The sequence below is a fragment of the Asparagus officinalis genome, chromosome 7, assembly GCF_001876935.1.
Source record: "Asparagus officinalis chromosome 7, Aspof.V1, whole genome shotgun sequence".
Lineage (NCBI taxonomy): Eukaryota > Viridiplantae > Streptophyta > Magnoliopsida > Asparagales > Asparagaceae > Asparagus > Asparagus officinalis.
The window spans coordinates 134,081,643-134,153,731 of NC_033800.1; the positions used below are offsets into that span (position 1 = coordinate 134,081,643).

Consider the following 72,089-nt stretch of genomic DNA (forward strand, 5'->3'; position numbering starts at 1 on the left):
AAGCCTATACATGAAGGCATGAGATATGAAAGAATACGAAGTTCCTGAATCAAACAAGATTCGAGCTGGATAAGAATTTACTATGAAAACGCTGCTCGTACTATGATCACATGGTGTGACTACATAAACTCTGCTGGTGGCCGGTGCCTGCTATGCTGCTGGCGGTGAAACACATGGGTCTATCTGGCACTGATGAATACTCTGAATAGTACAATTCTGGCCTATAGGCCCCTAAATCCTAGGAATAACTGGTAGCACATCTATCCTCCGATGCTGGCCGTAACTACTGCCCTAAGATTATTGACCCTGATCTCTATCATGCTAGTCTCCTGCTGGTGTACTGCGATAATTCTTCACTCTATGTCCGATCTTGTTATAATTATATCATGTGTCCCGAATCATGCGCTGCTACGGTGCTATCAAATCATGTTATGCTATCTTCTTATAATGTCTTTGTTGCTGATGGTAAAAATCCTTACCCCGCTGCTGGGGTCTTCTAGATCCCATAATAGGCCTCTTGTCCTTGTCATTGCCATCATGCTAGTCTTGATTTCGTAATTAACTATAGGCATATCTCACTATTTTAAGCAAACTAGCTTTAATTGCTTGTCGGAGAAGTAAAAAAAAATTTCCCAAATAAGTGATATTCATTGTCCCGACAAAAATCTGAAATCGCAGCTATCCTTTGTTGCTATTCTCTAGTGATATCCTCTATGCTGAATATATTTAACCTCTGGTTTGGCATTGAGTCTACGTTAAGAAATTTTCACATATTCCTTTTTATTTATAAGCTGCATATGAATCTAGTGTGCCCTGCACTATAGTGTTCTCAGTGTCTGATATCCTTCCTATTCTTTCAGAGCCAAACCTCGTGCTATGCGGTTCTATCAACAACTACTTATGGTGATGATGAAATCATTGGTATTACCTCTTCATTAGGCATGACTGGTACAATTGGTGGTGGAACTCCAGAAAATATAATGTGGCTCGCTACTCCCTCCTCGAGTGTTGCTAATCTCTGTTTCTGCAAATGGTGCCATAAAGTCGATCAAATACTGTAGAGCATGCTGCGGCTCGGACTCTGCTTGCCCAGCTCTCCGGGTGCGAGTTTTATCTCGACCGCATCCTCATCCCAACATTTATAATATCGAGAGGAGAGCTTATGATTATAGTAAGTGAGATCGCAAACATATATATATATATATATATATATATATATATATATATATATATATATATATATATATATAACGTATCACAACACGTATTCATAACATATAGTATTCATGCAAATACTTTAAATCAACATAAAATAATTGTCATAAAAAGTTTTTTTTAAAATTTTGAGATATACGCACATATCGTCCTCACTCATTCTAGGAATTCCTAACGGACTCTATACATTAATCCTAGGAAACTCTATCTTAGCTCCACAATTTGACACAGGAATGATCCTAAGGATGCTGAACTAGAGCTCTGATACCAACTGTGACACCCCAGGGTTCACACATGGCTACAGTCCAAGGTAAAACCCGGATTGTCAAACCTGCCAAGCACCAAACACCATACTACGACATGTTTCACCATCACAATCACTATCTCTCTAGTGGAAATAATAAATAGATGAAGGTACAGACAGGCAAAATAGAAATAGAACGACATCGAATGTACACAGAAGAAGCATATAAAATATCAATAATGAACCCAACTTGGATGAAATAGATATATCTCTGAATCTGAACTGAATTTCAAATACAATGAGTCAAATAAACAAAGTCTCACAATAGCTCTCAACTCTATGAAACAAAATACCAATCTAGAGTCTGAAAATAATCAACTACATGTGGAGTTCTGTAATAACTATAAAATATGATAAGTAGCTAAACGGAGCTAAACGGACAACTAAGATGTCCCATCAACCTGTGACTCTCCGTGCGCCGGACTTGCTGCCTGAAAGAGGGAAAACAACGAGTGTCAAAGCGCTAGCGAGATCATCACTACCTCTCCCCAGGGTAAGGGATAGGAGTATATAAGAAAATTATTGGCCTTCTTGTTTTGATGATGTTTAACAAATAATTTACTTCTAATATTGTTTATCTAGTGTTTGTGTTTTAGTATTTATTCTAGGCAAACAACGTGTTGGAGGATGGATGAAATAGAGCTTCAACGATCATATCCAAAGGAGGTTGGCGGAATGTCGGTGAAGCCTTGCAATTCAAGTTAAAGATCAAGTTCAAGCTTCATCCGCGAGATTACCAAGTCGATCTTATTGAAGATCAAGATCAAGCTTGAGTATATCTAGTTTAGATTCTATATTATGTGTGTTAGATACTCTAAGCTCAATATCTTATACACACATATTTATTGGTTTCTTCGTATATATATATAGTTATATATATATATATATATATATATATATATATATATATATATATACATAAGTTTTGGTTTCTATGCATATATATAGTTATATATATATACATACATGTGTTTTGAGTTTGTCGGTCGACCGGTCCAGTCGACTGAGAGCTCCATCGGTCGACCGCACCTATAAAACCCCGTAAATTTGAATATTTTATGATAAATAATGATAAATATGTTATATGGGGAAAATTAATATATTTTGATGTTTGGATATGATAAGAATTGATTTGAGATCAATTCAATATATATTTGTGAAAATATGAGTGTAAATGCACAAAACATGCACAAAGGCCAAAAGAGTGAAAATCTGGGAATAATGACTAGTTATGAGTTTTTATGTTTTACACACTGATGCAGTTATAATTTGGAACAATGTAAAAGACCAAAGTTGTAGGTCTCTTCAACAGCTTTCCAGCAAGTCTTAGATCACCTCATTCTGAGGTATTATGAGAAAGTTATAACCAAAATACCAAAGGGGTATTTTCCTAGTCAGACTAGGTTTCCTGGTTCGGGTCTAACAGGTTTGTTTCGGGTTTGCCTCTATAAATACCTGTATTTTTCACAAAAATTCCTTTTTTTAACATATCTAAGAACCCTAACAGCCACCAAACCCCCATAAACCCTATTTTGAATTCTTGGAGAAGATTGGAGGCTTTCAAGTTGGGTTTTTGTTGATTTTTGGCTTTTGGAGTGGAGATCTCCTTCGACGTTGCTTCTAACAAGTTTTTCTACAACCCCAGGCGAGTATCATCTCTACTAATCTCCCTCCCAGTTTTTAAAAATATTTTTGAAGAGTTTTTAATGAGTTTTATAGAGCCTAATCAATTATTTTGTATATAAAAATTGGATCTTTTGTATATATGTATAAAGACTAGATCTTTTCATGTTAAAGAGATTAAGCACGAATTTACAGAAATATTTTAAGATCTAAAAATAATTTAAATATTGTTTATCTGAATTTAGATGTCTTATGCTTCGTTTTAAAGTTTCGTGCATGATTGAAGGTTTACATATGATTTCTTGTGCAAATAATCATGCTTGTTATGTTCTGCTGAAAATCGGCTGCACATATACTTTTGAACTAGAACTTTTAAATAACAAATGATATCCAATTTGAACCAAAATAATGCCAATTGAAATATATGTGAATCTAGTTTTCAAAAAAGAAAACCATACCTAAAGATGGTTTTCCTAGAGAAAGATATGTTCAATTTACTGATGATATGTTCTGCAGAAAATCTGCTGCACAAATAAAATATTTGGCTGGAAATTAGAAATATCATATGAACACAAAACTGAACCAAATCAGTGTCAAATGATAGCTATGTGAGTCTAGTTTTCAAAACGAAAAACTATTCTTAAAAAGAGTTTGTCCATAGAAAGATATTCTCAATTTACTAATAATATGTCCTGCAGAAAACTACAGATGTGCTGATTTGAAATAAATTGATATATTACGTAAAGGTTTCTTGAGTTTCGCTCTTGTTTGTTATTTTTGAGATAATTTCTTGATCTTGTACTGTTATATACAATGCTTAAGAGTTGTTTAACATCTGGGATGATGATGAACACCAGATATGGACACGCACACCGAGACATGTGCACGTACACTTAGATTATGTTGTGTTAACATACTTTTTGTCGCACGTTGGGCTGATGAATACATATGAAAGAGTATAGTTATTTCATGTATCCGGAAATAGGGAGATAAAACCTATTTACCGTAGAACGATTGAGTAAGAGTATTACAAAAGTATCGTTAATTCATGTATCCAGAAATAGGGAGATAAAACCTATTTGCCGTAGAACGATTGAGTAAGAGTATTACAAAAGTATCGTTAATTCATTTAATTTATGTATCCAGAAATAAGAAGATAAAACCTATTTTCCGCAGAACGATTGAGTAAGAGTATAACAATAGTATCGTTATTTCATGTATCCGAAAATAGGGAGATAAAACCTATTTGCCGCAGAATGATTGAGTAATAGTATTACAACAGTATCGTTATTATATGTATCCGGAATATGAAAATAATAAACCCTATTACCGCAGAGCGATTGAGTAACGAACATTACAAAAGTATCGCTATAGTACAAGATGATGCACACATAAATATTTGATCAGTTGTAAGTTTTACTTCCCAGATAGTTTGCCCGCGAGTAGGGTATTTTCTTTGAGAATTTGATACACCCGTTATGAACGGCAGATATTTTTGTTTTAGTTTAGTTGGTATCCTCTTATATTAGAGCAGGTTACTCGGACGTAATTCGAGATGAGATGATTATTCTTTATGTTGGAGATTGGAGTATTTATCATTGAATATTTGTTTTTCATTCATAGAGAGTTATATGAATGATTTGATAGATGTATGTACTGACTCTATTTTCTTATATACTCCTACCCCTTCCTCTGGGGAGAGGTAGTGATGATCTCGCTAGCGCTTTGACGCTCGTTGTTTTCCCCCCTTTCAGGCAGTGAGTGTGGCGCACGGAGAGTCGCAGGTTGATGGGACTTTTTAGTTGTCCATTTAGTTACTTATCATATTTTGTAGTTATTGTAGAACTCCACATGTAGTTGATCATTTTCAGAATCTAGATTGGTATTTTGTTTCATAGAGTTGAGAGCTATTGTAAGATTTTGTTTATATGACTCATTGTATTTGAGATTCAGTTCAGACTCAGAGATATGTCTATTTTATTCCAGTTGGGCTCATTATTGATTTTTCTTATGCTTCTTCTGTGTATATCCAGTGTTGTCCTATTTCTATATTTACATGTCTGTACCTTCACCTATTTTTTGTTTCCACTAGAGAGATAGTGATTGTGATTGTAAAACTTGTCATAGCATGGTGGTTGGTGCTTGGCAGGTTTGACAATCCGGGTTTTACCTGGGACTGCAGCCTTGTGTGAACCCTAGGGCGTCACAGTTGGTATCAGAGCTCTAGTTCTAGCATCCTTAGGATCATTCCTGTGTCAAATTGTGGAGCTAGGATAGAGTTTCCTAAGATTCAAGTATAGAGTCCGTTAGAAATTCCTAGAATGAGGGAGGACGATATGTGCGTATATCTCAAAATTTCAAAATTTTTATGACAATTATTTTATGTTGATTTAAATTATTTGCGTGAATATTATATGTTATGAATACGTATTGTGATATGTTATATATATGTATATATGTTTACGATCTCACTTACTATGATCATAAGCTCTCCTCTCGATATTATAAATGTTGGAACAAGGATGCAGTCGAGATAAAACTCATACCCGGAGAGCTGGGAAAGCAGAGTCCGTGCCACAGCAGGCTCCACAGTATTTGATCAACTTTATGGCACCGTTTGCAGAAACAGAGACTAGCAACACCATTTTCTGGAGTTCTACCACCCGTTGTACTAATTGTGCCAATTGAAGAGGTAATACTGATTACATTATCACCACAACCATTTGTTGATAGAGATACAGAGCAGGAGGCTTGGCTCTATAAGAATAAAAAAGATGTAGGACACTGAGAACACCATAGTGCAGGGCACATTGGATTCATATGCAGCTCATAAATAAAAAGAAATATGTAAAAATTCCTTAACGTAGACTCGGTATCAAACCAGATGTTAAATATATTCAGCACAGAGGATATCACCGGAGAATAGCAACAAAGAATAGCTACGATTTTAGATTTTCGTCGGGACAGTGAATATCACTTATTTGGGAAAATTTTGTTTACTTCTTCGACAAGCAGTTAGAGCTAGTTTGCTTAAAGCAGTGAGATATGCCTATAGTTAATTATGAAATCAAGACTAGCATGATGGCAATGACAAGGGCAAGAGGCCTATTATGGGATCTAGAGGACCCCAACAGCGGGGTAATGATTTTTACTATCAGCAATAAAGACATTACAAGAAGATAGCAAACATGATTTGATAACACCGCAGCAGCGCATGATTCGGGACACATGATACAATTATAATAAGATCGGACATAGAGCGAAGAATTATCACAGTACACTAGCAGGAGACTAGCATGATAGAGACCAGAGCTAATAATCTTAGGGCAACAGTTACAGCTAGCATCGGAGGACAGATGTGCTACCGGTTATTCTGAGGATGTAGGGGCCTATAGGCCAGAATTGTGCTATTTAGAGTATTCATCAATGTCAGATGGACCCATGTGTTTTACCGCCAGCAGCGTAGCAGGCGTCGGCCACCAGCAGAGTTTATGTAGTCGCGCCATGTGATCATAGTGCGAGCAGAGTTTTCGTAGTAAATTCTTATCCAGCTAGAATATTGTTGATTCAGAAGCTTCACATTTTTTTATCTATCATGATGTCATGATTAGACATCAGCTTGTAGCGTAGCGTTTCGGCGTTCCATTATCAGTTTCTACTCCTTTAGGGGAGATGCTCCTATTAGAGAGTATATGTAGGAGATGTGTCATCAGTATAGATGAGTTTGAGTTCATCTTTGTCATGGTCGTGTTGTGGATGTCGAATTTCGACGTTATTCTTGGTATGAAATGGTTATCATCCTACAATATCAGTACCGACTATTTTGCTAAAACAGTACGCTTATGAGCATTCGTTGGGATTATATAGATAGTAGCAACCTCATAGGGTAACCAGAATGCGGAGTCATTTCTGGCATACGTCAAAGAGGTAATGATACGGGATTAGGGTGTAATTTTGAGCGAGACCGGAGTTGTCTCAGAGTATCAGGATGTCGTTCAGGACATACCTACGTTTTCTCCAGTGAGAGAGGTTGTTTCCCTGCATCGATTTGTAGCAGGCACCGTACCGATATTCCGAACACCTTACCATATCATATGGTACTCGCTGAGATGAGGGAGCTACAGACTCAGCTAGATGAGTTGTTATCACAGAGTTTTTTTTATATGGAGTCTTTTTTTTGGGAGCATAGGTCTTCTTCGTGGGAAAGAAGGACTATAGCATGCGATTGTGTATCGATTATCATGAGTTGAACAAGGTCATTTTCCGGATCACGGATCCACTATCAAGGATTTATGACTTGTTTGACTAGCTGCGGGGAGCGCAGTATTTCTCGAAGATTGATCTCCATTCTAGTTATTTCCAGTTGTGATTGCGGTAAATGGATATTTCCAAAACCGTATTCTCTGACTCGTTATGGGTCTTTTGAGTTCTTGTCATGCCATTTGGGCTGACCAATGCACCCGCGGTATTCATGGATTTGATGAACCGGGTTTTTCGTCCATGTTAGGACCAGTTCGTAGTCATTTTATTAACGACATCATTATCTTTTCGAGATCGGAGACAGAGCGCGAGCAACATCCTTTATTGGCATTGCGGGGATAGCGGACAATTGAGATTAGAGGCATCAGTGATACGCTGAGTTCAGTAAATATGAGTTTTGGCTATAAGAGATTAGATTTTTAGGCCACGTCATCAACAGGTGGGGCATAACAGTGGATCCAACCATTGTTGAGGTTGTACTAGATTGAGAGCCACTAAGAACCATTACAGGGGTTCGTAGTTTTAGAATGGTATGAGAGAAAGTTCATTCAGGACTTTTTGAAGTTTGTGATACCACTTACACACCTTACAAAGAAGGGTGTATAGTTTGCTTTGGGCACGGGGTGCCAGGAAGCCTTTAAGACTATTAAGGCTAGATAGACTACAGTAACAAATTTGACTGTTCTAAATAGTGATACGACATTTGTCATTTACGTGGACATACCATTAGCAGGACTACGAGGTGTTTTGATGCAGACCCGGAGGGTATGGCTTATTTTGCGACAGTTTAGGCGCATCGTAACAGATATACAGTACATCCATGCACAAGGAAAATGTACAAGGATCTGAAGAGGTATTTTTGGTGGAGTGGTATGCGCAGAGGGATTGCAGATTATGTGACTAAGTGTTATACGTGCCAACAAATTAAGGCAGAACATCAGAGACATGCAGGAACCCTACAGTTTTTACCCATTCCTGAGTAGAAGTGGGCAGATATTTCCATGGATTTCATAGTGGGGTTGCCTAAGTCAAAGGAAGGAAATGATTCTATTTGGGTTATAGTGGACAGATTGACTAAGTCTACATATTTCTTACCAGTGAGGATGACTTATATGGCAGATATGTATGCTAGGATCTTCATTCAGAAGATTGTTAGATTGCATGGAGTTTCGGAGATGATTGTATCAGATCGGGGCTCAGGCTTCACATCTCATTTTTGGAGGAGTTTCTAGTATGCTTTTGGCAGTCAATTGTCATTTAGCAACATTTTTTTACCCCTAGACAGATGGTCAGACCGAGAGGGTGAATCAGATCTTAGAGGACATGCTGAGAGCATGCATTATGGACTTTCAGGGTAGCTGGGAGGATCACATCCCACTGATTGAATTTGCATGTAATAATAGTTATCAAGCTACCATCAGGATGACACAGTATGAAGCTTTGTACGGGAGACCTTGCAGATCACCTATATGTTGGGCAGAGCCAGATGATAGTTTATTCATTGGTCCAGAGTTAGTTAGACAGACCACAGAGAAGGTGGCATTGATTCGAGAGCGCATTCTTATGGCGCAAAGTCGGCAAAAGAGCTATGCAAATCAGAGGAGACGACCTTTAGAGTTCCAGATCAGAGACTCAGTTATGTTGAAAGTATCACCGATGAAGGGCGTTCAGCGATTCGGTAGACGGGGGAAACTTTCCCCGAGATATGTTAGTCCTTTCAGGATCATCGAGCGCATTGGAGCTGTTTCTTACAGGTTAGATCTTTCAGCATCGATGTCGAGTGTACATGATGTCTTTCATGTTTCGATGCTTAAAAAGCATCTTTGAGATGATGAGCAATAAAGAGTGATTGATTCATCATAGATTGAGATTCAGGATGACTTGACTACCGTAGAGATTTCGGTATGTATACTTGCTAGAGAGAATAAAAAGCTTAGGAATAAATTCATTCTATTAGTGAAAGTTCAGTGGAACCGGCAAGGAGCCGAAGAGATTTCTTTGGAGCGCGAGGAGGATGTTCATCGCGACTACCCACACCTGTTTGGACATGTATGATGTTGATAAATTCTTATGCTTATATGCTTTGATAGTAGTCTTTATCTATGTTGTTTAGTCACATTTATATTTATCTTTAATACTAGAATGGAGATATTGTCACCTGATCCTTAATCATTTGAAACATATGGTATATACATGAGGGTTTCCTTATTTGGATTATTTCGCTCGACGTACCAATTTCGTTTAATTAGGGATTTAGGGGAGAATGTTTGCATTCTAGGTTGTTTACTTTAAATATCATTGTGCTAATACTATGAGATGGGTGCAGAAGGAATTCTTAATATGAATTACACCTTATTATTGTGTTTTCCTAGTTTTTGAGCTTTGAGATGCGATTGTGGAATTTCGGCGACGAAATTCTTTTAAGGGGGGAAGAATGTAAAACCCCGTAAATTTGAATATTTTACGATAAATAATGATAAATATGTTATATAGTGAAAAATAATATATTTTGATGTTTGGATATGATAAGAATTGATTTGAGATCAATTCAATATATATTTGTGAAAATATGAGTGCAAATGCACAAAACATGCACAAAGGCCAAAAGAGTGAAAATCTGGGAATAATAATCAGTTATGAGTTTTTATGTTTTGCACACCTGATACAGTTATAAATTTAGGAAAAAAATGTAAAAGACCAAAGTTCGTTAGGATCTCTTTCAACAGTTTCCAGAAAGTCTTAGATTCACATCATTCTGAGGTCGTATGAGAAAATTATAACCAAAATTACAAAGGGTATTTTCCTAGTCAGACTTTAGGTTTCCTGGTTCGCGGATCTAAGCAGGTTTGTTCGGGGTTTTCCTTATAAATATCCTGTATTTTTCACGAAAATTCCTTTCTTTTATCATATCTAAGAACCCTAACAACACCAAAACCCCCATAAACCCTATTTTGAATTCTTGGAGAAGATGGAGAGCTTTTCAAGTGAGGTTTTTTGTTGATTTTTTGGCTTTTTGGAGTGGGAGATCTCCTTCGACGTTTGCTTCTTAAAAAGTTTTTCTTACAACCCAGGCGCAGTTATCATCTCTACTATCCCCTCCAGTTTTCTAAAATATTTGAAGAGTTTTTTAAATGGTTTTATAGAGCCTAATCAATTATTTTGTATATAAAAATTTGGATCTTGTTTATATGTTAAGACCTAGGTCTTTTCATGTTAAAGAGATTAAGCACGAATTTACAGAAGTATTTTAGATCTAAAAATAATTTAAACTATTGTTTATCTGAATTTATATGTCTTATGCTTTGTTTTAAAGTTTCGTGCATGATTGAAGGTTTACATATGATTTCTTGTGCAAATAATCATGCTTGTTATGTTCTGCTGAAAATCTGCTGCACATATACTTTTGAACTAGAAATTTTAAATAACAAATGATATCCAATTTGAACCAAAATAATGCCAATTGAAAGATATGTGAATCTAGTTTTTAAAACAGAAAACCATACCTAAAGATAGTTTTTCTAGAGAAAGATATGCTCAATTTACTGATGATATATTCTGCAGAAAATCTGCTGCACATATAAAATGTTTGACTGGAAATTTGAAATATCATATGAACTCCAAACTGAACCAAATCAGTGTCAAATGATAGCTATGTGAATCTATTTTTCAAAACGAAAAACTATTCTTAAAAAGAGTTTGTCCAGAGAAAGATATTCTCAATTTACTAATGATATGTCCTGCAGAAAACTGCAGATGTGCTGATTTGAAATAAATTGATATATTACGTAAAGGTTTCTTGAGTTTCGCTCTTGTTTGTTATTTTTGAGAGAGTTTCTTGATCTTGTACTGTTATATACAATGCTTAAGAGTTGTTTAATATCTGGGATGATGATGAACACCAGATATGGACACGCACACCGAGACATGTGCACGTACACTTAGATTATGTTGTGTTAACATACTTTTTGTCGCACGTTGGGCTGATGAATACATATGAAAGAGTATAGTTATTTCATGTATCCGTAAATAGGGAGATAAAACCTATTTGCCACAGAACGATTGAGTAAAAGTATTACAAAAGTATCGTTAATTCATGTATCCAGAAATAGGAAGATAAAACCTATTTGCCGCAGAACGATTGAGTAAGAGTATTTTAAAAGTATCATTAATTCATTTAATTCATGTATCCGGAAATAGGGAGATAAAACCTATTTTCCGCAGAACGATTGAGTAAGAGTATTACAATAGTATCGTTATTTCATGTATCCGGAAATAGGGAGATAAAACCTATTTGTCGCAGAACGATTGAGTAATAATATTACAACAGTATCGTTATTATATGTATCCGGAATAGGAAAATAATAAACCCTATTGCCGCAGAGCGATTGAGTAACGAACATTACAAAAGTATCGCTATAGTACAAGATGATGCACACATAAATATTTGATCAGTTGTAAGTTTTACTTCCCAGATAGTTTGCCCGTGAGTAGGGTATTTTCTTTGAGAATTTGATACACCCGTTATGAACGGAAGATATATTTGTTATAGTTTAGTTGGTATCCTCTTATATTAGAGCAGGTTACTCGGACGTAATTCGAGATGAGATGATTATTCTTTATGTTGGAGATTGGAGTATTTATCATTGATTATTTGTTTTTCATTCATAGAGAGTTATATGAATGATTTGATAGATGTATGTACTGACTCTATTTTTTTATATACTCCTACCCCTTCCCCTGGGGAGAGGTAGTGATGATCTCGCTAGCGCTTTGACGCTCGTTGTTTTCCCCCCTTTCAGGCAGCGAGTGTGGCGCACGGAGAGTCGCAGATTGATGGGACTTTTTAGTTATCCATTTAGTTACTTATCATATTTTATAGTTATTGTAGAACTCCACATGTAGTTGATCATTTTCAGAATCTAGATTGGTATTTTGTTTCATAGAGTTGAGAGCTATTGTAAGATTTTGTTTATATGACTCATTGTATTTGAGATTCAGTTCAGACTCAGAGATATGTCTATTTTATTCCAGTTGGGCTCATTATTGATTTTTCTTATGCTTCTTCTGTGTATATCCAGTGTTGTCCTATTTCTATATTTACCTGTCTGTACCTTCACCTATTTTTTGTTTCCACTAGAGAGATAGTGATTGTGATGGTAAAACTTGTCATAGCATGGTGGTTGGTGCTTGGCAGGTTTGATAATCTGGGTTTCACCTGGGACTGCAGCCTTGTGTGAACCCTGGGGCGTCACAGCACCGGTCGACCGAAGAAGTTTTTAAAAGAAGTTTTTAAAAGAAGTTTTTAAACAAGGGTTTAAGTTTGTTTAGTTTGGTTTAAGTTTGTTTTGGGTTTGCTGTTACAAAGAGGAGTTCACATCAGCTATTGAAGAGTTCATCTTCAACATTTTTTCATCCTCTCTTTGTGTTTATAGAGAAGTTTCCTTAACTCTATTTCCTAGCATTTTTACTATTGAATTTCATATCAATCTTATTGCTAGTTCTTATTAAGTTAAGTTTTATTGAATCTCATTGTTACACACACCCACTTGAGCTTATTGTATTTGCATACATAGTATATTAGGGTTGTGAGAGATTGTAATATTGAGTTGTGCTTAATTGAGTTCTAATCTATTGTAGAGAACAAATTTATATTTGTTACATTGAGAGTTGTGTAAGATTTTCGGTGAGCTAGAAAACCGAGTGTGTTGTGAAGTTTTCGGTGAACTAGAAAACCGAGTGTGAGGAGTGAACGTTGTTCGGTGAGCATTGAAAACCGACACTGTGAGGTGTAAACGTTATTCGGGTGAGCGTAGAAAATCCGGTTGTGATAGTGGATTTCTCCCCGGGAGAGGGGAGCAGAGACGTAGGACGGAATGTCCGAACTCCGTGATCATATTGCTTGTTTGAGTTTGTCTTTGGCGTATTTGTTTTTGCATTTATCTTATATCGCCATTTGTGCATTGCTCATTTATTTCATCAACTATCTTGTTTAGATTTTTGTTTCCCCTTGTGTTAGTTTATATATATATTTGCATATATTTTTTATCATATAGGATATATCTCATTGTTCATATTGCTTATCCTAGCTCATATATCTTGTGGTATTTCATACTTGATAGGATAACTTGTTAACTAGTTTTTAATTAGCATATAATCGGATTAGATTAGTATAAGACCCTAATCACCCCCCTCTAGGGTCCAACAATTGGTATCAGAGCTGGGTGCTCTTTGATTTAAGGTCTAATCGCCTTGAATTAAAGATCCAAGTTAGCTTATTATGCTAATCTAATTTTGAGCTTTATTTGTATCTTGCTTGCCTTTTAATTATGGATATGCATGGTTTAGATTATGTCATTAATATTACTCCTAGATTAGATAATTTCCCCTATGCCCAATGGTGTGTTAGATTTAAACTTTTTGTTCAATCTAAACACTTTGATTTATGGAAAATTATAGATGATGCTTATATTGTGCCCACTTTGGAGAAATCTAAAAGTGGAATAAAAATGATCGTCGTATGTTTACAATGAACAATATTTTGTTAGAATATTTGTTAAATGCTCTTGATTCATCTATGCCTAACAAATTTGTTCATTTTGATAGTGCTTGCACCTTATGAAAATTTATTGAAGCACATCAAGGAGACTTGGAGGCGATCCAACAAGCTTTGGAGGATCCGACTTCAAGTTCATATAGAGCTTCATGCACACGGCCACTAGGCGATAGCCCTAGTGAGGTTTGCGAGTTCGAAACCATTAATGATTTTAACTATTTATGTTCTACTTCTAAAAATGCATATGTGCCTAAAAATAAAGATTTGAATCTTATAAAAAAATGCATTTCATCTTTAGATTCAATTTTAAAAATATGCTTTGATAATCATAAGAGGCTTATGGATATGTGTGCCAAGTCTAAGTCATCAACCACTCATTATGCACACATGTATAGCAAAACTTATAAGTGTTCAATTTGCGGCCGTCAAGGTCGTTTAGATAAGTTTTGTTATGATGCACACAAACATAAAAATGTCAATGCTCCTTGTGCATCTCATGTAGCTTCTTCATCACATGTACACACACATGCACCCATTGTTCATCTTAAGCATGCTCATGTGTATAGATGTGATCATTGTGGTCGTCTTGGTCATTTGGCCAAATATTGTTTTGATTTGAAAATTAAATCTCATTTGTCAAATGCTTGTAGTAGACCACATGTTTTTAAATGTGATGTTTGTGGTAGGTTTGGACATCTTGCTAAATTTTGTTTTGATTTGCAAAATACTCCAAATTTGCAATATGCTCCAAAAAGACCACCTTTGTTTAATGATGATTCTCATTTGTAAAATAATTTTAAAAGAAAATCTTTATTTGCAAATGATTCCCGTGCACGAGCTAATGGTCCACAAAAATAAATGGATCTCTTTTATTGCACATATTGCAATCGGAAGGGTCATTTGAGCGATTATTGCTTTGACCGTGTTAGTGCACCACATATGCGCTTAAATGATAGGGGTCATGTCCCTAAATCTTTTGGTACCAAGAGTTCTTGGGTACCAAAACAAATTTGATTTTCAAACTAAGAATTTTAATGTTTTTATCCTTCTTTATCTTGGTTTTGAAAATTATGCTTTGAAATCTTTTTATATGAAAACAATTTATAATTGATAAAATCTTTTGTTTTCATGATTATTTGTTTTGTTTTGATGAGAGGTTTGTACTTATATAACCCTCCGGATTTATTGGGTGTTTATTCCCAAATCATGTTTACCGGATGCTAAAATGTTCATATGGGTTAATACTAGCTCAAGAGCTAGATAGAGTTGCCTCTCTTGATTTTTAAAAATCAATGATAAGTTGGTTTTATGATTTAAACTTTGATTTATGATTTCAATTGGTTGATTTATTTTCATTTGAAAACTTTTTACATGATTCTCATGTTTCTCTTCTTTTGAATTCATAAATCTATTTTATACATTGGCTTTTATGATATCAGACAATATGTTCATCTTGATATATTTATATATGTTCTCATTATCTCTTGAATGTGAGTGATTTTTGGCATATTATTTATGCTTGCTCACACATGTTTGCCATGATCTTTTATTGCTTATATTTCATATGGCTTTTTGATAGGGGGAGTTATTCCCTATACATGTTTGATACTCACCTATGCTTATTGATAGGGGGAGCTTTCGCTCTCTTAATTCTTTTGTCCTTTTTTTTGATGTTGTCAAAGGGGGAGAAATATTGTGAGTATATCATTTCTTGCTTATATGCATGATATATTATACTTTGTATATTCATTTCCTTTCATGCATATATCTTTTTTGTAAATTGTTTGTCATCATCAAAAAGGGGGAGATTGTTGGCCTTCTTGTTTTGATGATGTTTAACAAACAATTTACTTCTAATGTCGTTTGTCTAGTGTTTGTGTTTTCGTATTTATTCTAGGCAAACAACTTGTTGGAGGATGGATGGAATAGAGCTTCAACGATCATATCCAAAGGAGGTTGGCGGAATGTCGGTGAAGCCTTGCAATTCAAGTTAAAGATCAAGTTCATGCTTCATCCGCGAGATTACTAAGTCGAGCTTATTGAAGATCAAGATCAAGCTTGGGTATATCTAGTTTAGATTCTATATTATGTGTGTTAGATACTCTAAGCTCAATATCTTATACACACACATTTATTGGTTTCTTCGTATATATATATAGTTATATATATATACATAAGTTTTGGTTTCTATGCATATATATAGTTATATATATACATACATGTGTTTTTGAGTTTTCATGTTTATAAATATGAAATCATATATTTCATATTACAATTTTGTGAAAATATTATATTCTTAGTTTGTAGACTTCAATATCAGTTTATACATGTTTTACTAAGTCTATAAAAACATTTCACAAAGTTTCAAAAGTTGATTTATGTCAAAACATCAAAATTCATGGGCGAAAATTGAGTTATTTGGGTCCTGGAGGATTGACGGGGCGAATTTCAAGTATCTCATATTTCTATGTTTTGGACTATTTTGTAAAATTATGATATTTTTCATTTGGGAGGTCCTTTCTGATAACCAGTCATTGTAGCATGCTTATTATCATGTCTACAATCATTCCCCAAAGTTTTAAATTTTTTGGAATTTATTTGATATTTTTAAACAGTATTTTAAAATCAGCAAACAGTTTTCTAAATCAGATTTTTATATATCAGTATGCGGTCGACCGCACCGGTCGACCGCATATGTGATCATTCGTCAGTGGGCAGCAGAGAGTTTGTCGGTCGACCGGTCCGGTCGACCGAGAGCTCCATCGGTCGACCGCACCGGTCGACCGAAGATGTCTGCTTGTTTTCTTTTGTTTTCGACCTGGATAGCGGTCGACCGAAATTTTCGTCGGTCGACCAAAATTTTCGCCGGTCGACCACCGTATGTTCAACGGCTAGTTTTTGGTCATTTGCCCAACGACTATTTTCTGGGTTTTATCTGGGTTTTGCTGTTGGTTTTTCTCTCCTATATAAACCCTCAAAGCCCTTTCTAAACCTGAGCCAAGAAGTTTTTAAAAGAAGTTTTTAAACAAGGGTTTAAGCTTGTATAGTTTGGTTTAAGTTTGTTTTGGGTTTGTTGTTACAAAGAGGAGTTCACATCAGCTATTGAAGAGTTCATCTTCAACATTTTTTCATCCTCTCTTTGTGTTTATAGAGAAGTTTCCTTAACTCTATTTCCTAGCATTTTTACTATTGAATTTCATATCAATCTTATTGCTAGTTCTTATTAAGTTAAGTTTTATTGAATCTCATTGTTACACACACCCACTTGAGCTTATTGTATTTGCATACATAGTATATTAGGGTTGTGAGAGATTGTAATATTGAGTTGTGCTTAATTGAGTTCTCATCTATTATAGAGAACAAATTTATATTTGTTACATTGAGAGTTGTGTAAGGTTTTCGGTGAGCTAGAAAACCGAGTGTGTTGTGAAGTTTTCAGTGAACTAGAAAACCGAGTGTGAGGAGTGAACGTTATTCGGTGAGCGTTGAAAACCGACACTGTGAGGTGTAAACGTTATTCGGGTGAGCGTAGAAAACCCGGTTGTGATAGTGGATTTCTCCCCGGGAGAGGGGAGCGGAGACGTAGGACGGAAGGTCCGAACTCCGTGATCATATTGCTTGTTTGAGTTTGTCTTTGGCGTATTTGTTTTTGCATTTATCTTATATCACCATTTGTGCATTGCTCATTTATTTCATCCACTATCTTGTTTAGATTTTTGTTTCCCCTTGTGTTAGTTTATATATATCCTTGTATATATTTTTTATCATATATGATATATTTCATTATTCATATTGCTTATCCTATCTCATATATCTTGTGGTATTTCATACTTGCTAGGATAACTTGTTAACTAGTTTTTAATTGGCATATAATGGATTAGATTAGCATACCCCCCCCCTCTAGGGTCCAACAAAAATCAAGTCAGTACATACATATATCAAATCATTCATATAACTCTCTATAAAAAAAACAAATAATCAATGATAAATACTCCAATCTCCAACATAAAGAATAATCATCTCATCTCGAAGTACATTCGAGTAATCTGCTCCATTATAAGAGGATACCAACTAAGCTAAAACAAGTATATTTGCCGTACATAACGGGTATGCCAAAAATCTCAAAGCAAATACCCTACTCGTGGGTAAACTCTCATGAAAGTAAAGCTTACAACTAACCAATTATCTATGTGTACATCATCTCGTATTATAGCGATACTTTAGTAAGGTTCTTTACTCAATCGCTCTGCGGCAATATGGTTTATTATTTTCCTATTCTCGATACATGTAATAACGATACTATTGTAATACTCTTACTCAATCGTTCTAAGGCAAATAGGTTTTATCTCCCTATTTCTAGATACGAATAGAACATCATTATTCATATATGTTTATCAATTTAACTCGTGTCGAAAGTGTGTCAATCTAACATAACCTAGCATACATGCACCAATCTCGGTGTGCGTGTCCACATCTAAAGTTCACCATCTTTCCAGGCGTTTATCAAGTCTTAACATTGTAGTTAATCATCACAAAGTCGAGAGGAACATTTAAAAACCCAAAATCCAACTCAACTGGTCGACCGTGGCGGTCGACCGCGACAGGCTCCAGAGACTACCCATGTCTCTGTCCTGCACGCGGTCGACCGTGACGGTCGACCATGGATCCTGATTTCCAGATTCAAAATTCTTAGTGTATGTCGTGTTCACGTCATTTTTTTGTGATCCAAACATGATTAAACCCTCATAAAACTTACATGCAAACATGCCATAGTAGATAGGAACATCTGAAAAGAAACTCAACGTGTATAACCATGATTTTATGGATTAGATTTATATTCAAAACCCTAAAACATGCATAAAACCTCAAAACGATAAATCAAACTTCTTTCTTTAGATTAGCCACATTTTAAAATCATCATCATATCTAAATCACATCTTAAAAACACGTTCTCAACCCTTTTAGCATGAAAAGATCTAATCTTTATACATATAATACAAAAGAGTTGTCTTGTATGCATAATCTATTCGTTTAGGCTCTACAAAATATGTTTAAATCTCTTTAAAATCATTTTAAAAACTGGGATGGGGATTAACAGAGATGATACTCACCTGGGGTTGTAGGAAAACCTTTTAGAAGCAATGTCAAAAGAGATCTCCACTCCAAAAGCCAAAAATCAATAAAAATCCACTTGAAAGCCTCCAATCTTCTCAAGAAATCAAACTGGGGTTTGGTGGCTGTTAGGGTTTTAAAATACTAAAATAGTACTAAAAATTTCGTGAATACATGTTATATATAGTAGAAAAATGAGTGTGAGCCTGAAAAATACCCGAAACCAACCCGAACCAGGAAACCTGATCTGACTAGGAAAATACATCTTCGGTATTTTGACTGTAACTTCCTCATCCGATCTCAGAATAAGGTGATCTAAGACTTGTTGGAAAGATAAAGAAGATACCTACAACGTTGGTCTTTTACATGTTTTCAAATTCTAACTACATCGGTATACAAAACTTAAAAACTCATAACTGATCATTATTCCCAAATTTTCACTCTTTTGGCCTTTGTGCATTTGCACTCATATTTTCATAAATATACATTGAATTGATCTCAAATAAATTCTTATCATATACAAACATTAAAATATATTATTTTTTACTATATAATATATTTATCATTATTTATCATAAAATATTTAAATTTACGGGGTTTTACAATATTACTCCTAGATATAGTAACTTCTCTTATGATCAATGGTGTAGTAGATTCAAATTTTTTGTTGAGTCTAAAAATATAGATTTATAGGAAGTAATTGACAATGCTTATATTGTGCCCATGTTAGAAAAATCCAAGTCGAGCAATCACGACAAGAAAATGTTTACAATGAACAAGTTAGTGTTAGAATTTATGCACAATACTTTTGGACCATGTATTTCTAACGAACTTGCTTATTTTAATAGTACTTATACAATTTGGAAATTATTTGAAGTATATCAAAGGAACTTGGAGGCGATCCGATGATCTTTGGCGGTTCCCTCTTCAAGTTCACAAGGACCCTCATCATGCTCACCGTCACTAGGTGATAGCCCTAGTGAGGTATGCGAGTCCGATAATAAAAATGATCTTACTATTGACGAACTCGCACATGGCTATGAATTATTAAGCATGATTATAAAAAATTGCAACGTAGCTATATTGAATTAAAAAGCAAGCATATCGAAATAAAATCCTCTCATGAAAGACTAGCCACTAAGTTTAATCTCAATGCAAATGAAAATATAAATCTTAAAGAATGCAATGAAAAATTAAAATCAGAAAATACTAGTTTGTTTCATGAAAAATGTGATGCTATATTAGAAGTTGAGAACATTAGAAAAGAACTTAATTCCTTCAAAATTAATAGTGCATGTTCTACTTCTAATAACAATACTTGTATGGAAAACAATAAGTTGAATCATGTTAAAAGTAGAATATCCACTTTAGATTCAATATTAAAAACTTGCATTGATAATAACAACAAGCTTATGGACATATATGCAAAGTCCCATATAAATTCTTCTAAGAAAACTACTCACTATGCACATATGTATAACAAAATTTATAAGTATTCAATTTGCGGTCGTAAAGGCCATATTGCTAAATTTTGTTATAATACACAAAAGCCTAACAAGCCTAATTATGTTTGTGAATCCCATCAATCTTCTCCATCTCATACACATATACACACACATAGTGATAATCATAAATATGCTCATGTGTATAAGTGTGAATTTTGTAATCGTTTTGGTCATTTGACCAAGTTTTGTTTTGATTTGAGAAGAACTTCTCGTTTGCAAAACAATTTTAAAGATAAACCTATTTTTGCAAATGAGTCACGTGCACAACATTTTGGTCAACACAAACCTTTTCAACCCTTACATTGCACAAATTGCAATCGTATGGGTCATGTTTACAATTTTTGTTTTTGACAGTATCCGTGCACAAAATTCGTCCAAACAAGTTCATAACCCTAGGACCTTGAATTTAAACGATGGGGGTCATGTCCTAAAATCTTTCGGCACCAAGAATGCTTGGGTGCCAAAATAAAATTAATTTTCTTTAATTTAGTTGTTTTATGAGTTTTTGTTTGTAGGATGTGTTTAAATTGATATTTTTTACAATTGTATTTTCATAAGAAAATTTTATTTTTGTGAATTTTTTTGCTTGAGATATGATTAATCATTGATTTTATGAGTATATATAATTTTATATATATTTATAAATATTTCAAAATCTCAAAAATCAAAATTTACATGTGAAAAAAGTTTTTTTAGCATATCAGTCGACATATCAGTCAACTGATGCCATCGTATTGTAGGTGTCTAAATATTAATTCTATTAGATACGGAAAAAATAATCTAGGTAGACTATGCTTAATAGATAGAGCCTCCACTTCATTTAGCAGCCCTTCCCCTGGGGGCGGATGGAGGTGATTTTGCTATACCGTTCTGATACTCTTGTTGTTATTCTTTTTGTTGTTTTAAATTTTCTTTTCAGGCAGTTCAGAGTTTCGGAGAGCCGCAGGATGACAGAAATCTAGCATAGTCGTCGTCGCACATTTTAGTAGCTGAGACTCCACTATAGTTTTATATTCTCATTTAGATATTAGAGTTTTGTTTTCATATTGTAAAGACAGTGTGTCTTAGTATGATTTTTAGTTGATTCATGTTGAGACACTTTCATTATTTCAGATATCAAATGTATTTCAGTTAAGACATGATTTTCATTTATGAGATATCTCTTTCTATATCATGTCTATTGTTTTTATTTCCTTATTTTTCATGTTTTTTACTTACATTTATATTTGATTTCATTAGAGGATGTTATTGTGATTGGTGAAATGTGTTATTGCATGGTGTGGGTGCATGGCAGGTTTGATATCTCTGGGTTTACCTTGGACTGCAGCCATATATGAAAACATGGGCGTCACAAAAGGTGAATGTATCTGTCACAAAAATACAAGAAGAAGATTATAATGAAGATGAAGTCTCTTTCTTTAAATCAACAAGTGTAGATGAGAATGCGGTCTTGGGAAGGAGAAGGTGAAGGCTGTTGGGATGAGATCTCCTTCGTCGCTGACGATAACGTCACTGTTTAGCATGTACTTTAGGTAAGACAGACAATTGGCCTAACAGACATCTAAATAGATTAGATCTTTGTCGTAGTGTTGTGACTATGTTCATAATATTTATAGATCAGAGAGACTACGTAGGGGGAAGATCGCGAAAGAGCTAAGAGCAGTGATAGATTTGTTGGGGGCTGGGAACAAGAGCAAAACCAAAACCCTACTTTCCCCTTTTTTTCTGAGCGCTTGTGTACGAGAGAAAAAAGCCATATTTTTCTCCGTAATCAGAATGTGAGGGGCGAAAAATTTTCAACTAGAAAATCCAAGTTGGCACTGTAATTTTCTCCCACTTTCTTTTTTGTTTTTGACAAACCAAACAGCCAATTGAGGGGGAAAACATGAAAAATTTTCCCAATCAGTTTTCTGGTGGGCTTTTTCTGCTATTTTTTGGACCAACCAAACAACCCCTAATTGTATTTTATTTTTAATTTTGGGTTGGTTGTAATTCATTACAGATATAAGTCCATGGTGGTGATATGGTAAGAGAGTGTGTGATGAGTATGAGGTGTGGATGCTCATTTAGCAAAATGAGCTACTAAGAGGTAGATTAGTGAGACTTACACTTTTTGATATGATAAATAGGGTGAGCCTCACCACGTGATTATGTCTTGGTAGCTCATTTTACTATACTAGTTTTTACACACGTGCAATGCACATGATTTAATACTATGATTAAGTATTTTGGTAATTTGTGCTCATTTTTTTCTTTAAACTCTTACATCCCGATTATTTTTTTATGTTTATTTAAATGGGATGCACCCAATTTAAATTTTCATGTTGATATTTGAATTGACAAAAAACAAATATAATTTAAAAATAATTTGAATTTTCATATTATTTTTGACCGATATGAAACTAAGCTTTATTTGAGAAAGTATAGCATTGCAAAGTAAAAAAATATTAAAATAGTGTTATACAAGGAAGGTGAATATTTAAAACCAATATAGCAAAATGATTGATTTAAAGTATGTTAAAATGATGCAAAAGAGAATATGAAGTTTATTCCTAATCATTGATAGACTTCATAAAAAAAATATAAATTAAAGAACTTCATAAAAAAAATATAAATTAAAGATTAATGCTAACTCTAGTATACTTTTATATGATAAAAACATCTACATAATAATATAAAAGTATTGAAAAAAAATTCTTGAAACTCCCTTCTAAAGATTCCTAATTTCACTCAAAATAATTAAACTATTCTATAAAATATTCATAAAATATTGTTTTTATTTCTTCTATTTTATTTTTTATTGAGTTAAGATCAATCCTTCTTCAGGTTTATCATTTATCATTTTTCGGACAATTCTAGAGTATTGTCTTCATCATCTACATCAATTGTGACATCAGGCTAATTTTGTATTTTTTATGCTATTATCTTTCCTGGGCTCGTTAATTTTTTATCATCTCATTTAACTTTACAAAGAAGTCAAATGTACTTATGATGTTTAACACAAACTGCTCAAAATATAGACTTCGATTTTTTTTCTATTTCAATGAGAATAAATATTAATTTCATATATATAAAATTCTTTGTGTTCCTAATTTATTACTTAAATAAATTAGAAGCTATCTCTTTATTTTCCTCTAAAATAAATTCTTCTGATGTGCATCCAATAAGAATTTTAGTTATTTTAATAATATTACCTTTGCTCTATTCCTGTTATTTTCCATAAAGATCTAAAATAAATACCTGCATTATTCATTACCAATTTCTCTTATGTCTTCCATGGAGATTTTTTCTTTGATTAGGATAAAGTTATTTAATTATTTTTTTAATGTAACTCATTCAGTGCTTTATTAATAGATATGTCTTATGTTAAATTCAAGTAATTCATTGACGTTTTCTGAATTTTAGATTTATTTCCATCACTTTTCCATTTGCAATGGAAATAACTCAATTCTTTTAAAGTTATCTCTAAATATTCTAATAGTTTCTCCATATGTAATTCCTTGTATTCTTTTACCCTATAAATATTATTAACATCAAAGATTAAAGTTTCTAAATTAAAATCAATTAATACTAAGGTATAATATTATAGTGTTTTATCATTTCTATGGATTTAAACATCTATCAATTAATATTACGAATGTATTTTGGCTACCCCAACTTATTACTAAAATTATATGAAATTACTTTAATTTATATAGTGCCTAATTTTTAATCTATAATATTTTTAAAAATTTTATCCATTAAACGGATGTTTTTAATCAATTCTTATTGTTTTTGTTTACCAGTATCAACTTAGAGTATTCTTAGATGCTAAAAATGGATTAAAATCAATTAATGCTAAGGTATAATATTATAGTGTTTTATCATTTCTATGGATTTAAACATCTATCAATTAATGTTACGAATGTATTTTGGCTACCCCAACTTATTACTAAAATTATATGAAATTACTTTAATTTATATAGTGCCGATAATTTTTAATCTATAATATTTTTAAAAATTTTATCCATTAACCGGATGTTTTTAATCAATTCTTATTGTTTTTGTTTACCAGTATCAACTTAGACTATTCTTAGATGCTGAAAATGGATAGTAAATCCCTAAATTAGAAATTTTAATATATATATATATGAAAAATACCAAACAATTACACTTTTCTTTGCCAAGTTTTAAAATTTTAGCTCATTTTTGTGGTTTTGAACTTTGAGGGTGTGATTTATAATTTTTAAAATTTTGAAAGAGTTTTTAAAAAAAATTACTTTTAAGTTTGGTAGTTGTAAATTCTATGTTTCATGTGTTGGTGGTAATTTTTTAAATGTTAGTATATTTTTTGTAACTCTAAAATTTTGAGGGTATCTTTTGTAATTATTAAAACTATAGATTAATTTTTAAAAATATTAAATTTCAGCGGTCTACCAATCGATAAATTTGATGTGTGCTAGTTAAAAATTTTAAAAATTTAGAGTTTTTTTTTACGATTTTTAAATTTTGAAGGAGTTTTTTAAAAAATTTGAGGCGAATTTTGGCAAATTTTAATTTTTAGGTGTCTAAGAGTAATATCTTGAATTCATCTTATTTTATTTATAAATTTTAGAATTTTAGGGTGGCTTTTTATAATTTAAACTTTTGAAGGTGTTTTTATAATTTTTGAGATATTGAGGGTGTTAATTAAAAAATTTAAATTTAAATGTTAAAAATTTTAGGTGTATCATGGTAATCTCTTGAATTCATCTGTGTTGTTTGTAAGTTTTAAAATTTTAGAATTTTAATGTGTTTGTCTGTAATTTAAACTTTTGAGGGTGTTTCTATAATTTTTGAGACATTGAGGTGTTAACTGTAAATTTTAAATTCTTTGCAAACTGATGTTAATTTTTTAATTTCATGTTTTTTATTTTAAGTTTTGAGACATTTGGATGAGTTTTATAATTTTGAACTTTTCAGGGTCTTTTTTGCAATTTTAAAACTTTTTATGATTTTTTTGCAATACTTCATGTATTATAATATGTTATCTACTTGTAATTTCTTTATCTTAACAAACTAATATCATTTTTATGTTTTATATATTTTATTAATATTAGTTTTTTTAAATTGTTAAGCTAAACATGGTTCACATAGGATTAGGATCGATTATGATTAGGATAGATTAAGATATAAATAAAATATTTAAAATAGTGAAGAGTAATATTGACCATTGAAAATTAGAATTTGATTATAGATAAGATAGTTCAAACTATAAAAGGGTATATCTGTCTAAAAAAGATTTTCCGAACTCGTGCTTTTCAAGGGAGTATGTTGAGCCGTCATCTCATACTCATTTTTTCCTAAATAATAATTCAAACAACAAATTCAAAGTTGATTTTCTATAACAAATATTATGTGCAACTTTTATAGCTATATTAACATTTACTGCAATTGATTATTGCGATAAACCAAACAGTCAAAAGAATTCAGCTTGCAGCCATCCAAATGAAAAATAAGATAAAATTCTTGTCCAAAAAAAAAAAATTCAAAACAACATGTCTCTAGCTGCAAATTCTAATTGAGCAAATAGTAGCCACAAGCAGGATTGAATAAACACATCGAGATTGAAGTTCTATAAATTAAGAGAAACTTGTTAATGAAGAAATAACAAAAAAAAGTCAACCGCTTCAATGTGAAGATTGAAACATTTTTTATTACCATAAAACCGAAACAAAGAAATTCCTCTTAAATAATTATGCTAATAAACAGATCAAAATGGGTTCATTTGCAGAAGCACCCTATTAGATCCAACGACATTTACGCTCCCCGCGCGTACTACGAAAGCGAACCCGTCCACAGATCGGCTTTTTTAACCGCCCACCAAAAATAAATAAAATCGCCGATCTTTTCCCAGCCGTCGGCGATTATTATAGAGCTTGATGTCACCCCGCGTCAACTCTGGCTGGAGCCTAGCCAACTATGTCGACACATGTCTCCCTCTCGTTGGTCGAATACCATGTATATACTACGACACAACGAGAGCTCGCAAGCTCCCCCTTCTAACACTCTTTACTCGCAAGCTCCCCTTGCAACACTCTTTTCACTCTCTGTATCAAGTATCAACCAATACTTGAAGCAATTAGTAATAATTAATTTTCTTAATTCGAGACTAAGTATTCGAGCAAAAATTAATGGCGAGCGCGGAATTTGAGGCGACGGAGCTCAGACTGGGGTTGCCAGGTGGTGGAGGGGGTGGAGGTGGTGGTGGTGATGAAGGAGCGAAGAATTTGGGGAAGAGAGGGTTTGAGGAGACAATAGATTTGAAGCTGAAGCTTGAGACTACGACGGAGTCGAAGGCGGCAAGTGTAGGTGAAGCGGTGAAGAGGGCTCCGAGCCAGAAGAGTTCAGGGACTAATGGTGTTGTTAATGATCCTGCTAAGCCTTCAGCTCCCAAGTAAGTTTAGTTCTTTTTTTTTCCGCTTTTCTTTTTATTACTTTGTTAATTTTGTTTGCGTGTGTTCTATGTTTTTTTTTTCTAATGAGATTATATGTAGTTAAGGAATGTTGACTTGGTTTTTTATGTGTGCGTATTTTTTCTGTTAATAAATGTTATGAATTTTCTCCCACTTATTCAAAAAGATTGGCTAATTAGCTAGCAAACAATGGGGAATTCGAGAATGTTTTTATTTTTATTTATTTATTTTCATGTTATGGCCAAGGCCGTATTCTTATCGTAATTGAGTAACAACGTTCGTCCCTTTTTTTAATTAAATATTTAGGGATGAGTTAGTTTTTTTCAGAAGGAAGGAAATTTCTCTAAATATTGCAGAAGCCGAAATTCAAACTTATGTATTTTTCGTGAAGCTTTTATTGTTTTTCGCCCATAAAAAACTAAAAATTAATTATTTTTATACATTTTTCTTTCTTTTTAGTAACGTGTGTATATGTTTGTTTTTTTCTAGTTTAGAAAGAAGGGTGATAGCAAGGAAAACTTATTTTTATTTTCTCTTTTATTTATCAATCGATACAAAATTAAAGCTAAAAAACTTCATTTTTTATTATCCTATAAAAGAAATTCTATGTTGCCCAGGTTGAATAGTAAACTTTACCTTGTATAAATGTAAGTTTTCTTCAAAAAAAACGTTAATATCACTTCTCTGTAGAAATAGACAAAAAAAAACTGTATATAGTATAGTTTATTTGCTGAATTATAAGAAAAGGATAAGTTTAAAAAACCCATGAAAGAAAATGAAAATCTAAGTAAAAGTATATTAATTAATTTCTTGTGTAAATTTCCTATTATATATCCACAACGAAGGAAAGAACAAAAAAGCTACAATATATTAATTCGGGGGAAAAAAGTATAATAACAATTTGATATTCATTACATGCACATATAATGGTATAAACTATAAAAGAACATATTTAGCTATATACTTCAAAACATTATCTTATCTTACGGCGCCACAAGATGAAACGTCTATTAATTGAGTGTACATAATGATAGCTTATAAAGCACTTTTCAACTAAATCGTAAAATAGTTTTACTTAAAAAAACACATCCATGCAATTTCATCAAATATTAGACTTTTACTTTATTAAATAAAAAATGAATAATCTTTTCTTTAATGAATCTAAGTTGCTACACATTATTTTATTTTGGATAAACTGCAGATACATTTTTAATAGTATTTATCATATATCCATCAACTTGTATATAAAGATTTATCGGTACTCCTCAATTCATATAGAGCATCTCTCAAAAATGTCCATCTCAAGGGACATTAGAATTAATGAAGGAGTTTAGAAATGATAATTACTATTGAAGTTATAATTATAGATAAAAGTGTTACCTCCTATTTACAGTTTTATTTTGGAGAGAAAGAAAAGATTATTGAAATTGTATTTTGATTATGATCAGGGCACAAGTTGTGGGTTGGCCACCCATTCGATCTTTCCGAAAGAACATCATGACCGTCCAAACTGAGAACGGATCCAACGAGGAGTCCGGCACTCAGTCGGCCTTTGTTAAGGTGAGCATGGACGGCGCACCTTATCTCCGTAAGGTCGACCTCAAGATGTACCGCAGCTACCAAGAGCTCTACATGGCACTTGAGAAAATGTTTAGCTCCTTCACTATTGGTAAGCGATGGAATTAAGTAATGGCGTAGTTGGGTTGAACATATTATCACATGTATAAAATTCTGTACAATTTTGATGTCAATATGTTTTCCCGTTAGTTTTTAAACTCCTATGAGAATCACACAGATAGATCAGATTTAATAGAAAATAACACTATCATGGGAATAGATGATGAGTACAATAGAATAGAATATGAATGATAAGTAGTTTTTTAGCTTACTATCCCTATAGTTTCATTGTTGTAGATAGACCCCTAGGTTAACCCTCTTATAAATCACCAAATTTGCTGAGGAGCGATATCCGTTGAAGTTTCAGTAAGGATAAATTAGTCAAATTGACAGTACTAGCTAACTACTAAGGAGGTATATATGCTAATATGTAACCCTCGTTAACTGAGATGTGTTTTTTTTTTTTTTGGATAAAGAAGATGCAGGTTTAAATAACCGTCTTCGATTTTGTGAACGAAAACTGTAGTCCAATCTTAATAGAGTAATTTTAATCTTAATATAGTAATTTTAACCTCAGGTAATTATTGTAGGGCACACCTTAATGATTTTGAATTTGATACGAGTTAATAATAGCTAGTGTAAGTTCAACAGGCATGTACATAGACGGCACAAACATTTTTGTACATGTGCCTGTCAGAGCTTAATTTATGCGAATTGTATGGGCGCGCAGCTGTTCCACTCTGGTTTAGCGTCAGTTTATGTACGCCACTGAAGCATGGAGACATTATGTCATGCAATCATAATTAATATAGTGTCTGTACATTTGAATGCCTAGGATCAAGCTCAGCTATCTTATTGTATATAGATGTACTTTTTTTGTTTATTTTTGAGTGATGTGATTCTTATTGCTTGATTCTTATCTATTTAAATGGGTATGTAGTAGTTACATATGTACGTACCTAGTTGTAGATAAGTGAACGAGGTCTCTCACCAAGTGGATATAATTAGACTCTTATCAACATTATATTCCACATGATAAGTATAATACAAAATATTCATAAAATAAAATGCTAATTGAAATATTTTTTTAATTCTTACACAATGTTGTTATTTTGAGGAGACATGTAGTTGGTTGATAGATTTCTAAAATAGCCCTTTTTACATAATAATATATTAAAAGCTTAAGAAAATGGTGTAGGTCTTTTTTAATTTCTTTTCTTTAATTCAAGATGTAATTATTACTTTACAACTAGAAGATGCTCATAGCCAGTCGGTTATGACCTGATAATACGGGCATGTTTGGTTGGGTTGTTTTCGACTTGAAAGTTACTGTAGCTGTCCAGTTACAGTAGCTTTCACGTATTTATGTTGGTCTCTTATGCAAATAGAAGGTTGATGTGGCAGTAAAAATAATCTAACTGGTAGTCTTGGACCAATTCTCACCAAAATGAGCCATTTTGGGCACCAAAATGAGCCATTTTGGGTGGATTTTATTGTAGCTGTTGGCCCAATTGGACAACTGGTTTCCCATCTATAGTTAGACCTGTCCATCCGGGCCGGCCCGGCCCGAAAATCTGGGCCCGGGCCGGGCAAAACCGGGGCCCGGACCCAACCGGGCCGGGTTCCGGGCTGGCCCGGATTTTTTTTATTTTTTTTCAATTTTTTTTAGATTTTATTTAAATTTTAAATTATACAAAAAAGGACAAGAAAAATAATAAAAAATAATAATTTTATTAATCACTTAAAATAACATAAATTACAAATAAAAAATAATAAAAACAAATTTTTTATTAATAATTAATAAATCATTTACAAATTACAAGTACAAATTTATTTTGAAATTAATCGCATCACAATAGATAAGTAAATCCCAACTAGGTTGGCACCTACTCACCTATATCACTATCATTTGCAACTATTTCCAAAATAATTCTTTACAAATTTTAAGCTAAGGCCTAAGATATAAAAATTATAATTTATTCTTTATATCTATCTGCTAGTCCCAATTCTTCAAATTTATCTTCAATTCTAGCCATCCGATCGATGCCTTGCGTTCGCTTCTCGTACCTCCACCAATCTTGTAAGCACATCACCGCTTGTACAGTGTACGGATCTAAGCATGTCTTATGGTCGTCGATCAAACGTCCTGCTATGCTGAAGGCGGATTCCGAAGCTACCGTCGAAACATGCACTGTTAGTAAGTCACGAACCATGGTAGAAAGTATAGGATATGAAACTGATCCATATACTTTCCACCATTGTAAAATATCTAAAGCATTTCCTTGACATTTAACTAAAGAAGCAGATAAATATTCATCTATTTCAGAAACCTCCAATGATGACGATCCAAGTCCAGATCCACCAGTTAGCTCAGCTACCATTGCATACCAATCAAAACTTACATTTTTACCTCAGGATGAGCTCGAAGAAACCGAAGCTGTAGACTGTTGTGTAGCTACACCATGTCTAGCTGCATACTCATCATATAAGGTTTGAAAATAATTTCTAATAGCTAAATGATGAGTAATAGCAGTAAGGGTGGTTCCATCATCTAAGTCTATAATCTGATTACCATACAAGGATTGTAACAAACTTCGAAGGCCAATATCCTTCAAGCATGGATCAATAAGAACCCCTAAACCAAAAATATGAGGAATAGGCCTAAAGTACATATTAAATTTGCTCTCCATTTGAAAATCATAGGTCCAAAAGTATCATCCATACGATATTTCCCAAAAAATTTTTGAATATTTAAAATTTGTAAAGCAGCTAAACTAATGGTTGGATAATAACAGCCAGATAATAACATTGTAGCATCATAAAAAACTTGTAACATTTTATTTAAATTACATATAATTGTTCATTCATCTTCAGTTATTCCATAAGTGCTACCAGAACTAGAACTAGAAGCATAATAGTTTATAAAATCAGTTATAATGTCTTTATATTCTATTGCTACACTTAACATTGCATAGGTGGAATTCCACCTATGGTCAACATCTTTTGGAATTAGTCTGGGCTTTACATTTTTTCTTTTACAAAATTGTTTCCATCTTTTAAGTCTTTGTTCAGAAGCACTATGCATGTAAGCAACTGTTCTAACCTTTTCTATCATGGGTTTAATTTCAGTAAATGCACTTTGAACAATTAAATTTAAAATATGACAGATGCACCTAATATGAAAAAGATCACCATGACATGGCAATGATAAAGATGATCTGATAAAATCAACAGCTACATTGTTATTACTTGCATTATCTAGTGAAAGAGAAAATATTCTTTCTGAAATTTCTAATTTCATAAGTTCTTCAATTATTAAATTTGCAACATTAGCACCAGTATGTGACTCTTCTATTGCAATAAAAGAAACAACTCTTTTAAACATTTGCCAATTTTCATCAATCCAGTGTGCTGTGATACATAAATATCCAGTTTGTGCTCTAGATGTCCAAATATCAGAAGTTAAAGAAAATTTACAGTTTAAATTTTTAAAATAAGAAATTATTTTTTCTTGTTCTTGCTGATAATATTTTAAAATATCACGTTGACAGGTTTGACGAGAAATTTTTTTAAATGCAGGATAAAAACCATCTCTAAACATATCTTCAAATTCATCATCTTCTACTAATTTAAAAGGAAGGTTTTTAAGAATGATAAACCTGATTACGCATTTCCTGGCTCTGGCAGCGTCATAGTTCCAACTACCGAGACTACCAGAAGAGGAGGATTGAGAAATCATAGATTGTCGGATATCACCTTGAGGAGTCTGGCCTTTGTTGTGTTTATCTAAATGGCGTTTGAGGTGGTTGGTGCCGCTCTTATGATGAGCTTGAAAAATCTTGCCGCACAAAGCACACTTAGCCTTCTGGGTGAGGATCCTACCGTGTTCATCCTTGGTGACGTCGATCTTCTCGTAAAAATTCCACACATCGGATCTTGGCCGTTTAGGAGCTCTTGGTGCAGATTCGTCGCCACCGGATTCGGGATTAACTTCGGTAGGAGGACTGATAGTAGGAGGACTCATAGTAGGAGGACTCAATTCAGGATCGGGAGATATGTTTTGCTCTTCATAATCAGATCCGGAAGCCATTTGGGGATTGGATTAGAAAGTATAAATAAGAGAGTATAAGAGTATAAGAGAGAGTATAAGAGTATAAGAGAGAAGAGATGAGTTTTTGGTGTGAAGAAAACAAATGAAAACCCCCCTCTATTTATAGAACCAGCCCCCTAGGTAAATGACCAAAATAACCTCACAAAATAGCCGTTTTTTGACGGGCACCGGCCCGGGCCCGGGCCGGCGGGCTTTTTGGACAGGCCTAGCTATAGTAGCTTTCATGTAGTTTAGAAAATGAACCCAACTGGCCCTAAGTCATAATATGGTTCTTTTATACAAACACTTGTATCTTAATTAACTGAATTAATTGATTTACTAACCTTCTTTCTTTTTTCTATTACTTTTAATATGTAGGAAATTGTGGCTCTCAAGGAATGAATGGGAGAGATTTCATGAATGAGAGTAAGCTTATGGACCTCTTGAATGGTTCAGACTACGTTCCAACTTATGAGGACAAGGATGGAGATTGGATGCTCATTGGCGATGTACCTTGGGCGTAAGTTTCCTTTTTCTAATTATTACTTAATTTTCAAAAAAAAGGAAGAAATATTACGTTTAAGTCAAAAACCAATAATTTTTCTTTTCTTGATGCTTAAACAGAATGTTCGTTGAATCATGCAAACGTTTGAGGATCATGAAGGGTTCAGAAGCTATTGGACTGGGTAAGTATCTTTAAAATTTAGGGTTTACGGATAGATCATTATACTATAACCTCAACTGCAAATAGAATCCCTGAGTTCTATTGTTACAGAGAGACTCTGAGTGAACTTCTTTTGACTTTTCTATCCTCAGAGAAAGAAAAAATTGTTTCAATGATAAAAAGTCAAAATGTTTTACTATAGGGCCTATCTACGACAATAGAACTACAATGGGACCTATCATCAATTGGGCAATAGTACAGATGGTCTCCGCAATTTGATGATATTAAAGGGAGTCTATCCACAATTAAGCCTAAACTTTGATTAGATTTGGGTTTAATTTAGTTCATAGTTTAAAATTTTTGATTAAAATTTCTTTTTTTGTGTGATATTAGCTTCAAGGGCTGTGGAGAAATGCAAGAGGCGAAGCTAAGTAATTAAAGGAACCATATATAGCTTGCTTATTCAGGATCCTGGTCAAAAAAGTGTCAACATTGAGCTCGAGCCCGATCTGAATTGAGCATAGCATTTGATTATGTGCGCGTACGTATGTGTCATGTTTTGTTAGTTTACATATATATGTGCGTGAATACAAGTTGTTAGTGTAAAAGATATGAAATTATTATTATTATTATTATTATTATTATTATATATTTGGACAAAGACGCATTACTTATAAGACTTGTATGTATGCTAGACTGATTTTTGTCATGGTGTGCGTTTAATGACCTAATCTATGTGCCCTGTACATATTGAAATGGATCTGTACGTAGCATGAGATTCTTTTTCATGTGGTAGTTTGGGAGTCTTGTTGCTATTATTTTCTGGTCACCTGTCATTTTCTTTTTAAAATTTGATTGTCAAGTTGTGGAGGGAGCAAACCCTGTGCATAGTGATAGGGTGCATCTTTGTATCTCATTATGTGTCCATTAATAAATTCATGTTCGGTAGTCCGTGCACATATGTGCTATTGTGTATTGTCAACTAACAACAATTAACGAAAGGGAGGGTTACCTCATTGAATGAGCGTATTTTAGAATATTTTTTGGATTTCAAATTTTTTTGGTGAATAATTATACTAGTAGAAAAAGTAGAGCATTGGTGATGAGGTAATCCATCACCAATGCTAAGAAATCCATCATCAATGCACATTGGTGACGAGTTGTAGGGGTTGCCAATAAGTCCATCACCAATGTTCATTGAACATTGGTGATGGGAGCACCCGCCACCAATGTTCATTGGTGATGGGTTAGTACCTGTTATGGTGTTTTTAATCGTCAAAGTATGATCCTTTGCCAGCAACAGACATGTGACCCCCTACATGGACCACTCAAGTCGAATTGATAGTCAGGACCACCAAAAATCCCGACTTAGCCGACTCGCCGAGTCGACATCTCCTTAGATCGACTCGAATGACGGTACTCGTCGGTCCTTTTGTCAAAGACGATTCATTACGAGCCCACTCGACCAGTTATTCGACACATTGCAGGGTCGACTCGAAAGGCGTTACTTCTCAACATCCATCGCTATAAGCCAAAGGACGAATTCAACCTCGAAGCTCCCACGGTGACAGTGCGTTGGCGTCACATTAAATGCTTGGCTAGCGCCATCATTCCTCTACCCCTAATAGTCTTTATGACACATCGGACCACGTCAGCACCCCCAATCACTTCGTATTAAATATTAAGGTGAACTCTCCTCCACTCATCGACCGACACCTGTAAAGTAGGTGCTGACATAGCCACCATACCGAAATTACCATTCTACCCTTTTACCACAACTATAAATAGGAAAACTATTCCAAATACCAGGATAAGCAAGTAAGCAAGCAATCTCTCAGAATTCTTCTCTATTCCACTACACTTAAGAACTCACACAGTTCATCACTTTCCCACTCAAGTCCATCACTAACTTGATCGTCGGAAGAACAACGGGTGAATTAGTCCCCGTCCTCTTACGAGTTGCTATTTGTATAGGCAGAAGTAACTCAACTCAAAACCAGATATTCGGAGAGGTTAGCGGCCCCTAATCAAACTTCACCCCCATTACATTATCTGTGTGATTATTAACATCAAAAGTTTGGCGCCCACCGAGGGGTTTTTTTTTTCTTTTTCGAGCAAGTATGTCTAGTTCTGAGTATCGGGCTGATCACTCTCACCCTGGAGGACCACACCAGAGCTACGTTACTCAAGCTCAGCTTGAAGAAACGACTCAGAAGATCTCTCAATCCCTCCAACAGCAACTCGCTACCTTCATCAGCGAGCTCCTCAGCCAGTTTTCACAACCGCAGCAAGCTATTTCCGACGTCCCCCCGCCTTCTGAAGACCAGAGATCGGGAACTCACCCCCTTCTGGAGCATAGCAAATAGTCCTGCCTCGGAGTCCTAATGTTGTTGCCAAGTAGTGGAGGGATCGCGTCAAGTACGCGACCCCGCCGCCACATCTGTTGACTCACCCCAAGGAACCTCGCCGACGTCTCCTCCCTGATCCTGAAGTCACCGGTGAGAGTCCTGGCCCTGGTCACCGTGGGGATCTCACTAGGGGAGCAGTCTCTAAGACTCTCCCCCACCACTGTGCCTCTCTGGCCCCCTCTGCTACCATAGAGGCCTCTGGATACGATTGGGTGTACAGACCGATTGTAGAAGCTATCGGGGGGAACACTCCCCTTTCCGATGACCTCATGAACGCCCCATGTAAGAAGTTCAAGATTCCTCACGTGGAGAAGTATAAGGGTGAAGGAGACCCCTTCGGGCATGTCCAGAACTATTATCATGTAATGAGCATGCTCCAAGCATCGGAAGCAGTTATTTGCTGATGCTTCCCCATCATTCTGTCAGAGAGTACCAAGCTCTGGTGAAATGCCCTCAAGAAGAAGTCCATCAGTAGCTTCTAGTAACTCAGCCGGAAGTTCATACACCACTTCTTGCTGACACCAAACAGAAGCTACCCCCTCATGTGTTAATCTAGATGAGACAAGAGCACGGAGAGAGCCTTCGAGCCTACTTCAAGAGGTTCTAGGCGAAGAGGCTAGAGATTAATGATCGGAGGAGTGCGGTTGCTATGTCCGCTCTTGTGGTCGGCTTGCAGAACAACGAATTGGCCAACTCGCTTGCTATGAAGCTGGTCGCCAATTATGAATACCTGATGGCCAAAGCTCATGGATATATGGACATGGAGCATGCCCGAGCTTATAAGGTGGTAGCCAGGGCCACAAAAACCTCCACGGCCACGACCTCAGCAGGCAGCCGCACCAGCAGCTACCTACACTAGCGCCACTGCTCAGACGTCACCGAAACCTATCAGGCAGTACGGCGGTGGTGACGTCGACGACAGAGTTGGCAAGATCCCTCCACGAATAGTAGTTCTGGACCCGCGCCCCCGCCCCCTCGAGAGTTCATTCCGCACTACAAATCGGTTTGACCGAAGGGACCCGACGCCGAGGCCTGCTCTCACTATCCTCAACACCTCTCTCATAGAAGCTCTCACCATGATCCAAAAGGAGGGGCACCTCAATGAGCCCGCTCCCAAGATGAGGTCGGATCCACGGAGTCGAGATATCATGCAGTATTGCTGCTACCATAAAGATCACGACCACCTCACCAACAATTGTCGTATCCTAAAGAGAGACATCAAGGATCTGATTCAGATAGGATACCTAAAAAAGCTTGTCTCTCAGAGAGACCAGAGAGAAGCTGCCCCAACCAAGGTAGATAGGAGATCCTGCTCGCAGTCGTCGGAAGGTCATCCAACAATGCCCGGAAGAGGTATGCTAAGAGGGCGTTGCGAGTCGACTAGTGTGATAAGAGGTCGAGAGCGGAGGAGCCCATCTCTTTTGGAGACACCTGTTGGCCTCTTTGTTTTGATGATGTTTAACAAATAATTTACCACTAATGTTGTTTGTCTAGTACTTGTATATTTCTATTTATTATAGACAAATAATATGTTGGAGGTTGGATGGATTGCGCTATAACGATCATATCAAATGGAGGTTGGCGAATATAGTGGTTGAAGCAATGTAATTCAAGTTCAAGATCTAAGTTCAAGCTTCATCCGCAAGTGTACCAAGTCAAGCTTATGTGTGTTGGTACTTTAAGCTTAATATAATATGCACACACATTTTATTGGTTTCTTTGTATATATATATAGTTATATATATATATATACATAAGTTAAGTTTTAGTTTCTATGTATATTTAGTTATATATATACATATATGGTTTTGAGTTTTCAAGTTTTAATATGAAACAATTGAATATAATTAGAAAACATATTTTTGTTTCATATTTACATGCATATACATGATTTCATCAATATCAATTTTATTTAGTTCAATGAAATCATGTTTTAGTACATTATATGTGTATTTTGATAAAATGCTATATTCATTATTTATAGACTTCATAACAATAGTTTACATCTTTATTCAAGTCTATAAAATCATTTTGTATTGTTTCAAAACATGGTTAAGCTAAAATGTCAAAACTCATATGTTCATATTTTTATGTTTTGGACTATTTTGCAAAATAATGATATTTTTCATTTGGGGGGTCCTTTTTGAAAACCAGTTGTTGTAGCATGTTTATTATCATGTCTATAATCATTTTCCAAAGTTTTATATTTTTTAGAATTTATTTGATATTTTTAAATAGGATTTTAAACTTAGAAAACTGTTTCAAACCTATCTTTTTTCATATATCTGTTTGCGGTCGACCACCCTTGAGTCCAGAGACTCAAGATAGTTTTCAGAGGCTCGCGGTCGACTGCCCTTGAGTCCAGAGACTCAAGATAGTTTTTAGAGGCTCGCGGTCGACCGTGGTGGTCAACCGGATGAAGTCCAGAGAGTCTCGCGGTCGACCGTGACGGTCGACCGGCTGATGTCCAGAGCCGTATTTAGTCCCACGGTCGCCCGCCGATCGCCCAACGGCTATATTTGTACAGAATCAGATTTCTAATTCTTTGGGCTTTTTGGTCTTTTGTTTGGGGATTTAGCTGTTGTTTTCTCTTCCTATATAAACCCACAAACCCCCCACTACCAGAGTAACAATAAGAGTGTTTTAAACAAATTTAAGAAAGTTTTAAACAATGGTTTATGTTTGGTTTAAGTTTGTTTTAAAAGCTTTTAAGCAATTGAGAGTTTAATTTTGTGAAATCAATTTCACAAGAGCTAGAAGAGATCACCACTTGGTGTTTGAGCTTCAAATCATCTCTCTCTCTCACTCTTGTCATTTATTGGAGAAGTTTTCTAAACTCAATCTAGCTTTACTTTTATATTGATTGATTATCATTCTATTAAGCTAGTATTTATATTTGAGTTTAGTTGATTTAATTTCACTTATTGTTTACACACACCCACTTGAGCTTATTGTATTTTTATATATAGTATATTTGGGTTGGTGAGAGTTGTAACAATTGAGTGTGAGATTTCATTGAGTTCTTATCTATTGTAGAGAACAAATCATTTATTATATTGTGAGATTGTAAAATTTTTGGTTAGCTAGAAAACCGAGTGTGTAGTGGAGATCTCCTCGAGGTGAGGAGCAGAGACGTAGGTCGTGGGGACCGAACTCCGTGAATGATATTGTGAGGTGTAAACATTATTCGGGTGAGCATAGAAAACCCGGTTGTGATAGTGGATTTCTCCCCAGGAGTGGGGAGCGGAGACGTAGGACGGAAGGTCCGAACTCCGTGATCATATTGTGTGTTTGCATTGTTTATATTGCCCTATCACATTGTATCTTTTGTTTAGATTGTTTACCCTTGTGTTAATTTGTATATCCTTGCATATATTTCATCATATACCTCTTTGCTAGGATATATCTCTTGATTCATATTGCATATTCTTGCTCATATCATATTGTATATCTATCTTGCAAGAATATTTCTTTAACAAGTTTTAATTGGCATAAAATCGGATTAGATTAGCATAAGACCATAATCAACCCCCCCCTCTAGGATCTAACAACACCGACCTGAAGGGCGTCGAGACGGCGACCTGAAGGGCATCGAGACGCCGACCTGAAGGGCGTCGAGACGCCGACCTGAAGGGCGTCAAGACGCCCCATTACAACCCCATTGTCATAACAGCTAGGATTAACGGCTTCCAAGTGAAGAGGATTATGGTCAACACGGGAAGCTCGGTGGATATCCTATATATCTGTAAGCAATAAAAATTGCCTTTGCACAAGAGAGCTAAAACCTCACCGATTAGAGATTGCCTGCATGATCAAAGCAAGAAAAAGGCCAAGCAAAGCTTGCCTGTGAGCCAAAACTTGCCAACAAGCAGAGCTCGCCTGCAAGCCAAACCTTGCCAACATGCAGAGCTCGCCCACAAGCCAAAGCTGGCATGTTTGCTTGACTTGTCAGCACAAGTCAAGCTCGCTTGCATTCAAGAGGCCAAACTGACCTTGCCTGTTTACTTGACTCGCCAGCACGAGTCAAGCTCGCTTGATTATCGAGCTCGCCAGCACGAGCTCGACCTCGCTTGAACGCCTTGGTCACCCGCACAAGTCAAGCTCGCCTGTAGTGAGTTCACCCGCACGAACATATCTTGATAACGAACTCTAGCCCACACGCTCGAGGTTCCCACCAGCCGACCCCGCCTGTTCGCCAAGCTCGTCTGCAAGCTCGCTTGAACATTCAAGCAACTCCCACGCTCATCTGCAAGCCTGTCAGCCCCTCCTGAATAGTGCAAGCGGCTGCTTGCTTGTGGGAGTAGGCTCACCCACTTCTCACGTCCTGGGTAATGAGGCATGGCTCCCATCACCCCTATAGTGGTCACATCCCATAGCTATAGGGGGAGTATGCTACTCCTTACTCCTATTAGTGGTCACATCCTATAAAGCAAGGGATGACTCATGCCATCCCTTTCCTATTTATAGGACCCCTTTGCCAATATGAAAGGGGTTCGGCTGACAATATTTTAAAAGGGCTGAGCATTTGAAGGCTCTTAAAACAGAGGTCTTCATTGGCTTGCTTAGTAGAACTTTCCTAGCTTTTTGTCTGGATTATTGAAGTAGACTCAATCTAAACTCTCTGATTTGAGACTCTTGTCTCTTTGCAAACTCTTGCATATTAGCCTTCTCTAAGCATTCGGTCTTGAGACACATCAAGCTCGAATATTATCGAACTCAATCACACAAGAGTTTCTACGGCGTACCAAAGCTCAACCGCAATTTCGATCGGATTGTCCAAGGGAAGCCAACTCGACACAAGCATTCGAGGAAGGCATCCTATCGCTACCAAAAGAACCCACGTTAAACAAGAAGAGCATTCTCTTCACTTCTATTATAATTGTTGATCCTTAGTTTGTAATAAGCCATTCTTATTAATACAAATAATCCGTCTTCAGGAGAAATCAATTTTTACGCCCTACAGAAGATGGCGACTATAGTGGGAGGAATCGTTTCTTCAATTGAAATGGTGGTGGCACAATTCGACGAAGTTGCGAAGGGGACGATAGTTGAGTCCCTTGTGATTAAGTTTGACCAAGCTAAGTATAAGGAGTACTTATCTTCTTCCTCCTCTAGCGGTAAAGCTTCTCGCCGATACCGCAGAGTTGTGCACGCGGCCCAGCCCAAAATGGCTGAGCATGCCCAAGCGCTCTACCCGAGCAACAGTAGGGGGTTCTATCTCCCCTAAGCCAGCCAAGGCCGAGCCAAAGGCCAAGAAGACCGGCCGAGGGACTACTCGTTGGGTTGCCAAGCAATTCGCGAATCCCCCTACGCAAGAGGAGACAACTGTTCGTATCGGCACAGACCACACTTTCGTCATCAACATAAACGCTCCTCTCTCCAAGAGAGCCCAACGGTGGTGACGACAAGCTCTCGCCCACCAAGAAGCCCAAGCCTTCGCTTCCTATGATGGCATGAATTACTATTCAGGTCTAAGAAGAGCTAAGCAGGAACGTAAAGTTCCCAGTTTCAGCAGACCATGTTCAGGCGGGCTTCGTTCTGTTGACGAAGTTTCCAAAAATGGCGAGCTTGATGTTTCAGGCGAACCTCACTCCAGCAACCAAGTTCCCCATTTGGGCGAGCTTAGCAAGACATGTGAGCCCCCCAAATCAGGAGGGCTTTGCTCTTCAAACCATCTGTCCAGATTAGGCGAGCTACCCAAATTAGGTGAGCTCCATGATTCAGGCAAACTGCGCCCTCAAACAGGCAAGCTCCACACCTCAGGTGAGCTTCGCGTCACAAACAGAAGCCACCATGTAGGCGAACCCCAGCAGGCCCGCTTAAAAATATGCCTTGGCTAAAAAGGCAAAGCAAAGACTAGTCAAACAGGCGGACCTTGCCTGAATGAACAAGTAGCTGAAGCTCGCCAGAAGGCTGAAGCTTGCCACAACACGAGACCTCGCCTATCAAGGCAGGCTCGCCTAAACTCAAAACTTGGAGAATTTTCCAAGTGTTCCCACAATCCTTCTTTCGAACCTTCTTCACATGATTGCATGTTTGGTTCTACTAACACCGGGGGTTATCACCATAAACCCACGGGGGACCTCGGGGACCATCTGACTCGCAAGCACACTATTCATGAGGCCAATCCTCAGTGCCACTGTGAGAGGCTCATCAAAGCAGTGATTGCTGATTGTCAGTGTACCAAGGAACCTTTGGTGTTCGAAAGGCTTTCTCAGCAGCCTCTGGAGTCAAGACTTCATCGCTGGAGACGCAATCGCCAGAGGAGACAAGCTACTGATGATTTGGATCTCCTAGCTGCTACGGTTAACATGACAGGGAAAGGAAAAGTCAAGTATTCGGATTCGTCAGATTCGAAATTTTTCCCGAGATTCAAATACCTCCATGTTGAAAGTGAGGGTGTCTACCTACACACCCATACCCAAACAAGAGCGGTCATCCCATTCGATTACTCTCGCCTATCACCCATCTATGACAATGATGATGTAGCTTGCTCAGCAACGACAACGTCTCAGACCTTGAGCTCAATGCAGGGCAAGCATGTGAAGGTGCACATGGTGGAAGCCCCCAACAAGGTCGTTAGGAGACTCGAAGAGCAACAAGCGACCATCAACTCCTTGAAGGGAATGATGGAACAACTTCTGAACAGGAAGAAGAAGAGGAATTCACAGAATCAGCGAAGATCCTCGAAGAAAAGGGAACATGAGCCTACTCCTCCTAACACATCTGAAGAGGAAGATAACCGCAAATCGCATTCGAATTATTCGTCCAAGTCTTCAGGAAAAGCGTCACATGCTGGCAGCACTCATCGGGATAAGAGGCTTGATGAGTTCCAAAGTCAACTCAATACTCTGAAGCTCCAAAAGAGCATGAACGAGCTGGGGGTGGTCAGACCGTATCCAGTCGAATGGGATACAGTCCCTTACCCGGTAAAGTTCAAACCAATGAGCTTAGTCTAGTTTGATGGCAAGGGATCTCCCTCACAATATATCTACTACTTCCTGTCTTAAATAGTATTTCTTAAGGGAAATGATCCTATCCTCACCCGACTGTTCATCGGCACCCTGAGAGGGGTAGCTTTTGAATGGTTTCGCAAGTTGGAATCATGCTCTATCACAACATGGACCAATGTGGAAAAGATCTTCTTGGCCCCTTTCTTCGATGACGACACAAAAGTATCGATGACCACCCTGCTTGCTGACAAGAAGAAGAAGACGAAGTCGGTTAACGAATTCGTCAAGAGATTCAGGAACCGGTCACTATAATGTCGGGACCAGGTCTCTTCAGGCACCTTGATTGAGATGTGTCACAACAACCTCTTGATCGACATTCTGTCCAGGATCGGCATGGTGGAAACCTGGTCCTGGAAAGAGCTTGTTCGTCAGGGTGAGCAAGTGGAAAACATGATCAAAAGGTTGGAAACCGAAGAGCCTCGATCTAAAAGAGGAACATCGGAACCGAGTGCCCCCAGGAATCCTTTTTGTTCAAGGGGGAAGGAGATCATGGCTATCGATTCTACTCCAGCCCCCAAGTCAGCTCAGAGATAGAAGCTCAAGTCTTTCGAGCAGCACCCTCTGAGGCAATACGACTTCAATGAAGACCAAGTTATGGCTACCTTCGATACTCTCCTCAAGAATAGCAAGATCAAGCTGCCAGAAATCACGAAGCCTGACGACATGAACAAAACAGATGATCCAAACTACTGTGCGTACCACAGATTTTTGGGTCATCATACCTCCAAGTGCTATATCCTTAAGGATAAGCTACAAGCTCTTTACGACGCGGGAGTCCTAAAGAAGGAGAAGGTGCAAAAGAACGTGGCTGCAAACATGGTCACACTGAAGTTTGGGACATGCCTCCATGAGGTTCACGCACCGGCAGGTGTCGTGCCCATCCCAAAAGTAGTGCTGAAGATCACCAATGCTGATCCTCACAATCAATGAGAGAAAGGTTTGGTACCACAGATCTTGCCAACAGGATAGGTGATGCGGGTCCATCCAGATCTCCTCAATGACGAGCAGTGGACTTCTAATAAGTCCAAAGGCAAGCCTAAGCTTTACAACGTCGTTTCGACAATTCCAGACGATGACAAAGTGGAGATAGCAACCCTCACCAATTCCGATAGTGAGGTAGATGCCTTGATTACCTGAGCAAGGAAGGACTTTGCTAAGAACTACCCTTCGACAGCGGAAAGTCCGGCAATACCACTGGCGGGACCGTTATCAACAGTCCAACCGGGTCTCAACAAACCGAGCTCAAGCAGTCAACCCTTTTAGATCAACCTGCTCACATAGCTGAAGAACATTCCATCCAGGATCACCCTATACGAGCTCCTACGGCTATCTGAATCTACCCGGGAAGCTCTACGGGAGGCACTAGCCGACTCAGAAGCTTTTGCCACGCATTTTTCGCCTACTTCGGAAGAGGACACGGAGAAAGGGTGTCCACAATGCTGCTAGACATCTAGACAGCAGATTCCCTACATTACCTTCACTCTCGAGGATATGCTCATTAAGAGTACATCCCACGACCGACCCCTGTACTTCACGGGATATGTCGGCTCCTCTCGAGTGGACAGGATCCAAGTAGATCCAGGGTCTGCACTCAGCATTGTCCCCTTGAAGCTCATCAAACACTTGGGGGTACCTCAAAAGTGACTGTCCGCAACGACTACCACCATCTTTAGCTTTAACGCCGCCGGAACTCGGCCGCTGGGGAAGATCCGCCTCAAGTGCCAGCTAGGCGACATGAAGATGGAAGTGACATGCTATATCATCGATGTAGAGCCTTCCTACAACATGCTAGTGGGTCGGCCATGGATCCATAGCAACCGGATAGTCCCATCCATATTGCATCAGTATTTGAAGTATGTGGACGACCGTGATCAAGTAAAGATGGTGATTGCTGATAAACAGCCCTTCAAAGGGGTTGAAAATTACTTCAATGATTCTTTGCTCTACCAGGACTCTGAATCGGGCAACGAGCCACCGATCGAGGAACCTGGTAGTGACAATGTGGCCGATAGTGAGTCTAAGTACAACAAGGGTATTGTCTTGAATAACATTGAACCCATTGTAATCGACTATGGAGGCCTTTTTTGTAACCAACACTGCCGAGGCGGACGAGTTTATCCTAAATGAAGATCCTAACTTTTCTTACTTGTCGTCCAGTTCAGAGTCTAGTAATGATGAGTTTAGCAATTTGGTTACAGAGTTATATAATAACTCTCCCTTGCACTTGCCTGTGTACTCGTTGTTTGTCACAGACAAACAGGTGACCGAGTCCTCGCAAGCCGTCTTTGTCGTACCCGCCTGAGGTAATCATCAGAAGGATATTATCTTTGGAAGGAAAGATTGGCCTATGCGCACAATATAGGACGAGTCAGACAATGACAAGCCCACTCCTCAATTCTCGGATTACGATCAGATCACGAAGTGTATAATGGAGAGCATGGGTTATGACTTCACCCGCAAAGAAGGCTTGAATTACGATAAAGGGTGAAAGACACTCGTCCGACCTGCTTATGTTCCCAGAGGAAAGCCCGACAATTACTTCGACAAAACTCGAAGAGGGTTAGGTTACACCTCCTCTTTATCAGAGTTATACTACAATTGCAGTGAAGACTCCAAATACGGTCCCTCCGAAAATTCATCATCAACATCCCCGATGTGGGATTCAGATGTTGGTGTGGGAGATCTATTCAGGAACCTCATAGTCAACATGGCTATGGTTGATCTCACCGAAATCAAAGAGGATGACAAGACCCCGCTTTATGATAAAGTATTGGATCGCCACGTCAGTGCCCAATGAAGTGGTCGGTTTGAACAACGCGAACCACTCACGGAGGATAAGATACTCTAAATAAATATAGGAGATGAGGCTAATCCCAAACCCATGTTTATCAGCGACAACTTACCTCCCCAGGAGAAAGAAGACCTTATATCACTCATCTGGGAATATATTAACGTCTTCGCCTGGAATTACGAGGACATGCCTGGACTTGATCCCCAGATCGCCATGCATCACCTCAACATCAACTCAGATGTTAAACCTGTCAAACAACAGCAAAGACGGTTTCGTCCACAAATCATAGAGGCGCTCGAAGCCGAAGTGAAGAAGCTGATCGAGTCGGGCTTCATCAGAGAGGAACAACACCCGGATTGGGTGGCTAATATTATTCCAGTCCTGAAGAAGAATGGAAAGATTCGTATCTGCATCGACTTCAGAGATCTCAACGTTGCATGTCCAAAGGACAAATTCCCTTTACCCATCACGAACATCATCATCGATAATACTTGTGGGTTTGAAAGGATGTCCTTCGTGGATGGGTTTTTAGGGTATAATCAAATCAAGATGCATCCTAAAGATGAGAAGCACACTTTGTTCAAAACTCCTCTAGAGGTATACTATTACAAAATTATGCCCTTTGGATTTAAGAACGCCGGTGCAACCTATCAGCGCGCCATAAGCATAATTTTCCGGGATCATCTACGAAAGACAGTCGAAAGCTACGTAGATGACTTGGTTGTGAAGAGTCATAGCAAAGAAGATCATCTTCAAGACCTGAGAATGATGTTCGAGCTGATGCGATCTCATCAACTCAAGATGAACCCCACGAAGTCATTTTTGGGGATGTCGAGTAGTAAATTCCTCGGATTCGTTGTTACGACAAAAGGAATTCACATAAACCCCGACAAGGTGCAATCTATTGAAGAGCTTCAACCACCCAGGAATTAAGAGGGCTACAAGAAAGTTTGGCTTACATCCGAAGATTCATCTTAAATCTCTCGGGTAAGTGCTAGCCCTTCTCCAAGCTGATGAAGAAAGGGGTTTCCTTCGTATGAGATGAGCCTTGCCAACAAGTGTTTGATGAGATCACGACTTATCTCTCGAATCCACCAGTCTTGGCGGCCCAGGTTTCGGGGAAACCCTTCCTGATTTATGTGCGGACAATGAAGCATTCTCTTGACGCCCTCTTAGCACAGAATGACGATGCCGACCACGAGCAAGGCATCTATTACCTGAGTAGAACCTTGTAAGGAGCCGAACGGCAATACCCCATGGTCGAAAAGGAGTGTTTGACCTTGGTGTTCGCTATCTAGAAAATACGGCACTACCTGGTCGGTCAAACCATACACCTCATCTCCCGGATGAATCCTATCCGAGTCTTCATGACACAGCTCGGATCCTTAAATTGGCGCCTGGCAAGATGGGCACTCCTACTGTCTCAATATGACATACACTTCATACCGCAGAAGTTCGTTAAAGGATAAGCAATCTGCGATCTCATGGTCAGTCATCTGCTTGAGTCGAAGACTGACCTATTCGAAGCTATGCCGGATGAAACCCACGAGGTTAATGCAACCTCACAAGAAGAAGTTTGGTGATTGTACTTCGATGGAGCATCTCGCGTAGGCACAAGCGGGTCTATCATCGCGGGGGTAGGGGTGGTCTTGGTTTATTCACAAAACCATGTATTACCCCGAGCTTTCTCTTTAACTGAGCCGTGTACTAATAACGTGGCTGAGTACAATGCACTACTCATCGGACTTGACTTCACCAAGGAGTTGGGGGCGAATTATCTTGAAGCTTACGGTGACTCTCAGCTCATCGTCAGGAAGATGATAGGGGAATAAGAATTCAGAAATGACAACTTAATCCCATGTCATGAAGCGGCTGTCAAACTAGCCGAATCATTCAAAAGCTTCTGCATTGAGCACGTGCTTCGTTCTAAGAACACACACGAGGATGCCATGGCGTCATTGGCAGCTAACCTAGCTCAACCATTGGGAACGAGTCAATGCGTCACCGTCACAAGCCGACAACTCTTCCGACCGGAGCATGTTCTAGAAGTGAATACGACTCACTAGGCTATAGGTCAACTCGAACCGAGAGATTGGCGTTTCCTAATCATCGACTACGTCTTATACGTCATACTACCTGAAGACGTAAAGGAGGGGGATTCTGTTCGTAGACGTGCTCTGAGATTCTACTATGACTCAACAACAAAGGCGTTGTATCGTAAGTCCTACAACGGCATGCTGCTTCGGTGTCTCTCAATAACAGAAGCATAGAAAGTTCTGCGAGAAGCCCACGATGGTACCTGCGATGCTCACCAATCCAGACCCAAGCTCTGGGATCGCTTGCGAAGAATGGGCTATTATTGGCCCAGAATGATCAACGACGTTGTTGCTTATGCCAAGCATTGTCATGCGTGTTGTAGCATTAAAAAATGTCGAACTTCAAGATATAATGAAGGTCGTCATAGGGACGAACCTCGTCTTAATCAAAGACGAGGCTTGGCACATAGCGATGCTCTATATCAGAGGCGCATCACATAATGAGGCTCCACATCAAAGACGAGGGTCACCACGCAGTGAGACTTGACATCAAAAGACGAAGCTCGTCATTGGATACGAGGTTCGAAGTTAGTCATTGGAGGTGAAGCTCATCAATGAAGACAAAGCTCATCATCAAACTTTAAAGCTCGTCAGTGAAGATGAAGCTCGTCAAAAGGAAGTTCATGAAGATTGCTATGCAGTTGAACCTAGTTATCGAAGACGGAGTTTGTTAGTGAAGACGAAGCTCATCAGACGAAGTCAGTGAAGACAAAGTTCGTCAGAAGAAGCTTGCTATACTGCAAAGCTTGTCTTATATGACGAGCCTCGTCGCGTATTGAGGCTCGTCCAATTTGATGAACCTTGCCATGCAAGCTTGTCTTATATGACGAGCCTCGTCGCGTATTGAGGCTCGTCCAATTTGATGAACCTTGCCATGCAGCGAGGCTCGTCGTCTGTTCTAGCTGTAATGGATTTGAAGACTTAGTCAGCCACGCAGGCTAAGCTTCAGAAGCACGTTATGTCCCATTAACCAATGTGGGCTAAATTAGAGGAGGCAGTTACGCCCTCTACCAACAATTCTAGCATGTTAGTTACGTGCTACAAACTCTATAAATAGCCATGAGCGGCAATGAAGAGGGGACTTTTGGATTTTTTGGGGCGATCACGTGAATGTTAGGTCTCATGTTATGAGCCTACATCTTCTAATCTTGTTTTGATGATTACAAACAATTCCTAATATTGTTTGTCTAGTGTTTATGTTTCTTATTAGGTATTCTAGACAAACAACGTTGTTGGAGGATGGATGGAATCAAGCTTTCACGATCATATTCAATAAAGGTTAGCGGAATTGTGGAGTGAAGCCTTGCAATTCAAGTTGAAGATCCAAGTTCAAGCTTCATCCGCAAGTGTACCAAGATAGAGCTTCGTTGAAGATCATAAGCTTGGGTATAATTAGTTTAGGAGTTTATATTATGTGTGTTGATACTTTAAGCTCAATCACTTACACACATATAAGTTTTGGTTTCTATGTATATATATAGTTATATATATACATATATGTTTTGGTTTAATAGTTTTCAAGTTTTAATATGAAACAATTGAATACAATTGAAAATATATTTTTTGTTTCATACTTATATGCATATATTTAATTTTATTAATATCAATTTTATTTAGTTCAATGAAATCGTATTTATTGTTTTTGAAAAGGTTGCAAAATACGCAATATTGTGAAAATATTATATTCTCAATTTTTTGGACTTAACAATAATCATATACATCTTTTATTAAGTCTACAAAATTATTTTGTAATGTTTCAAAATATTGTTAAGCTAAAATGTCAAAACTCATGTGTTCACATTTTTATGTTTTGGATTATTTTGTAAAATGATGATATTTTTTATTTGGGAGGTCCTTTTTAAAAACTAGTTTTTGTAACATGTGTATTATCATATCTATAATCATTTCTCAAAGTTTGATATTTTTCTGAATTTATTTGATATTTTTTAACAAGGTTCAAAGTTGAAATTTTCTGTGTACATGTTTATGAGTCGACTCATGAACAATATTGAGTCGACTCACAAAATGCTGCATAGTTTACAATCGTTTCTGATGAGTTGACTCACAACATCATGAGTCGACCCATCAGGTTGAGTCGACTCGTGTCTGTCATAAGTCGACTCATAAACTGTGCTGGAAAATGTGTTTTGTTTCTGCTGAGTCGACCCTTGACTTCATGAGTCGACCCATGCATGATGAGTCGACCCATGAATTTTATGAGTCGATCCGTAAGTTGATTTTTAGCCTATAACGGCTACTTATGAGTCGACTCATGAACAGTACTGAGTTGACTCATAACACTGTAACGACTATATTTCCAGACTGTGCTGTTTTTGGGTTTTTGGTCTTTTTGCCTTGTTTTCTCTTGGCTTTGGGGTTCTTATAAATACCTCCACATATCCTAAGTTCTAACTACCCAAGAGAAAAGTTTAAAAGAGGTTTACAAGTTTTGTTTAAGTTTGTTTCAAGAGTTTAGTTTGTGAAGAAATTTCCACAAGAGCAAAGAGAAGATCATCCTTTGGTGTTTGAGCTTCAACTCATCTCTCTCTCACTCTTGTCATTTATTGGAGAAGTTTTCTAAACTCAATCTAGCTTTATATTTATATTGTTTGATATTAATTCATCGAGCTAGTGTTTATATTGAGTTTAGTTGATTTTATTTACTCATTGTTTACACACACAACCATTGAGCTTATTGTATTTTCATACATTGTATAATTTGGGTTGTGGGGTTTGTGTGACATTGAGTGTGAGCTTACATTGTGTTCTCATCTATTATAGAGAACAATTTATTTGTTGAGTGTCTAAATTGTGAGGTTTACCTTGTAATACACTAGTACACCAAGAGGAGTGTGTAGTGAGAGATGAGGTTGTCCCATGAGGAGCGGGATAGGTGGTAATACCTAGAGAGAGGTTATAATTCCTAACACTTAAGGGAGACACGGGCTAGAGATCAACACTTGAGATGGTAGTTAGTGTAGTTATATTGTGAGTGATTGTGAACATTGTTCGGTAAGCGTTGAAAACCGATACTGTGAGGTGTAAACATTTTTTGGGTAAGCGTAGAAAACCCGGTGTGATAGTGGAGATCTCCTCAAGGTGAAGAGCGAGACGTAGATCGTGGGGACCAAACTCCATGATCATATCGTTTGTTTGGGTTTGTCATTGGTGTTCATTTATATTTGTGCTTATTGTTTATATAGCCATTGCCAATTGTTCTTTGTTTATATTACCCACTATCTTGTTTATCTTGTTTATGTTTATTTCACCCTTGTATTAATTGCTTATCCTTGCATATACTTGTTGCATATCATACTTGCTAGGATAAAATTGTTAATAAGTTTTTAATTGGTGTTAAATCGGATTAGATTAGCATAAATCCTATTCACCCCCCTCTAGGGTTCTTTCCTAGTAGCAATAGGGTGCTTTCAATTGGTATCAGAGCTTGGTGCTCTTTGATCTAATGTCTAACCACCTTGAGTTAAAGATCCAAGTTATCTTTTGTGCTAATCTAGTTTTGATTTTATTTGTATATTGCTTGCATATTTTTATATATTATGGACATACATAGTGCATCTTGCTTAGGCTATGATCCTAGTATTGCTCCTAAATTTAATGTTTTCCCTTATGACCAGTGGTATTCTAGATTTAATATATTTGTTAGATCTAAACATTTTAATTTATGAGAAGTTATTGAAAATGCTTATATTGTACCCACTTCGGAAAAATCCAAGTGGTGTAAAAATGACAAAAGAATGTTTACAATGAACAAGCTTTTGTTAGAATTCTTGCTTAATGCTTTTGACTCATCCATTTCTAATAAATTTGTTCATTTTGATAGTGCTTACACCTTATGAAAATTTATTAAAGCACATCAAGGGGACTTGGAGGCGATCCGACAAGCTTTGGAGGCTTCCTCTTCAAGTTTCAATGGAGCATCATGCACACGGCCACTAGGCAATAGCCCTAGTGAGGTTTGCGAGTCCAAACCCAATAGTGAATCATCTATAGTTAATCTCACATGTGCATATGAGAAATTAATGAAAGCCTACAACAAATTGTATCATAATTATGTAAATTTAAAAAGCAAGCATGTTACATTAAAATCCGATCATGAGGAGCTAGTGTCCAAATTTGATGTCATTGCAAAAGAAAATACTATGCTTAAAGAAAACAATGACTTATTAAATTTGGAAAATAAAAAAATTAACCTCATCCATTTCTAGCTTATCTCATGAAAAAGATAATGTCATATTAGAAGTAGAGAACATAAAAAATGATACTGCTTCCTTTATAAATGACTATATATGTTCTACTTCTAATAACAATGCTTGTATGCCTAACAATGAGTTGGATCATGTTAAAAATAGAATATCATCTTTAGATTCAACCCTTAAAATATGCATTGTTAATAATAAAAAACTTATGGACTTATGTGCAAAGTCATATGTTAACACTTCCAAATCAAACACTCACTATGCACATATGTATATCAAGATTTACAAATGCTCTATTTGCGGTCGAAAAGACTATCTTGCTAAATTTTGCTATGATGCATAAAAACCTACAATAAATAATCATAATTGTGCATCCCATCAAGTTTCATCATCATCACTTTTTGCACATACACATGCACATACTCATCATGTTCATCATAATAATGCTCATGTGTTTAAATGTGATCATTGTGGCCGTTGTGGCCATTTGGCCAAATTTTGTTTTGATTTGAAAAGAAAAACTATCTTACCAAATGTTTATAGTAGACCACAAAAGTTTAAATGTAATGTTTGTAGTAGATTTGACCACTTAGCAAAATTTTGTTTTGATTTGAGTAGAGTTTCCCGTTTGCAAAATAGTCTTAAAGAACAATCTATGTTTGCAAATGGTTCCTGTGCATGAGCTAATGGTCCACAAAAACAAATAGATCTCTTTTATTGCACATATTACAATCAGAAGGGTCATTTGAGTGATTATTGTTTTGACCGTGTTAGTGCACTACATACGCCCAAGAGGGTTCATAACCCTAGGACTTTGAGCTTTATTGATAGGGGTCATGTCCCTAAACAATTCGGCACCAAGAATGCTTGGTTGCCAAAATGATTTTAAAACCAAGTATTTTAGTGTTTTTTTCCTTTTCTTGGTTTTGATAATTATGCTTTAAATTTTTGAACATGAAAACAATTCTTTTTATTGATCAAATTCTTTTATTTTCATGATTATTGGTTTCGATTTTGATGAGAGGTTTATGTTTGAATAACCCCCGGGTTTATTGGGTGTTTATTTCCCAAATTATGATTACCAGGTGCTAAAAATATTTATATGGGTTGAAACAAGCTCAAGAGCTTGATATTGTTGCCTCTCTTGCATTTTGTCAAAAATTGTGTTTTAATTTGTTGTCTTTAATTCATTATATTTCACTTATATGATGATATGTATGTGTTTGTGCTTATGGATCATCTATTCGTGCTTTATAATGCATTCTATATGTGGTTTGATCAAATCCTACAAAGAATTTTTTTATTGATCCAACATCATTTTTTTGGTTTAAATCATGATTTATGATTTCATTTGAGTGATTTGTTTTCATTTGAAAACTTTTTTCATGATTATCATGTTCTTCTTCTTTTGATTTCATAAATTTATTTTATACATGATTTTTATTTGTGTTTTGAGACACACTCTTCCATAATGATACATATATATATGTTCTCATTGACCTTTTGTATATGAGTTATGTTTAACATGCTTTCATATATGCTTGCTCATATATATTTACCTTGATCATTAATGCATATATTCCATAAGACATTTTGATAGGGGGAGTCATTCCATATATTTGTTTTATACTCACCGTGCTTATTGATAGGGGGAGCTTTTGCTCTCTTATTCTTTTGTTTTCCCCATTTTGATGTTGCCAAAGGGGAAGAAACAAGTGGATTGTGAGTATATTTTAAGGGTATTATACTTTATTGTATATCTTATATACTCTTTGTGTAGATTGTTTGTCATCATCAAAAATGGGGAGATTGTTAGGTCTCATGTTATGAGTCTATATCTTCTAATCTTGTTTTGATGATTACAAACAATTCCTAATGTTCTTTGTCTAGTGTTTGTGTTTCTTATTAGGTATTCTAGACAAACAACGTTGTTGAAGGATGAATGGAATCAAGCTTTCACGATCATATCCAATGAAGGTTGGCGGAATTGTGGAGTGAAGCCTTGCAATTCAAGTTGAAGATCCAAGTTCAAACTTCATCCGTAAGTGTACCAAGATAGAACTTCGTTGAAGATCACAAGCTTGGGTATAATTAGTTTATGAGTTTATATTATGTGTGTTGATACTTTAAGCTCAATCACTTACACACATATAAGTTTTGGTTTCTATGTATATATATAGTTATATATATACATATATGTGTTGGTTTAATAGTTTTCAAGTTTTAATATGAAACAATTGAATACAATTGAAAATACATTTTTTGTTTCATACTTATATGCATATATATATGATTTTATTAATATCAATTTTATTTAGTTTAATGAAATCAGATTTATTGTTTTGAAAATGTTGCAAAATATGAAATTTTGTGAAAATATTATATTCTCAGTTTTTGGACTTAACAATAATCATATACATCTTTTATTAAGTCTACAAAATCATTTTGTAATATTTCAAAACATGGTTAAGCTAAAATGTCAAAACTCATGTGTTCATATTTTTATATTTTGGACTATTTTTGTAATATGTGTATTATCATGTCTATAATCATTTCCCAAAGTTTGACATTTTTCTGAATTTATTTGATATTTTTTAACAAGGTTCAAAGTTAAAATTTTTCGTGTACATGTTTATGAGTCGACTCACAAACTGCTGCGTAGTTTACAATTGTTTCTGACGAGTCAACTCACAACATCATGAGTCGACCCATCAGGTTGAGTTGACTTATGCCTGTCATAAGTCGACTAATAAACTATGCTGAAAAGTATGTTTTGTTTCTGCTGAGTTGACCCATGACTTCATGAGTCGACCCATGCATGATGAGTCAACTCATGAATTTTATGAGTCGACCCATAAGTTGATTTTTAGCTTGTAACGGCTACTTATGAGTTGACTCATTAATAGTACTGAGTCGACTCATAACACTATAACGCCTATATTTTCAGACTGTACTGTTTTTTGTCCTTTTACCTTGTTTTCTCTTGGCTTTGGGGTTTCTATAAATACCCCCACATATCCTCAGTTCTAACTACCAAGGAGAAAAGTTTTAAAGAGGTTTACAAGTTTTGTTTAAGTTTGTTTCAAGAGTTTAGTTTGTGAAGAAATTTTTACAAGAGCAAAGAGGAGATAATCCTTTGGTGTTTGAGCTTCAACTCATCTCTCTCTCACTCTTGTTATTTATTGGAGAAGTTTTCTAAACTCAATCTAGCTTTATATTTATATTGTTTGATATTAATTCATTAATCTCGTGTTTATATTAAGTTTAGTTGATTTTATTTACTCATTGTTTACACACACAACCATTGAGCTTATTGTATTTTCATACATTATGTAATTTGGGTTGTGGGGTTTGTGTGACGTTGAGTGTGAGCTTACATTGTGTTCTCATCCATTATAGAGAACAATTTATTTGTTGAGTACCTAAATTGTGAGGTTCACCTTGTAATACACTAGTACACCAAGAGGAGTGTGTGGTGAGAGACGGGGTTGTCCCAAGAGGAGTGGGGTTGGTGGTAATACCTAGATAGATGTTATAATTTCTAACACTTGAGGGAGACACGGGCTAGAGACCAACACTTAAGGTGGTAGTTAGTGTAGTTACATTGTGAGTGATTATGAACGTTGTTCGGTAAGCGTTGAAAACCGACATTGTGAGGTGTAAACGTTTTTCGGGTAAGCGTAGAAAACCCGGTGTGATAGTGGAGATCTCCTCGAGGTGAGGAGCGGAGACGTAGGTCGTGGGGACCAAACTCTGTGATCATATAGTGGAGATCTCCTCGAGGTGAGGAGCGGAGACGTAGGTCGTGGGGACCAAACTCTGTGATCATATTGTTTGTTTGCGTTTGTCATTGGCGTTCATTTATATTCGTGCTTATTGTTTATATAGCTATTGCCAATTGCTCTTTGTTTATATTGCCCACTATCTTGTTTATCTTTTTTATGTTTATTTCACCCTTGTATTAATTGCTTATCCTTACATATACTTGTTGCATATCATACTTGCTAGGATAAAATTATTAATAAGTTTTTAATTGGTATTAAATCGGATTAGATTAGCATAAACCCTGTTCACCCCCCTCTAGGGTTCTTTCCTAGTGGCACTAGGGTGCTTTCAATGAAGAGAGATCAGAGTCTGCATTCTCGTGATCTAAACCACTGTCAGAAGCTTTATGATCTTGTTCTGATAGTCAACGGGAGGCAATCTCGGCTTGATTATCTAGAGAAGCATCCTTTCGCCACTAAGAACCCACTTTTAAATAAAAGAGAAGTCAAATTAATCTTCTCTTCCTCTGTAATCGAGAGAGTGAGTGATTGTAAGGGATTCGTAATAAGTGATCGAACCCATTTCTTAAAACAAGAAAATCAACCAACTTCAATTTTTCAACCCTACAGAAAATGGCGACCACAGTGGGAGAAGCCATTCTTTCCGTTGAATTAGTGGTGGTGCAGTCAGACAAGATCACAGTGGGAACCGAGGTTGAAACTCTAGTCATAGAGTTCGATCAGACGAAGTATGAGGAGTTTCTCTCCTCTAGTAAGTCCAGTCCATGAAGGCACGAAAGTGCCGTCGAGTCTCTTATGAGACTTCAGCCTATATGGCTTCTGATGATTTAACTTGAGTTAACATCGAGGAAAAGCCTATGCCTCTCAAAGATGAGGCTCCAGCAACTAGCCATTAGGCTAAGACATGGATTGTCAAACACCCTAGTCGAACTTCGGCTTCTGTTAACCAACGTGGCTAAAACCTGGCCACTGTTGACGAATCTCGCCCAGCCCAACGTGGCTAAAACCTGGCCACTGTTGACGAATCTCGCCCAGCTTCAGCTGAGGTAGTAACTTCTGTTGGTCCACTTTTAAGATGTGCACGACAACGTCAACATCAAAACCAAGCTCACCATAGGGCTCGAGCTTTGGTCTCGTTGGACTTTTTCCACTATCGACTGAAAGTTGACCAGTCTAAGTTTAATAAGTCCGTCGAGGGTCAACTGGCCGAGGAACGTCAAAATGACGGATCTCGTCCCTGCACCCAAGCGGACTCAAAGAAAGGACCTCTTCCTCAGGGTGAGGTTTAATTAATTCAACAAGTTGTTCACACCGAGGTTCATCAAGAGAATGAACCTCAAGTTAAGGATCGACCGAGAAGGCGGAAGTGCCAAGCTTGTCCTATCAACGAACCTCGTCATAAATATATGACTGACGAAGTTCGTTCAGCTACCTAAGTTCATCAACCTCTATCATTTAGAGGGTCTCGCTCGGGTAAAGCTAAGTTGACAAAGCCAGCTGGGGGTAGTCCCACTGTTGACCTCTGTGATTATCTCACACGCTAATGTAGCATGAGTCAGATGTAATCTTATTGTTGCTGTGAGAAGCTTATCTCTGTAGTACTTTCCCAATGCCCATGTACGGAGTCAGCACACAAGTCTTCAGTTTTTGAACAATTGACAGAGCCATCGATGATTTCGTTATCTAGAAGAAGATGCTTTCGTCCCAGGAAGAAAGTTCCCAAGAATGAATATGCCCAAGTTACAATCAATATGGTTAGCAAAGGCAAGAGCAAAGTCTTGGCTGATTCTTCTGAATCTTCTGATCCCGAGTACTCTCTAAGATTAGGTGAAATGCTTATTGATGGACAAGGAGTGTATCGGAAAACTCGTACTCGTACCGGTGTGGTGATCCCACTAGACTACCAATGATTAGCAGGCATTATAGATGAGGCTGATGAAGACCTGAAAACTCAGCCATCACAACCTCTCAGCCTTCTAGTACCGATCAAAGTGAACATGCGAGTGCCCACATGGCCGAAAATGATGAAGACATGGCAAGGAGGTTGGAAGAGCAACAATCAACTATCCTCCAACAACTTCTGATCCCGAGTACTCTCTAAGATTAGGTGAAATGCTTATTGATGGACAAGGAGTGTATCGGAAAACTCGTACTCGTACCGGTGTGGTGATCCCACTAGACTACCAATGATTAGCAGGCATTATAGATGAGGCTGATGAAGACCTGAAAACTCAGCCATCACAACCTCTCAGCCTTCTAGTACCGATCAAAGTGAACATGCGAGTGCCCACATGGCCGAAAATGATGAAGACATGGCAAGGAGGTTGGAAGAGCAACAATCAACTATCCTCCAACAACAAGAATCTATCAGACACTTAGAAGCAATGGTAGAGAGACTCCTCGGGGAGAAAGACCAGAAGAAGAAGAAAGTCCCTCCCTAAGCCTAAGGATCAAGGCATAGGCGACCTTCACCCGCTGATGAAGAAAATAGCCATCGAAATCAAGATGGCAATGATGAAGAAGATGAGGAGGAAAGGATTCAGAATATTCGTTCTGAATTGTCTGAAGCTGAATCCAATCCTCACACGAAAGTACGAGGCCGAAAATTGGATGATTTCTAGAAGCAACTTGATGCGTTGAAGCTTCAAGGAAACTTTAAAGATTTAGGGGTGACTAGGCCTTACCCTACTGAATAGGATGATGTCCCTTATCCCCCGAAGTTTAAACCACTCAACCTGGTGTAGTTTGATGGCAAGGGCTCTCCTTTGCAACATATTTATTATTTCCAAGTAAAGACTGGACTATAACGGGCAATGATTCTATCATGACCTGGTTGTTTATTAGTTCCCTCAAAGGAGTTGCTTGCGAATGGTTCAGGAGATTGGAACCTGGAACTATTAAAAGCTGGAAGGACTTGGATAGGCTCTTTATGGCCAGATTCTTTGATGATGACATAGAAGTGTCCATGGCCACTCTGTTGGTCGAGAAACAGAAAAAGACAGAGTCCGTCAGTGACTTTGTCAAAAGATTTAAAAATCGATCGTTGCACTCACACGATTAAGTCTCGTAAGCTACCCTTGTGGAGATGTGCCGAAACAATCTTTCTATCACTATACTGTCAAAGATGGGCACTGTTGAAGCTCGTTCGTGGAAAGACTTGTTTAGCAGGGAGAGCAGGTTAAGAATATGCTTAAGAGGATAGATGCTGAAGAACCTCAAGAGTCTCACCCTAAGAAAGGGGGGAATAAAGGCAACTGCAACTCTCAGAAACAATCAAATGGGAAAGATACTTTGGCTATGGTTACCAACTCATCCCCTAAATCTTCTACAAAGCAAAAAGGTAATTCTTCTAATAATCACTTTTAGAAGAAGTATGATTTTAAAGATGAGCACATCATCCCGATCCTCAAGTCTTTGATAAAGACAAAGAAGATCAAACTCCCCGATTTGAGGCGACCTGAAGAAGTGTCGAGGACAGATGATCCTAACTACTGCATGTACCACAGGATGGTGCATCACCCAACCAAGACATGCTATATCCTGAAAGATAAGATCTAGGCTTTGCTGGATGCAGGTGTTATGACCCTTTAGGTGGATCAGAAGAAGGTATCAGTGAACATGGTCACGTTGCAGTTTGGAGACTTTGCGAAAGTTCATGTTCAGGATGGTGTGAAACCAATTCCTCAAACAGAGAATAGGGTCATGAACCTCGATCCTCATCAGTAGAAGGAGAAGGGTATGGTTCCTTATACCACTCCCGAAGGTGAAGTCATGTGGGTTCATCCTGACTTACTAGTGGATCAGCAATGGACATTAGCAGGCTCGAAGAAATCCAAATCTAAGCAAAAATCCTGTAATGATGTGTCTGTCATTCCTGATGAGGAAGTTGAAACTACGTCCCTCAGTACTTCTGGATACGAGCAGCCAGTGTTCACCATACAACCTATGTAGATATCAGGAACCCGTGGAGGAAAGGAGTATTTAAAGAAGTACCCTAAAGCAGTAGTTGCACCGCCAAGACTGGGGAAGGAGGTGGCGGATAAAATACAAGCATCTCCCAATGATCCCAAGGTGAAGGAACTTTGTTACAATAAGGCACTCAGGAAGGATGTTCCAGAGAGCTTGAACGGTCCTTTTCAATTTGATGTGTTAGCTCAATTAGCCAACATCCCAGCAAGGATTACCTTGTTTGAGCTCTTACGCTTATCGCGATCAACAAGAGAAGCCCTCCGTGAAGCATTGGCGAATAATGAGACCTTCCTTGCTCACTTTCCACCAAACTCGATAGAGGAAACACTGGAGGCATGTCCTCAACATCATCAAGTCTTTCAAGGATGGATGCCATGCATTACTTTTTCTCTGAAGGATATGCATGTGAGAAATCCGAAGCATGATAGAGCCTTATACTTCACAGGGTATATTGGTTCTATTCGGGTAGATCGAATTTAGGTTGACCCTAGTTCTGCTTTGAGCATCATACCTTTGAGGCTCATTCGCCATCTTAGGGTCCCACTTCATCGATTGTAAACAACAGGAACCCCCATTTATGGCTTCAATGCTTCCAACACTCGTCCCTTAAGCAAAATCAAGCTCAAATGCCAAATGGGTGACTTGAAGACAGATGTCACCTGCTACGTCATTGATGCAGAGACGTCTTATAATTTGTTATTAGGTCGGCCTTGGATCCATAACAATTTGATTGTTCTATCCACTCTACATCAATGCATAAAATATGTAGATGAGAGCGGCGAAGTCAGAACAGTGGTCGTAGAAAAGCAACCATTTAAGGGAGTTGAGAATTATTTTACAGATTCCATTCACTACCTTGATGGTGAGCCAATTGAGGTACCACTAGTTGAGGACCTTGATAGCGGCAATGAGGCCGATACTGAGTTTGAGTGTGAATAGGATCTTGTTTTCAATGACATTAAAGACGTCGTAATTAGTCTTGAGAGTCTGGATGTAAATGACGTTGCAGATGATGACAGCGAAGTTATATTTAATAACAATGATGATTTATCTTACTTATCATGTATTGAATGTAACTCTAATATGCCAGATAGTAGTACTGATGTGATATCAGATCCCCTTCCATGACTGTATGCTGAATCCGTTTTGCATATGCCGATCCAATCACCTTTCGTGACAAGTCGACGGTGGAGCGAATCTTCATAGGCAGTCTTTATGGTACCTACCATGAACAATGGCTAAGAAGATATTATATTCGGATGCAAAGAAGACCCTTTACAGACTCTTTGGGAGGAATCTGAAGAAGAAGAAAAAGCTCCTCAGTTCTCACATTTTAGTCCAATTGCATGTCGCATCATGGAGAAGATGGGATATAATTTCTCACACGCGAAAGGCTTAAACTTTGGGAAAGGTCGACACACACCAATCACCCCTTTTGTACCAAAAGGAAAACCTGATGATTACTATGATAAGACTCGTAGGGGTTGGGATATGAATCCCTACCATTAACATTATGCTTCGAAGCAAACGAAGAGTCGGAAGGTAACCTCATCAATTCTTCATCTGAATCGACATACTGGGATTCAGACGTTAGCACTGGCACCGTCTTCAAGGAACTCATGGTCAATATGACATCAGCTCAGCTAATAGAGACTCAAGAAGATGATCAATTACCCTTGTTTGAAGATCCATCGAGTAGGCAACTCGGCATACAGTGGGAAAATCATTTTGAACAACATGAACCTCCTACTTACGATAAAATGATTCAAGTGAACATGGGGGATGAGTCTAACCCGAAACCCATATTCATAAGTGATAGCTTATCACCTGAAGAAAAGGAGGACCTCGTCGTTCTTGTTCGTGAATATATCGATGTCTTCGCTTAGGAATTATGAGGACATACCGGGTCTTGATCCTCAGGTGGTCATGCATCGCCTCAACATCAAACCGAATTCTAAGCCTGTTAAGCAACAACAACGGTGATTTTGGCCCCAGATCATGGAGGTAATTGGAATTGAAGTTAAAAACCTCATTGAATCGGGATTTATCCACGAGGAACAACATCCTGATTGGGTTACCAATATCGTTCATGTTTTGAACAAGAATGGGAAGATTCGAGTATGCATTGACTTCTGAGATTTAAATTTGGCTTGTCCAAAGGACGACTTTCCTTTACCCATCATGGATGTCATTATTGACAATACGTACGGGTTTGAAAGAATGTCCTTCATGGATGGATTATCAGGGTACAACCAAATTAAGATGTATCCTGATGATGAAAAACACACTTATTTCCGAACACCTTCAGGGATATACTATTACACAGTAATGCCCTTCGGGTTGAAGAATGCTGGCGCTACATATCAATGTTCCATGACCACTATTTTCCGAGAATATTTAAGGAAGACCATGGAATTGTCGGTGCGTAAAGATTGATTTTTCGTTTGAGGGGTCGTTTGTATTTATAAGAATGAGGATGAGGATGTCCAAGAGTCATCTGCACAATTAAAGGGGATAATTATTATAAAAATTTAATTGATCAGTATGAAATACTAACTACTTAATACATGTCCAAGGGGTTGGTGTTAGTGGTGCACCTGAGGGGCCGAGTGTCGAATAACCCAAGTCTACAACCAAAGAACAATATGAGCTAGATGACTAATAATTTATAAAAAAATTATTAAAATGTTAAATAGTGTATACCTGCATATGGAGATGGTGGTGTCTCCTCAATATGACATGTGCCTGGGGTGGTACTCTGTGATCGATCACGGTCCCACCAAAGAGCCTCACATTCCCCATCTACAAATTAAATTATGAAGATACTTAACAAGAAATATATACATGCACATGAGTTGCAATTTATTTTATTAGAAACTTTTTTATGCAACAATGCATTGTAACATAGTTCATACATATTACAATTATTTTTCACGAGATTGTCGGAGTATATTTGTTATAGTTTGTCTTCTATTAGCTCATTACAATTATCTTCACTTTCCTCATCGTTTTTTTCATTGTTATTAGGAAGAACAATGGGTCTTGGCTCCTTGTATAAAACCACTCAATCAATCATAACATTCAGATCTTTCACAAAGAAGCACTGATTCCTTTGTTCTATGAAAATGAATTTCTCATGTAGATATATTTCTCGGTCAAGATTGATAAGTGTAAACCTATAATGATCCTTTTGCACTATTTCAAGACACCACCGAACCTTGAACATCATGTAACTACATTGTTTTTTTACCAAACCCTTAGATTACCTCCACAATATTTTCTAATTGGCCATATAATATATTATGTTAGCTAGAACTTGATTCTGATCTCTTATAGTTAAAAAACATTCTTGAGCAAGACAACCCATGACGCCACTATTCTGAGTTACCCTCCTATCATCGGTCTCTAGCATTTAGAATTTATATCAATTGACGAGATGTTCATTATAACACCTTACTTCATAGTAAGGACGTTGTGCATGGATAATAATTTCATCCGATAATGTAGTGCCATCAAGAAGTGATTTTTTAAACCTAAGCCAAACAATATCAGAGAATATTTAGGACAAGTTTAACTTAAAATTATATTATGAAAGTTCAAGACTAAATTATACAACACTTATATCATTTTTCAACCAATCCGAAAATTCTTTCTTATATTTTTTCTAAATATTATGGGCCACATTACTACCAATTATTTCATTCCTAAGCTTCTGGAGATGTTGCCTATTAATACAATATATAAGATTGTATTGGTAAACTAAAAGTAAATGAATATATATCATCTATATTACCAATTTTATTTGTTACCTTCGATAATCTTGCAAAATATCAAGATTTTCCAATATATATGCATGAATTTGATCTAAGTGAGATCTTGGATATTTTTCATGCTTCTTATCCTTAGTTGGTGCGTGATGTGAGGTTTTATTCTTGCGCATGTAATATGATGCAAACACAAAGCATTCATTGGCTACATATGCTTCAGCTATCGAACCCTCTGAACGAGCTCGACTGCGAACATTGTGCTTCATGGAACCCAAATACCTTAAAATTTTGAAAAGTATTACTTATTATGAAGTACACATAAGAAATGCATATATAATTAATGAAGGTGACAAAAATCCTAACCTTTCAATCATATACATCCAACGATAAGTAACAATACCTGCAATTCCTATCTCTCTTGCAAGATGTTGGGTAAGATGGATCATGATTGTAAAAATTGAAGGAGGAAATATTACTTCCATATTGCATAGAGTAACTCGGATCTCAGCTTAAGTTTTAAAATTCATCCACATTTATAACTTTAGAGCATATTTTTTTGAAGAATCTGCAGTACTCAGTAATAATCTTTGATGCTTCTTCTCCATATTGTTACGAAGTGCAACAAGGAGCAATTGATGAAGAAAGATATGGTAATCATGGGTCTTCAAACCTAAGAGTTTCCTCTCTTGCACCTGTACATTATTTGATATATTAGCAGAGTAACCATCTAGCAACTTTTTTGATTTGAGAATCTCATAAAATCGCTACATCTGCTCATTCGACATTGTAACACGAGACGGAGGCAACTTTAATTTTTTAAGACCAACTTCTTGTGTTTGCAAATCATTCTAAATATTCAACGCAGTCAAGTCTTAGCAAGCCCGTAGGCCATCCTTCGAATTGTTAGCATCTTGTAGGAGAATTGTCACTATATTATCGCAAATATTTTTCTTAATATGTGTTTGGGGAGAAAGTTGATGATTTTATTGCTGTGTTCATTACAACTTCAAACGTTATAATGAAAATACAAAAAGATAGTCTTTTTATAAGACTCTTACACAATGAAAATACAATTCTTATCAAAACAAACGCAGAGATCGTTTATCGGTCTTCTGCTTGTGTGGGATCTTGGGCTGTGACGGGGACGTTAATATCCGTGGACCATCAAATGATCAAATCAGATCTGGAGCTTTGTCGATTCACGAAGGAATCAAGAAGCCGAAGAAATTATCTCGGCAACAGTGAGATAACCACTCTTCTCGAGATCACCACAATGGGGCAATCTTAAGGAAAAGAACCGGGCTACAGATCTATCGAACTCTCCTTCTTTATACCAGAGAATTTACTGAAGTGTCCTCCTCCTCTCTAAAATTCGTGGCTCTTCAGTCCTCAATTCAGCAGGGCTTCGTCGACACTCGAGAATTCCAGATCTGAAAAAATGAAGGCCCTGGGGCTATATTTATAGGCTTAGGGACCCCTGTTTTTGGATAAGAATGATCGATTTAATCTTATCTTCAGTTGTAACCACTTAACCATGTTCTTGGATGATATCATATCAGTTAAAACAAATCCAAGCGGTTAACGATCGAAAAACAGCTTTAAACTGCCAAAATTTAGTTTTTCTGGTTTGCGGACACCCGTGGGTGTCTTGGTCAAGCTTGGGTTGAGACACTCCCCAAGCCTTGGCCGAGACACTCTTGGGTGTCTCGGCCAAGTCTTGGCCGAGACACCCCTTGGTTTCTCGGCCAAGCCTTGGCCGAGACACTCTTTGGTGTATTGGCCAAGTCTTGGCCGAGACACCTCTTGGTGTCTCGCCAAGGCTTGGCACATTATCCCGCACGTCTTGGCCAAACCTTTGCCGAGACACTCTTTGGTGTCTCACCGAGGCTTGGCGCATTATCTCGCGTGTTATGTCCATTATCCTCGTAAATTCGTCGTCTGAACTCGGAATCACGCGATTCAAAATGCGTTAAAAATCCGACGAGGAGATCTATAAGCTCCTATGATTGAATCATATGTGGAGTAAATGGGACACGAGGGGCGTTTTATCTTTCATAAGCAACACGGAGCTCCCGATCAGCTCATATTTCTGTTATTTTGAAGTTCCGTTGCTTCGTATGGTCCGTCGACTCACTTCGTGCGTTTGTCCTTGTAAAATGAGCTTCTGTGACTTGAATAGCGACATTCATCATCCTCTCTATCTCGAGCCGTATACGAGGACCTATAGGCAATTTTTGATGCCTACAGATACCTCCTCCAAAGTGTTTCAGTCTCATTTCTTTTATAAATGAGCCTGAAATACTTTGGATATGATCGGTCCAACCTTCAGTCGGTGTAAAAGGACCTGTAGTTAGCTTTGACTCTTGACTTCTTTAATTTTTAGTCTATTCAATATCTTAATGAATAACCGAAGTTGTTCCGGCGCTGGGTTTATCGTCTGGCCGTCATCAAAGTATTGAATCAAAATTGGTGAGTTGATTTTGGCTCGTATCGTCGAGTTAACTTTGAACTGACCCTCTCCATCACAATATATATTGACTTGGGGCTATGCATTGAACGACGCTGACTTTTTATCGCAACGCGTTGACTGGCGTTGACCTAGGGTTATGCGTTGACCTAGGGTTACGCGTTGACCGGTATTGACCTTAGGGTTTCGGATCGCCTCGCATTGACTTTTCATCACAACGTGTTGTAGTCTCAAGTATTGAGGTTGCAGGACCAACTATTAAAGTTGATTCATCTATAGGTATGGATCTTATCCTGAAGTTGTTGGATGCTCAAGTCACGAGACCAACTAATGAAGCTGGTGCGTCAATGACTCTCACATGTATAGGATTTTTGGCAAACCCTCAGCCATCAACGGGTTTTTGAGCCTTTACCGACTACCGTTTGAGTCGGGCTAGTATACAGATTGTTTGAGTCTATTCCGCACGTAACGTTATGTTAAAAGAGTTAATTTTTTTAGTGCTACAATATTGAATACGTAGACTTCGTCTTTCTCACGGGAATAGACTACCCGGCCGCATGTATCAGATGCAGGCTTAGGATTTTTGGTAAATTCTCAGCCATCAACGGATTTGATGTGTCTTTACCGATTACCGTTCGAATCGGGCTTACATACGGATTGTTTAAGTCCGTTCCGCATGTGACGTTATGCTAAAAAAGTTAACTCTTTTAGTGCTACGATATTGAATACGTAGATTTCGTCTTTCTTACGGGAATAGACTACCCGGCAACACGTGTTAGGCGTTGACTTATCCCTTCTTAGGATTCAGGATAAAAGTCCCCAGACTTGGATTCTGATGTCTTCTTCAATCGGTAAAAGAATAAACCGGCAACGCGTGTTAGGCGCTGACTTATCCCTACTTAGGATTTGGGATAAAATTCCTCGTACGTGTGAGACACGCATTATGGTGTTATTAATAATAACCTACCACAATGTCGAATATATGGGCGTTTATCCTTTTTACGGTTAAAGACTAACCGGCAACTCATGTTAGGCGCTGACTTATCCCTATTTAGACTTCAGGATAAAATTCCCCAGACTTGAGTTCTGGTGTCTTCTTCAATCGGTGAAAGACTAAACCGACAATGCGTGTTAGGCGCTAACTTATCCCTACTTAGGATTCAGGATAAAATTCCCTGTACGTGTGAGACATGGATTATGGTGTTATTAATATTAATCTACCACAATGTCGAATATGTGAGCTTTTGTCTTTTTTAAGGCTAAAGACTAACCGGCAACGCGTGTTAGGCGCTGACCTATCCCTTCTTAGCCTTCGAGATAAAATTCCCCAGACTTAGATTCTGGTGTCTTCTTTAATCAGTGAAAGACTAAACTGGCAACGCGTGTTAAGCGCTGACTTATCCCTACTTAGGATTCAGGATAAAATTCTCCATACGTGTGAGGCACGAATTATGGTGTTATTAATAATAACCTTCCATAATATCGAATATATGGGCTTTTATCCTTTTTAGGTTAAAGACTAACCGGCAACGCGTGTTAGGTGCTGACTTATCCCTACTTAGGCTTCGGGATAAAATTCCCTAGACTTGGATTCTGGTGTCTTCTTCAATCGGTGAAAGACTAAACCGGCAACGCGTGTTAGGCGCTGACTTATCCCTACTTAGGATTCGGGATAAAATTCCTCATACGTGTGAGGCACCGATTTTGGAGTTGAAGGATGGTGTCTTCTCTTGGGGCAAAGACGAATCCAAAATAGGAGAGGAAGAATTTTATATTTTATCTCCCAACACCGAAGAGGAAGAATGTTATATTCTATCTCCAGTTGCAACGGAGACTCGAAGTGGGATTTCCATCTCGAGAATCTGAAGAGTAAAACTAATAGTGGGATCTCCACTCCGAGAATCGAAAAGATTCGGATAATCCTAACTGTCGGAAGGTTTGATTATCAAACTAAAGGTAAATTTCTCGTTTATCGAGAGTGAATTGTGGTTTTGGCCCTAACTATAGGAAGGTTTGACCAAATGAACAGTGAGAGTAGGAGTACAAATTACAATAGGATTGTTGATTCGTATAAATCACTCGAAGAGAATCCCTGGTGTTAAGTGACAAATACTTAACACGAAGGGGTTTGACAATTGTTAATGATCAGGAGACTAAAATTCTGAGTACTATGTCTGAACTCTAAAAATTAGGGTGTTGAGTGCACTGACGTAGCGGGAGTTTGTGTGAGAGTTTCTTATTCATCGCCTTCTTGTAGTGACCGGGTTATCCCTAAGAATATTACACGTAACATTCTTCCGAGAACTTCCCATTATATCCACCCCCAGCTTTCTTTGTGAAACTGGGTCTAACATTGTACTCAGCTGAATGATCGGGTTATTCTTAAGAATATCACATACTATATTCTTCTAGGAACTTTTCGTGAAAGGAAGGAAACAGTTTAGACTCGTATACCTGTTGGAGTATTAAGAAGCAGTTTATACTCGTATACTCTTCGGAGTGTTCATTTGACTTAATTGAACGTTATGACGCCAGCTTCAACCAAGTTTTGGATGCTATTTTTGAGAGTGAAGCAAGCCTTGGTAGGATGAAGGATCCTCCTATGGTACGCACAGTACTTCGGATCCGTAGTATTGTTAGCTTCCTCCTGATCTGCGCTAGGTGGTAACTTGATCTTGTTATTTTCAAGGAGGGACTCAAAAATGCCTGGAACGTCTTCATCCTTGAAGGAGTACTAGTCTCGGATCTCAAGTCTTTTGATGTCTCCGGGATTGCTGTTGTGATGTCTGATTAGCATCAACAGCAGCTGCAGGGGCCTTTCCTTTACCACGGGAGACGAAGCTTGAATTTGTAGGGTTAGCCGTCGGTTGGCTTCTCTCAGCTTTCTTCCTTCTAAGGAAGCGCTCGACCTGCTCTCCGCATACTTTCAACTCTTTCCAGGTGTTGGATGATACTACTCTCATAACTTCCAACACGTACAAAGAGAGGTTGTTGTGGCATGTTTGGAGGATGAAGTCCTCTGTGATTGGATCTCGGTAGTTCATCCCCTTATTCCGGAAGCGCTTGATGAATTCGTTGACCGTCTCGTCGTCTTCCTGTTTATCATCGAAGAGTATCCTGATTAACACCTTGGTGTCATTATCAAAGAAGTGAGTGAGGAACAAGTTCTCCAGGTCGTCCCAGCTATTGATGCTTCTAGGCTTGAGACGGTGGTATCAATCGAAGGCGGGCCCACGAAGGGTGCCAACGAATGACCGAACCATCAATGCTTCATCACCGAAGATTATGCCCAAGTGGGACTTGAAATAAATCAAGTATTGAGTGGGGGAGCCCTTCCCGTCAAATGGCGTGAAGTTGATCAGGTTGAATTTAGCTGGATACGGGATCGACTCCCACTCTCTCGGGTAAGGACATGGAATGCAATGCCGATCCTTTTTACCTCTCGAGCAGACATTAGAGCGTTAATTTTTCTCTCGAGATCTTTCATCTTTTCGTCCTCGTCTGTATCATGCTTTGGATGATTTATGAGAGGAACAATGCGGCCACCCCCGGCATTATCATCTTTGGTGGGACCACCCCCAGTGTTGTTGTCTTCAGTGAGGCCACCCCCAACATTCTGGTCAATAGGAGAGTTATCAGCATTGAGATGTTCATCCGCATCCGAATCGCTACCTGCTCGGTTAGCATCATTGCGACGACTGGATTCACCAAATTGATTAGACAGAGCCCGAATTTGTTGGTCATGCTCTTCCTTCATCCGTATCATAGCCATTTCCAATTCGAGCTTAAAGTTCTCTTTTTGCTTAGCCAAAGCATCCTGATGATTTTGGTCATTTGCTCGGTGTTGACCATAAATGCCTCGCGGGATTGTCCTATGCTGGACACCGTATTATCAGAAGCGATGGCAGAGTTCGCATCTGATGCTTCATCATCCGAGGGTAATCCGCTATTCATCCTCTGATAGTCCTTACGCCTAGTAGTTCCCATGTGTAACCGAGTTATACGTTGGGATATGTCCGAAAAATGTCGGGGATTGAAACTTTGCGTTGACTTCTCCTTATAGACCATATTGATGGTGACCTTTGGGAGTTCATCATCTTGCGCAACTGATCTTTTTCTATAGAAACGCCTTGGCTTGGACTTGGACGTTCTGGTGGAGATCCTTTCAAATACTGAGACCCTCTGTGGAGCGGTCTTAGGGCAGATACAAGCTGATAATACTGCCCTGATATGTTTGGTCCACGGACAGTGAGAGTCCACTTCCCGGGTACTTTTCTTTCGAGATTTATTCGTACCCCCAGCCCGATAGTACAACTCATCAACGTTGCGGTCAGAGCAACCTATCGGCTGTTGGTTTGATTCCTCAGATGGAACACTGTCGTTTGTTCAGCGTGTCTTCTTCTGAATAAGTAGCGCTTTATTAGCTTTAGCAGGAGTCACATGTTTGGAATCACACCCGTGTGAGGATGAAATTTTAACGGGCTCCTGGTTTTGTGCAGGCATCTCTACGCGGGTAGTTACGGGAATCAACTTGTTAGGATGTCGCGTACGACCCCCAGTCTGGATGGTTTCTCGGGGTTCCTTCAATGGTCCCAAGCGTTCCTTAACAGGTGCTTTTCCTTGATCTTCATGTAAAGGACCCAGGCGACCCTTCAACGGAATTCTAAATTTGGAGAGGTCCATGTCGTCGTAAGGTTTCACCGAAAGTGTGGTGGTAGAAGGAGCGGGATCCGAAGTTGACGAAGGCTGGGGAGCAACGTTGCTTGCTTTTGCCTTAACCATTGCTGGGAGCAGGGAAAGCTCTCTCCCATAAGCCAGCTGAACTGCAGGGAAGAGCACCTCGATGGGTAGAGCGTCAGAAGGTTGGTGCGGGACGACACACTTCTTCAACCAAAGGGCAAGGTAGCCTGCTAATAGCGCCCGGGACCCTATAGACCTCTGTGCGCGGCGGAGAAAAGAGCGAAACTTTGTCCCCGCGGGAAAAGCCCCCTCAGCACTGCCGATAGTGTAGGAACGAACCTCAACCTTTTCCAACAACTCATTAACGGCCGAAGGAGTCATCACGTCAAATTCATGAATGGGCGCACTAGAATCACCATCCAAGTTCTGAAACAAGTAGCTGGCAAACTGCTTCAAGGGTGGTAGAAGGAGCGGGATCCGAAGTTGACGAAGGCTGGGGAGCAACGTTGCTTGCTTTTGCCTTAGGCATTGATTTGGCCTTTGGCATTCAAATTTGTTTGGATCTTGGCGATCTCTTAACCGTCTCTTCCTTTTGTATTTCTTGTTCTTTTCGTACAAGGATCTGGGCATGCGCAAGAAGTGCACGATGCTTCTGAATGCGCTCTTCAAGAGTGGAACGGTTCTGTTTGACACGAACTCATTCGTTAGTAGGTGGTTAGGAGGAGGTTCACGAAGCTTGCTATGGAGATGGCTTAGCCACTTGGCGCTTTCTGAACTCCAGATCTGATTGGTAATGGAGTCTGTCCACTTGATCTAAAGCCTTGGCGAATTAGCGCGCGAGGCGTTGGCATTACCTTTGACATGCTCTCTTTGATAGAGTTGGCGCGTCTTCAGCAGTCAACTCCTTGATCGAAGAGGAGTTCAGATCTGCAGATCTAGCTTCATTAGACGCCGACAGATCGTTACGAGGTGCATCTACAACAGCGGTAGCGGGGAGATCGCCTTCTCGGGTATTCAGATCTGAATACCAGTGGATCTTCTGAGAGGAGGAGGCATTCCTACACTTCGAAGAGAGGCAGATCTGGAGGAGGAGGAGGAGACGTACTCCTCGAACTTCTGTTGGTCGAACTCGTATTCGACCTCTTTAGCCACGGGATCTTTATCATCGGTTGCGGCACGACAGCCTCGGTGATGAGACTGTTGGCTCCCACTGTGGTCGCTAGCTTGTTTGGGAAGAAAGTTGATGATTTCATTGCTGTGTTCATTACAACTTCAAACGTTACAATGAAAATACAAAAAGATAGTCTTTTTATAAGATGCTGTGTTCATTACAACTTCAAACGTTACAATGAAAATACAAAAAGATAGTCTTTTTATAAGACTCTTACACAATGAAAATACAATTCTCAAACGTTACAATGAAAATACAAAAAGATAGTCTTTTTATAAGACTCTTACACAATGAAAATACAATTCTTGTCAAAACAAACGCAGAGATTATTTATCGGTCTTCTGCTTG

At 37.7% G+C, this 72,089-nt stretch overlaps 1 protein-coding gene across 1 annotated transcript; it reads left to right on the top strand.

Annotated features, from left to right (window-relative positions):
• On the top strand, positions 26,598-34,193 carry LOC109850857 (auxin-responsive protein IAA30-like). The gene is made up of 5 exons (XM_020420934.1): positions 26,598-26,987; positions 28,455-28,675; positions 33,092-33,233; positions 33,338-33,399; positions 33,771-34,193. The coding sequence occupies exons 1-5, from the start codon at positions 26,725-26,727 to the stop codon at positions 33,806-33,808; spliced, it is 726 nt and encodes a 241-aa protein (XP_020276523.1). The 5' UTR covers positions 26,598-26,724; the 3' UTR covers positions 33,809-34,193.

Excerpts from the sequence above, each read along its gene's own strand:
- LOC109850857 (XM_020420934.1), top strand. The coding sequence starts at position 26,725 with ATGGCGAGCGCGGAATTTGAGGCGACGGAGCTCAGACTGGGGTTGCCA. Across the intron at positions 33,234-33,337 it reads ATTGGCGATGTACCTTGGGC|AATGTTCGTTGAATCATGCA; the intron begins GTAAGTTTCCTT and ends ATGCTTAAACAG. Across the intron at positions 33,400-33,770 it reads TTCAGAAGCTATTGGACTGG|CTTCAAGGGCTGTGGAGAAA; the intron begins GTAAGTATCTTT and ends GTGTGATATTAG.